The 70,913-nt window shown below is 47.4% G+C and overlaps 4 protein-coding genes and 2 pseudogenes across 4 annotated transcripts; 3 read left to right on the forward strand and 3 right to left on the reverse strand.

Annotated features, from left to right (window-relative positions):
• Positions 1-1,283: 1,283 nt before the first annotated feature.
• LOC149369856 (uncharacterized) lies at positions 1,284-3,898 on the reverse strand. Its single transcript, XM_089559556.1, has 4 exons — positions 3,807-3,898; positions 3,448-3,604; positions 2,434-2,646; positions 1,284-1,418 (listed from the first exon to the last, which is right to left on the reverse strand). The coding sequence occupies exons 1-4, from the start codon at positions 3,896-3,898 to the stop codon at positions 1,284-1,286; spliced, it is 597 nt and encodes a 198-aa protein (XP_089415682.1).
• A 3,447-nt stretch (positions 3,899-7,345) lies between these two features.
• On the forward strand, positions 7,346-30,851 carry LOC149369857 (uncharacterized). Its single transcript, XM_089576637.1, has 4 exons — positions 7,346-7,393; positions 10,143-10,379; positions 10,464-11,366; positions 30,843-30,851. Exons 1-4 carry the CDS (start codon positions 7,346-7,348, stop codon positions 30,849-30,851), a joined length of 1,197 nt encoding a protein of 398 aa, XP_089432763.1.
• Positions 30,852-32,106: 1,255 nt separating this feature from the next.
• On the forward strand, positions 32,107-36,005 carry LOC149369858 (uncharacterized; annotated as a pseudogene).
• A 3,554-nt stretch (positions 36,006-39,559) lies between these two features.
• Positions 39,560-41,173, reverse strand: LOC149369859 (uncharacterized; annotated as a pseudogene).
• Positions 41,174-44,477: 3,304 nt separating this feature from the next.
• Positions 44,478-46,069, reverse strand: LOC149369860 (uncharacterized). Its single transcript, XM_089559550.1, has 3 exons — positions 45,978-46,069; positions 45,625-45,781; positions 44,478-44,825 (listed from the first exon to the last, which is right to left on the reverse strand). The coding sequence occupies exons 1-3, from the start codon at positions 46,067-46,069 to the stop codon at positions 44,478-44,480; spliced, it is 597 nt and encodes a 198-aa protein (XP_089415676.1).
• A 6,492-nt stretch (positions 46,070-52,561) lies between these two features.
• Positions 52,562-57,864, forward strand: LOC149369861 (uncharacterized). The gene is made up of 3 exons (XM_089576649.1): positions 52,562-52,807; positions 52,877-53,764; positions 57,850-57,864. The coding sequence occupies exons 1-3, from the start codon at positions 52,562-52,564 to the stop codon at positions 57,862-57,864; spliced, it is 1,149 nt and encodes a 382-aa protein (XP_089432775.1).
• The last annotated feature ends 13,049 nt before the right edge of the window (positions 57,865-70,913 follow it).

A 70,913-nucleotide genomic window follows, 5' to 3' on the forward strand; every position in this document is an offset into this window, starting at 1 on the left:
GTGGAGGGCTCCGGAAATTTCGACCACCTGGGGTTCTTTAACGTGCACTGACATCGCACAGTACACGGGTCTCTAGAATTTCTCCTCCAAAGAAATTCAACCGCCGCGGCCGGGATCGAACCCACGTCTTTCGGGCCACCGCGGCGGCCCGAGTCGATTGATACCCCTACTAAAACCAGGGAAATCTCCACTCGAGCTCTCATCGTATAGGCCAATAGCTTTGGCCAGTTGCGTAGGAACGGTCGTGGAGAAAATTATTTCGTCGAGCCTTGAGTGGCACCTCGAACACGTCAAAATATACCCCGACGCTATGACCGGCTTCAGGCGGGGTCGCTCTTCTATTGACAACGTCGTTGATCTCGTACCCACGGTTCAACAACAGAAGCGCTTGAAACGTTTGTTAGTGGCACTCTTTCTGGATGTAAAAGGTGCCTACGACAACGTGACCCATGAGGCCATCCTTGATGCGCTGGAAACTGTGGGCATCGCTGGTCGGATGTTTGCGTGTATAGAGAGCTATCTGTCCAAAAGATCATTTTTATCCAATGTGAAGATGGCCCGACGCCTGCGCATTACACCTACCGTGGCGTGCCCCATGGCGGTGTCCTTAGCCCTACATTGTTTAATCTGACTCTCATCGCCCTCCCTGAGAACCTCCCCAACACCGTCCAGGTGTGTATGTACGCCGATGACATCTGCATTTGAGCCTCTTCTTTGACGCGTCTCCATGTGCGTGCAAGACTTCAGCAGGCAGCCTCGATCACTTCTTCCTATCTCCAAAAGAAAGGTCTCAGCGTTTCACCGGAAAAGTACGCGCTAGTGGCATTTACACGTAAATGTATGACCCCATATCCGGCACGCAACGACGGTCAAGTCATTTCTTACAGCAAATCTCATCGTTTCCTAGGGATCCTGATCGACCGCAATTTATTATGGAGCCCGCATTGCACTCTACTGAAAAAAAAAAGCTAACATCTATCGCTCATTTACTCCGATTTCTGGGTGGAAAATCATGGGGCTCGTCTGTCCAGTCAATGCTGGAGTTGTACAGAGCTCTATTTGTGGGATGCTTGCAGTACAGTACACCTGTACTCTCAAACACGTGCAAAACTAACATGCATGCCCTCCAGTCAGTGAAGGGTCAGGCCCTTCGCACATGCCTAGGTCTCCCTCGGAGCGCATCAACACTGGGTAGCATTGCACTCTCCAAAGACTACCCGATCTCTACGTATATTGTCACATGTGAAAAAATGTACTAAAGAACATATCGCTGTGGCAAATATTTATTTGCAGAGCCTGTCCAGAATGGCAATGAGTTTGTCCTCGCGAACCTCATTGCGTTTCAGAATTTCTAAATGCTCCTTCTGCATTTCCAATGTTTTCTTTCTTTGCCCCTCTAGTGAGCAACGAAGCTGCCGCTGCTCATCTAAGAAAAGCCTCATGCCGTTCAGCAGTGCCCACTCCAAACTGGTCAAACGCAGCATTGCCATCACGTGCCTACACGCAGCTCTCTCGAAATCCTGCGATCATTGTGTGCAGGCCGGCTTTGACAAGCAGCTAGTGAGACTGGGTAGCGCTGGCTACCCGTGTATGATGATAACAGCGATATGTGAATCTCTGCTACAAAGAATCAAGGTCACTTCTAGCGGTGATACGCAAAGCAAGCAGGAAGACAAGAGGCCTGTGGTGGTAATTCCGTACATGCATAAGATAGCGCACAATATCAAGAAGGTAGGGGGTCGATATGGTGTAAATGTGTTGTTTTCAGCACCATGCAAGCTTGCAAAAATTTGCTCCATGATGAACAGACGACCCCGAAGATGCGCTATCAAACATCAGATACGGTTCACTGAATGCAAGTCCGAAGTTGTGTATCGCATACCGCTCAGCTGTGGATCCGCCTACATTGGCCAGACTGGCCGGTGTTTCAACGAGAGAGCTAGCGAGCACAGAAGAACAATTAAAAACAATGACAGGGGCAACCTGCCGGATCACTGTAGGGAGTGCAGAGATTGCGGACCGATGCTGGAACAGGCAACGTTTATCGGCAGAGGCAAGGAGCGATTTGAAAGAGAGATTATAGACGCATACCATATACAGAAAGCTGGGTCCACGTGCATTAGCACTTCATCGATTAATTTATGCCCCCAGGAGCTGGGTTTCTTAGACGGGCACGTGTAGTTCTAGATTCTGTTTTTTGTTCTTGTGGCTTTTTCTTTTCTGCCTATGGTGTTTCAGAATGTGAAATCAAACCATGAATATGTGTTTTTTCTGCTTCCGGTTCGTGTTTGATATGTCTTGCCTTATAAAAGAGGGTGTTTCCGAAATAAATTCAGTTGGTAGTAGGCGCTCTTTGTGTCATCCCCTTTTTTCCTGTGTGCGTGTCTTTTGCGCCATTCTGAACTTCAATCATGAACCAACTAGCCCCAAAGCAAGTTCATCTAAGAGCTGTGCCAACAGTTTCGATGGTGCAGCCAGCCGCTTCCTTACTGCAGCACGTGCCTGTGCCTGTGCAGCCTGTGGTGCAGCTGACTCCTGAGTGACGGGTGCTGGTTCCAGGGAGTCGCTGCTTGTTTCCATTTCTGGAGAGTCATCAGACGATTCATCATTCTGCCTCACTTCACCATGCACCATGTTGTTGAAAATCTGAGGAAAGAAATTGTGTAGTGTGCGAAACTTTTGCTATATATAACACTAATTCATTCCAAACGAGTATGCATCATCAGTCTGGGATTCTCCTTACAACAGTCATACTGCTCTTGAGATGGTTCAGAATAACTCTGCGCATTTCATCTCACTAATTATGACCTCACTGCTAGCATAACTACTACGAAGCCTAGTCTTTCTCTTCCATTGCTGTCACTTCGTCGAAAGGTGTCTCGTATCGCATTATTTCACATGTTGTGCAACCATCCTGTACTGTGCGATAGCCTTATTCCACAGTCATTTTATGTATCCCATCGCACTGACCATAATCATAAAGTCAGTTTCGATTCTTGTAACACCAAATATTTTTCTCACTCATTCTTGCCGCATACCCCGTGTGACTGCAATCCCCTTCCCGTAGATATTGCCGACATCAATAATTACGAGATGTTCCGCGAAGCTATAGCTAGCATTGTATACTCGGGTGTTAATTAAAATTTTCTCTCTGCTGTATTTTTCTAATCTTGTGTTTCTGCCACTCCCCTTCTGTAATGCCTCTGGCCCTGAGGGGTACGATAAATAAATAATGCTTCTGCAGAACAGATATGCCTAATCAATTGCATGCAAAAAAAACCTCTCTTGCGGCTATGAATGAAAACAGCTTTCTTCCATGTATACCCATACGCCCTTCATCCTGTTCAAGTACGCCCACATTTCTTGTAGCTTGTTTGTTTACATCAACTCCATACCAAATGGGCCTGCATCATATTTTAAAATGCTATATAATGATAGATACTGTACCTCCTCAGGGGAAGCACTGACGTTTGCATCGCAGATGCTTTCCTCCATGAGGCTTGCGTCGTTGACAGGCAGGGAACCAAGAAATCTATGTAGTTCCCAATAAAACTTCCATGGCATGCCCCCGGACCCCGTCCGAGAGCCCGTCCTTGTCAGCTGCCTGAAATCAAATAACACCCACGGGGAGGTACAACGTTTATAGCACGAGACAATCGCGAGTACCGAAATTTTATTTTTTTTTTGTCAATGCTTGAAAACAGCCGACTGAAAATGTCAATTTCGTGGCGTGACTGCCGCGGCAACGAACAATAGCTGGCTAACAGCGAATCAAAACGCAATAACGTTTTTGAGAAGACTTCAACCTGCACTTATTCCCCAAATTTTGAATTTTCTTTTGGATTTCCCTGGTGGTCCTGCTAATGCCGACGGCACGGAGCCGTTCGGCCATCGCCATGTAGACCTTGAGGTTTCTTTTGGTCCGGCGGAGGTCCGGCAAAAGGTCCTCCCAAATTCTAATAAGGGCTCGCGTCTCTTCGTCTGTCCATGTAGTCCGCTCCTTGCTTTGGCAGCTTTCATTAGTTGCCATATCTGTTGCCGCCGCGTTCACTGCAAAGATGTTCACTGCACACTGCAGAGACGGGTACGGCAACACACGACACAAAAAAATCTTCCTGCAAGCTTTCTTCTCCCAATAATTTAAAAAAGATATGAACAGAAACATACCGGATAGGAAAAACACTGGCAGGAACACCGAAAGCTGAGACTGGTCCGCAGAAGATGAAGCGACGCCGCTGGACCACCTTCGAGAACGAACGACGCAAACTGCCACCAAGATGAAAATGGCGTCGCCGCAGTGCCGCACCAAGCTCCGCTTTGTGAATACATGATTGTCTCGTGCTTTTATTGTATGTTGTTTTGCTAGTGGCTGTCTTAAAGTCATTGCACAAATAAAAAAATATCTTCAACAGATAAAAACTACTTTTATCCACATTTTGTAACATAATACATTTTACGTGCGAAAATTACTGCCATCGAGGCTACGCACTCGGCCCTCAAAGTGTGTTCGGTGAACGCACTCCGACCTGAGTGCGTACTTTGGCGAGTGCACTTACATTGGGCCGTTAAGCAGTGCTAGAGACCACTTTTAGCAAGTGACTCTCTTCGTAAGTGCACTTTATTTTGCGCGCTTGACAGGGGTATTAGCTTCCGTTTCCAATACAATGGTGCTGTCGAAGTCAATTGGGTGGTCGCTCCCTTCGCAGTGTTCGGCCACGGCGCTGCGTTGACGATTCATGTGACGGACGTCCGCTTTGTGTTGGCTAATCCTTTCCGCGAAGTTCTTCGTTTTCCCTATGTACGACGCCGGGCAGACGGAACACGGAATTTGGTACACGACGCCCTGGGCCTTTTCTCTGGGCTGCCGGTATTTCGGGCGGGGGAGAAGGCGACCTATAGTGTTGGTCGGTTAGTGGAGTGCCAGCACCCTTTCTTTTCCGAGAATGCGAGCCAGCGTCTCGCTCACGCCTCTCACGTACGGGATGCAAACACGTTTTCGCTTCTGGCACGCGCCTGAGGAAAAAATAGATCGGATTTTGTTTTGCCTTTCTTGTTTCCTGATAATGCGCCGGATGAATGAGCTTGGGTAGCCTTTCTTTTGGAGGTCAAAAATGACTCGGTTCTTCTCCTTCCTTTTTCTTCACGTGAGGAACATATGGAGTCTGCTCTCTTCAGTAATGATGTAACGACAGATGCTTTGTGCGGGATGGGATGGTTCGAATTTAAATGTAGGTACCGTCCTGTGTGGGTTGGCTTCCTGTGTACCGAGAACCGCAGGCATTTGTCGTGCCTTCAGCTCTGTTGCTTTTCTTGCTATCGCTGCCAGCTTTCGGCGTAGTTTCTACCTGTTATGCATACAGGCGGTGCGCGTGTTATTAGGTTGTTCTGGAGTGGCTGCGAACGCGGACCCGCTGAAGAACCGGGCATGTCCCATCGACGCCTCTGAAATCCATGCGAGAAGATTCTGTTCGGAGACGGTACGTTTTCGAAGCTCAAGTCGACTTCCGCTCCTAGAGCTTCAACCCCCCTGCGCCAGCCCCTGCGCAGGAAGATCAATACCCCCCTCCCCCCCATGCGAACTGCACAGGGCCCAACCAAGACCGGTCCACTTGCCATGGAGCCAGAGACAGGACTGCTGCGGCCTCAGCCAAGATGCCCGGACAGCTGGTGACCACGTCCACTGCGTGCGCGGCGCAAGCGATAACCCCCCCCCCCCCGCCACATCCCTACTCCCCTTCCCCGTTCCAAGCAGTGCCCCCACAAGGGCGGCAGAAGCCGAGCTACACCGCCCTCCCCCCCCCCCCCCCCCCCCCACATAACCACAAGCATTGCCGCAAGTAGTAGTTTCGAAGTTTGGCGGGGAGACTGGAGAACGTCGTTGTGAATGCAAAGCGGGAGCCGGAACGGATAGCATGAAAGTGTGCACGGCTCCACTCTTGCTTCTAGCCTGTTTCGCTCAACAGAAACTCCGCAGAAGAACTTTGTTAGTGCTAGACAGCCCCTAGCCTGTACCAAACCCCCCCCCCCCCCCCCTCGCGCAAATATCTCTTCCAAGAAACAGGAAAAACCACAATCTTCCTCGGCGGGACGGGAACGATGTTCGCACTGTTCTTACAGCGGACAGCTCGAAAAGCTCACTCGCCTTCCAACCACCCCTTCTGAAGTGAAAAAACAAAAAAGCGCACTCTGCGCTCCCAAAACCGGTACTGCAGTAGTTGTGGTAGTGGTTTATTTTTAAAAGAAAAAAAAAATAAATGTGAAGCAAAAGTGTTGCCGGCCGCGGCAATTGCTGTCTAATATCTTAAAGGTGCACTGAAGAGGATTCTGAACTTGTCTTTTTGCCGCGGGAACTCGATCTACACGTTCCTAGCATTCTTAGAAACTGCGACTTATTGCCCTCTGTGGCCGATTTCCCTAATTAAATCGAATTAACGCCCGGCTCCTGCCTTTATTTTTTTAATTCTCCGCGTACGGTGGGCGGAGTCGACCAACGCGTGAAGTGCCTTTCAGCCAGCTCCATGGAGGCTTTGCTTTCGCTTTATTTTGTTTTTTAGGTTTCCATGAATAAATAGTTTCATTAGCAGGTAATATAGCCGCAAAATAAGCCCGCAGAAATAAAAATACGCGCGGACTATTTGCTACTACGGACTACTACGTATTACTCCGCCGATGGCAGAGCGGCAAGCCGCCACGGGACTGGGTGAAAGGCGCTACACGCGTTGGTCGACTCCGCCCACCGTACGCGGGAGAATTAAAAAAAAAGGCGGGAGCCGGACGTTAATTCGATTTAATTACGAAAATCGGCCACACAGGGCAATAAATCGAAGTTTCTAAGAAAGCTCGGAACGTGTAGATCGAGTTCCCGCGGCAAAAAGACAAGTTCAGATTCTTCTTCGGTGCACCCGAGCTGCAGCCGGCGGAAATGAAAGGCAAAGAGAGAGGATAGTGAGTAGAATTGTAGAGGGGAGCGACAGCAAGAAAGGACAGGGAAGAGCTTTGTACAATATTTACAAAATAGTTTGCTCCACAGTTCTTGACATGTGACTGCCCATCACTCCCTCCCCACTTCCGGACGCAGACACGGTACGTTACCGTCGTCACCTGATGTTGCCTAAAAGTCCGCCCCGTTTTTACGAGTCACTCTTCAGAAGGTAGAGTGAGAACGGTTTGGTTGTAATCCAGCTACCCTCGTTGACTCCAAAATGACACATGTACTTGTGAAATGGAACGAAGAGGAAAAATGGGATGTTTATGCGTTCCGTGCCATAGGCGCCGATGCTGGTATGAAGCTTTTAAGGAAGGAAAGCGCCATAGAAGAACTGCGCGGCACAACAGTCATGGTGGAATGGGAAGCCGGCCAGCCACCAGCGCCGGCAACCCTTCTGGATTTTGGGTAAGTGTCATCATTTTCTTTTCGGTCACATTTATGAACGCCAGGACTCTGTCATGATTTGGTGCGTCGCATGAAATGCAGGCACGATGCGCGCGATGGAGCGCCAAAGGACTCGTCCAGGAAATTGAAGTAGGCGCCGTCCCGGACAACACTCCCGAGAGTGTAACAGAGCCGCCACCGAAGAAACAAAAAGTATGTGTGGTCATCTCCAACCTTCTCTTCACCTTCGGTAATCAGTAAAGTTCTTAACTTGTCATAATCTACTGTCACACTGTCAGCACGGTTTTCGATCTGGTTTTTCCACTGTCACTCAGCTCATTGAAGTTACTCACGACATCGCTTCCGCTTTAAATAACCGTGATCAAATCGATGCAATATTTATAGATTACTCCAAAGCATTTGACATGGTCTGCCATAATAAGCTTCTTCGTAAACTACGCACCATGTTTAACGGCAATAAGTTACTGGACTGGATAACCGACTACTTACACTTAAGATCCCAGTTCGTCACTTTTAACCATGCACAGTCATCGTCAGTCACTGTAACTTCAGGTGTGCCCCAAGGGTCGGTGCTTGGGCCTCTACTCTTTATAATTTTTATTAATGATGTAGCTAATGCTACTAACGACACCGCAGTGAAGTCACGCCTATATGCCGATGTCTGTGTGCTTTACCGCAACGTTGCTAACGCCGATGATCAACAGGAACTAAACAAAGTGTTTTCATTGTTCTGTGAATGGAGTAATGCATGGCAAATGAAAATTAATTTCACTAAAACAGTTGCAATGACCTTTGGTAACAAAAAGAATCCGCTGCATTTCTCTTACAGTAACAACGGTAACTGCTTGACCCACGTCAGCGAGTTCAGATACCTGGGCGTTATATTTTCGCATAACTTAAAATGGAATGCTCACATAAATAACATATCTGGGAAAGCACTTTGCAAACCTGGTTATCTCAAACGAACCTTAAAAAATGCCACGAAGGAATGTAAATTAACTGCTTACAAATCACTAGTTCGACCTATCCTGGAGTACGCCTCAATTGTCTGGTCCCCTCATTACGCGCGCGACATTGACCGTTTAGAATCAGTTCAAAAAAAAGCAATAAGATTCATCTTCAGCCGGTATGATCGCAAGTTTTCACCTTCTTCCCATATGCACAGTTTATCTTTACAAACATTAGAACATAGGCGCACACGTGAACGCATCATTATGCTGCACAAGATCGTTCACACATCATCTGGCATTCAGGCACCCTTCACATTTGTGTCATCAAGCGCACGTGCAACCCGACGGAACCACCCATTAAACATTGTTCCCTTCAAACCACATATAGATTGTTTTAAATTTTATTTTTCCCTCTAACCGTTGAAATTTGGAATGGATTGGACGGCTCACTTCGTTCATTGCCAATTGAAGAGTTTGTTGTTCAGTTGCCTGACAATTTGACCCGTTGATCTGTTTTTAATATTTCTGTGTTATCTATTTCTATGCTACCCATGTTATTTGTTTTTACTCATGTATTCACCCACTCCTGCTATGTCTCTCCTCAGAGACAGCAGTATTTATAAATAAATAAATAAATAAATAAATAAATAAATAAACGCTATTAATATAACGTGTGCTGCCTGCCTCAGGCAGTACATAAATTCAGTGTTGAGAGACGTAGACAACGTTTTTTTCCGGAATGGTAAGCAATGTGCACTTACGGTGAACGAAATGTTGTCAGACTGGTTTACGGCTGGAGCGAGTAAATCACGATGAGTGGAGGTTAAGCGGCCGCGGTGAGGCCCCTTAGATTACAGATATCATCATCATCATCAGCCGGACTATACCCACTGCAGGGCGAAAGCCTCTCCCATATTCCTCCAATTAACCTGGTCCTGTGCGAGCTGCATCAACTTGACCCCTGCAAATTCTTGGATTCCAAGGGAAGAAAAGCGTAGCAGGCGGCGGTAGAAAATTAGGTGGGCGGATGATGTCAGTCAGCAAAAGCTCGAGCTAATATGTAATACAGACAAAAGAAAAAAATTAACTCCTCAACAGCAGGATTTTAGGAAAGACAGTATATTCTGCTGGCGGCCAGCTGAAATTCTGGGTTGGAATTCGCGTTCTCATTGTCTACTCAGGATGCCATAAGAAGTGCTTTCCTGCGGTGGTTTGTGGCATCGAATCAGCCGGAAAAGTTCGTTTTCGCCGCTGCCGTAAGCAGTACCAGACTGACCCACCCTTTGCCAGTGGTCGGCTACAGCTTAAGAGTAGTCCATCCATTATTTCTTCCGGCCATCCTCCTCTAGTAAGAAATTCGGAGTGTCAATATTAAATTACCATTGGGGTTGGAGGCAGCCAAAAGCGGAAGAATGGATAACGGTCTGCGCCAAGACACAACGCTCATCGTAGTGGTCCCATGCCAACAGTAGTGCAAGTCTCTAGCCTACTAATTTTCCTAAATACTTTTGCGCGTTGTCCCCCTTCTTCGTTTTCTCTTTTACTCTATACTATTTTTTTGGTTAGTGCGCAACCCATAAACCGCACTTTTTTCGATGTTCAGTGAGTACAAATTTCACGCCGTGACCGCTGGGTGTTATTTGGCTCACAATAGGTCGCTGCCTGCAGGCGCTCACTGCCCAAGCAGCAGTCAAGTTTCTGTCGATTATGAGAAGAAGAAGAAGAGCTCTGCGAACGGCAGCTTCTCTTGATCGAGCTCCTGCTTTTTCGAAATAATTTGTGCTTCTGTGGCCTTCAAGGCAACCTCGCCATCTCAGGCGATGGCGGATGACCCGCCGCCTCTGCTGCCTTCTGTGGTTAGCAGTGTGAACCGCACAGATCAACCCGGTTGCAGTATGGATCTTCCCTCAGAGCTCCCGGGGTCGTCTAGTTTCTCCGACTCGGATGACATGGAGTTCGACGGTGGCTACACCGAGATTGTGAGTCGGCGCCTGAAGAGGAAGCTTTCCAAAACACCGACTGAGTGTGGGCCCAGTGTGCGTACGAAGCGGGCTAGCAAGTCCATTGTGACCACGAAGATGCCTAACCAACACAGTGTGAGCAAGAAAACAGCTAACGAGGCCAATGTGAGTGAGCAATCCCTCACTTACACAATTTCATACATGCCTGTTGAGGATTTAGAGAATCTCAACTCCATCAAAAGGCAGACTTTGACTCTTCTTCTTGAACGACTGGTTCCGGGCCAAGTAAAAGAAGTGCGTATTGATGCAAGAAGGAATATCTTCTCTGTTGATGTCTCTAGCCGGGCCACCCTGGAGAAGTTGAAGACCGTGTCTGTCCTTGGCAACATACGAGTCCGCTCGTTCTTCGCTCATGGACTTAACACTACTGCTGGTGTGATTTCTGACGTGGACATAGAGATCAAGCATATGGACTTGGTGCAACTGCCATCAAGTTCTGTTCGCCTAAACGACATCCATCGTTTCGGCCAATCACGGTGTGTCAAACTAGTGTTTGAGGGTACTACTTTACCATCCCATGTGAAAGTGGGTTTTGTGAGGCACCCAGTGAGTCCTTATGTGCCCCGACCTGTGCAGTGCCGAAAATGCCAGAAGATTGGACATGTAAGTGCTGCGTGTACGAGCACGAAAGCATGTCCGCGTTGTGGTGGCGTGCACGAGGGACCTATATGTACGATTGAGCCTCCAGTTTGTGCCAACTGCAAAGGTCCTCATGAGGCAACGTCTAGGGAATGTCCGAAGGTGAAAACAGAGATGAAGATCTTGAAGAAAATGGTGAGGGACCATTCTTCTCACCGAGAAGCAGCAATCGCGGTACGTCGCTCCAGGAGGAGGACACGAAACCGGCAGAAGAAATTTGGCTCAGTAAATGAAGTGTCAATACATCAGGAGGACCGAGACCGCTCTGCCGCGCAGAAGCCACCGCCTCCAGCTCCGCAAGAGCCAAGACTGTCAACCACCCAGGAGGACTCCGCAGAGTGGCCACCTCTACCATCGCGTACTGTAAGCTCTGTGACACGCCCGCCTGTGCGTCCGCCGGATGTGTCTACGACAGATGATCAAATCAGGGCGATGCTGAAACAGCTGATAGGCACCTTACGGCTGATAATTGCTGGAGTGGACACGCCAATTGCTAAGGCTGCTGTCCAAATTTTAGACGCTATTGAACCAGTGCTTGCCACCCTTTAATAGCAGTAAAAAATTATGGCTCTACCGTCGTCAGCACCCTCACTACAGGAGAGAATCTCTCAATCGGCAGTATTACAATGGAATGCTCGAGGTCTGCGAGGCCGCCTAGCAGATTTCAGGCAGAGGATTTTCAAGTACCGATTTCCAGTGCTTGTAATATGTGAGCCTAACATCACATCTCCTTTTCGACTGTCCGGTTATGAAAGTTTCCTCTCTGAAGCGGCTGGGCATTTGAGCAAGGTACTACTATGCGTCCGCCGTGACCTCACTTACGTTCGGCATCAAATTCCTGGAGGCAGTAGCAACGAGTATGTAGCAATCACTATGACTTTGAATGGGCCCACATTCTCTATTATAGGTGGCTACATACCACCAAGGGGTCGATATGATGCCCTACGACTACAATCGCTACTCGACAGCGTTTCTCCCCGCAGGGAGGCGTCTGCAGCATGCAGACGTTGGTGAGTGGCGACACCACGGGGTTAACCCGAGCATCCGCAGGGACATCCCCGCAGGGGGATGATGGTGAACAATGCGTCACCACGGACCCGAGCATCTGCGCTTAGCCGTGCGTGGCATCGCCGTGTCCGGGGAAAAGGATCCTGGTGGTTGAGCCGATGCCGAGCGTTTGGACCCTTAAGGCCCCTCGGCGGAGGCAACACACCACTTTGGCCCCAGCTTCCTGTAGACGGCACCTCCGGCCTGACCCGACCGGAGGAAATCGGCAGTCGCCTTTTCCTATCCTCCCCTCTATCTTTCACTTTCCTATTTCCTTTCTTACAACTCTCCTGTCTCCTCCTCTTTTCTTCGTTTTTTTCCTCTTTTTCCTGGCGGCGAGGGTTAACCGTGTGTGACCAACTACCCTGAGTTGAGTCATATTAGGTTATAGTTAAGGTGTACAGCTGGCGTGGGCAGGACTTGCCTTCAAGTTTCTGTCGCGTCCCCTTGTTGGACTCCATGGTGGGTGGCTGCCACCATGACCGAAAAACCAAATTTTTTTATGGCTCCCCCCCCTTTCAAAACTAGATCGCTCTCTCAAAAGAGTGCGGAACGAAGCATCAGCCTTTTTCATGAAAAAGAAACCAACTTTCACAAAGTTTCACGTAATACACAGCAACTGTGAAGAAAAACAAGCCCGAATCATATCCCCCTTTCTTGTCACCAAATGCTTAACAGATACCTTAGGGCCTGGCTACAAGGTATCCAGAATGTCCAGCGGCGACCTACTCCTCGAACTCCGTGAGAGCATCCAATGCTCGAAACTCTCAAACATTGCTTCCATAGGGGACATCTCTGTCTCCGTGACTCCCCACCGATCTTTCAACACAGTTAAAGGCGTTATCTCAGAGGCTGACTTCATCCATCTAACAGAAACCGAAATGCTTGAAGGACTTTCTGATCAAAATGTAATTGACGTGCACAGAATCAAAATCCGCAAAGACAACAAAGAAATAGACACCAAACACATGGTCCTCACGTTTAACACCAGCAGTTTCCCCGAAACGATCGATGTTGGATACCTGAAAATCACCGTCAGACACTACATACCGAATCACCGCCGCTGTTTCAACTGTCAGAAGTTTGGCCACGGCTCACAGAGTTGCCGCGGCCGCAAAACCTGCGCGAAATGCGCTTCGAAGGACCACCCTTCTGAGGAATGCGACGCAGCCCTACGCTGCGCGAATTGTGAAGGAGATCACGCTGCATACTCCAGGGCGTGTCCGTCCTGGAAAAAGGAGAAAGAAATCATCACCATTAAGACTAAAAAAAACATTTCATTCAAAGAAGCGAGGAGGCGTTTTGCGCTTACCAATTCATTCTCCTTCACAGCAAAACCAAACTTCGCTGATGTGGTGCGCGGGGGCGTAGCACCACACAGCGCTCCGGCACCTGCCGCGGCCACTTCCACCGCGCCTGTGCAGTGCCATCCACGCCCCAGGCAGAGACAGCGAAAGCTGCTCTGCCAACTACAAGCCAGGGAGTGCCGGCCCACAAGTCAGCATCCCGCAGGACTTCCCCCCGTCGGGGGAGGCCTGACACCCACACACCCGCGGCTTCTTCGCGGTCGTCCAGCACCTCTTCCGAGGTGATGGACCAAACTCCCAGCCCGCCTGCTCTACAGCGGCGGAACAGCTCTCTTGAGCGAAAAAAAGGCAGGGCTACCATAACGGCCCCAGAACATAAGTAAACCTCTCGTTGCTCCTACCCCAAAACATAAACATGGCTTTTCTTGTTCAGTGGAACTGTAGAGGAATATTGAGAAATTACGATGACATAAAAAAACATTTTAGGGTCAATGTCACCCGTAGCCTTATGTCTCCAGGAAACCAATCTAGGTCCACAACATGTGAACATCCTGAAGCATTATAAAACTTTTAGACGAGATCGTGAGCAGGCAAATAGACTCTCTGGAGGCGTCGCGATTATCGTACAAAGCGGCATTCCTGCTCGAGAAATAAAACAGAACAAAACTTGAAGCCGTTGCGGTCAGTGTCGTCAGCCATAAAACAATTTCTCTCTGTTCTCTATATATTCCTCCACATTCTACATTAACAGTCCACGATTTACAAGAACTTATCAATGAACTTCCAGAACCGTATCTAGTAGTTGGGGACTTTAACGCTCACTCCCCTTTTTGGGGAAGCGAGCACTGTAACTCTAGGGGTCAAATAATCGAAGATTTTATCCTCACAAACAATGTTTGTCTTTTAAATACAGGAAAAGCCACCTACTGCTCCCCTGCCTCGGGGAAAATGACCTTTTTAGATTTGTCTTTTAGCTCACCTTCTGTTTTTAATTATTTTAAATGGGATGTCATTGACAACCCATATGGCAGTGACCACCTCCCTATACTAATCACTTTAACTTCCTCACCAGAAATAATCCCAACAAAACCGCGGCGATGGAAACTTCACCTCGCCGACTGGTCACTTTTTAAAGCAAAGGCAACTTTAGACGATATAGTTTTAGAAAATCTCACCATCGACGAGATAAACGAAGAGTTCACTAATTTATTTATTTATTTATTTATTTATTTATTTATTTATTGTACACCTCAAATGCCCCTGAATAGGGGTATTACATGAGGGGAAACAGTACAAAAAAAAATGAATCTGTAATGAATGTCACGGGGTTTAAAACAGAACATTTTCAATGGCTTGTTTAAAATGGACGGGGCTGGTGTGGAGTGCGGCATCGGCAGGCAGGCCATTCCAGTCTACTGCAGTCTGTGAAAAGAAGGAATGAAGGTGCGCAGTGGTGCGTGCGCGGGGGGGATAAACGGCTTTGCTGTGACTGGTGCGAGGAGACACGTGATGAGCTGGATTTAGATCTGCAAGGGATGAATGATAAAACTTGTGGAAAAGGATTAGTCGGCAGATTTTGCGTCGCAGCTCGAGGTCAGGCAGGTTAGCTCTTGATTTCATGGCAGTCACACTAGAATGATAAGAGTAGTCTGAATGGATGAATCTAGCAGCACGGTTTTGCACTGATTCAAGTGCTTTAGTTAGATAAGAAATGTGAGGGTCCCAAACTGCGCATGCATATGCCAGCTTGGGACGAACCAACGTTATGTAGGCGAGAGCTTTAATAGACGAAGAAGCTACTGACAAATTACGTCGTAAGTAAGACAGGACACGATTAGCTTCATTAGTAATGGCAGTGATATGGGTGGACCAAGAAAGATCATGCGATATGTTAATTCCCAGGTACTTACATGTTGATGTCGGAGAAATAACGGAACCGCAAAGTACGTAGCAAGGAGTTGGGTAAGTGCGTCGCCGATGAAAAGAAATTAACGAAGTTTTTTTCACATTCAAGGACATTAACCATGTTTTGCACCAAGTTTCTATGTGTGAAAGGTTAGTTTGGAGGGCATGAGCATCGGCTTGATGGTTAATAGGCCGGTAAATAATGCAATCGTCGGCAAATAGGCGAATGGAAGATGAGATGTTTGAAGCAATGTCATTTATATATATTAGAAAGAGTAGAGGACCAAGGACACTACCCTGAGGCACACCTGAAAGTACGGGAGACCTGGAAGAGGCGGTATTGTTAGCATACACAAACTGCTGGCGGTTAGTTAAGAAATCACATATCCATTCACATATGCGCATATCAAGGTTAAGACACGAAAGTTTTAAAAATAGTCGTTTGTGAGGAACCTTGTCAAAAGCCTTTTCAAAGTCTAAAAATATGGCATCAACGGGAATGTTATTATCGAGGCTAGAACTAAGATCATCAATGAATAATGCTAGCTGAGTGTCATAACTGCCGCACGCACAGCTATTCCTCAGTCGTCAGGAGTGGCGCGACAAAACCATAAAGTATGGTGGACAAAGGACTGTAAGGAAGCCAAAAAACAACAAAACAGAGCTTGGGGTAAATTCCGCAGGTATCCGACACATGAAAATCTCGTGAATTTTAAGAAGGCAAGAGCCAAAGCTCGGTACGTCCGTCGGTGTGCCGAGAAAGCATCATGGCAGAGTTATGTTTCATCCATTAACAGTCAGATGACATCTAAAAAAATGTGGGAGCAGGTTCGCAAATTAAATGGAAACTTTTCACCCTTCACAATTCCTTTTTTAACAACACCTGGCACACAAACAAGCATAGGGGAACAGGCAGACCTACTGGGAGAACATTTCGCTGCAGTTTCAAGTTCATCACACTATACACAGTCTTTTTTAAAACACAAAAACACAGCCGAAAGACAAAGACTTCCAACTAGTGGAGGTGCAAACCAAAAATATAACAGTGTGATTACCCTCCAAGAAATAAATACAGTACTGTCTGCTGGTAAAAAAACTGCTCCAGGACCCGACCAAATCCACTACGAAATGCTGGCACATCTATCTCAACCTGCCGTAGAGGCACTTTTAAGGTTCTTCAACATAGTTTGGATATCAGGCAAAATACCTGAGGCCTGGAAAAAAGCTATTATTGTACCGTTTCTTAAACCTAGTAAACCCCCAACCTCTCCTAGCAGTTATAGACCCATAGCCCTGACCAGTTGCCTCGCCAAAACCTTCGATGTGTCCTAAATATAAGACTAACCTTTGTTCTTCAATCCTGTGAACTTCTTGATATCCACCAGTGTGGTTTTAAAAAGGGATGCTCCACTACAGATCACCTAGTCCGTCTCGAAAATACAGTCAGACAAGCTTTTATACACAAACAACACTGTCTTGCAGTCTTTTCTGATTTAGAAAAAGCATATGATACTACCTGGAGGTTCGGAATTCTTCAGGACTTAGCTGAACTTGGCATCCATGGCAGAATGCTGAACTCCATTAAAGACTTTTTATCTAACCGCTCATTTAATGTCCGTCTAGGCTCGACCCTTTCGAGGGATTTTATTCAGGAAAATGGAGTGCCTCAAGGGTGTATTTTAAGCACAACTCTTTTTATTGTAAAAATGAATTCTCTTAACAAAATAATACCAAGGTCTGTTATGCATTCACTTTATGTAGACGACCTCCAGATAGCTTACACATCCTCCAACATATCAACATGTGAAAGACAAATACAGCTAACAATAAATAAACTGACAACATGGGCAGACAGAAATGGTTTCAGATTTTCCCTACAGAAAACAGTGGCCATTCTGTTTTCACTCAAACGAGGCTTACAGGCAGACCCCACCCTACACCTTAACGAAATAGATTTACCAGTAGAAAATAAACATAAATTTCTAGGCATAACATTTGACAAAAAACTCACTTTCCTGCCTCATATTAACACATTAAAAAATAAAACTTCCCGATCACTGAACATACTCAAAGTCCTTTCACATAAACACTGGGGTTCTGACAGGGCAGGGCTTCTAAAAATTTATCGCTCTGTGGTACGATCCTCATTAGACTATGGTAGTATAGTATATGGTTCAGCAAGGCCATCGTACTTGAAACGACTGGACCCAGTGCACAATTTAGGTTTACGTCTTGCAACTGGCGCTTACAGGACGTCACCCATTAATAGCCTCTACGTTGAAACAAATGAACCATCTCTTACAGATAGAAGAAGCATACTTACATGCTCATACGTCCTGAAAATCCGTTCCCTACCAAAACATATCTGTTATGAAATAGTTACAAAGTGTCCATCCAGAACACTTTTTAATAATAAACCACAAACTACCAGACCACTCCTCTTGCGTTTTGAAGAAATGTGCGAGAGTCTCGGTGTACTGAACACATTACCTAACATTGCGCTCAGACGAGAGCCACTACCTCCATGGTACAACTTCCCTGCAGTATGCGATTTCACTCTCACACAGTTTCACAAAAAGCAAACCCCGCAACAACATATAGTACAAGAATTTCTTGCACTGGAGGAAAAATACAATAGTTTTGCGGATTTTTATACGGACGGTTCAAAAACAGCCACCTACGTAGGAAGTGCGGTAGTACGAGGGCATGAGAATGAAATAATCAGACTTCCACAGTGTGCATCAATTTTCACAGCCGAATGTTACGCTGTATGCTTGGCCGTAAAAAAAATAGTAAATGAAAACCTCAGAAACGGTATTATTTACACGGACTCCCTTAGTTTACTTACAGCTCTCCACTCTAGAAATGCAATTACTCCGATGCTCGGTGACATAATACACAACATAACAAAAGCCAGAGCTCAAGGAAAAAACATAAAACTTTGCTGGCTGCCGAGTCACGTCGGAATTAAAGGCAACGAGAGAGCAGACCTCTGCGCTGCGCAGGCTCGTAGCAAAGAAATAAAGAAAGTAGACATTCCCTTTAAAGATTGCATGAACTCGGTACATTGTGAAATAAGGCAAAAATGGCAGTCCGCTTGGGACAATGAATCAAACAACAAACTACACTTTGTAAAACCAGTTTTAGGCGAATGGAAATCTTGCACCCACCAAAAACGCTTCAAAGAAGTCATTATTTGTCGTCTTCGTATAGGACACACGCATCTGACACACAATTTCCTACTGTCAAAAAAAGAGCAACCTTCTTGCGAAGAATGCGGAGTTGAAGTTACAATTAACCATATTTTATTCACTTGTATGAAATTGGAAAAACTAAGGAAAAAGTACTTTGCTCAATTTTATAACGAATACATCCCTTTTCATCCCGCACTGCTTTTAGGAGATGATTCAATTGTTGATATATCATGTGTTTTCAGCTTTCTTAAAGAAACTGGATTTTTTAAGTGCCTCTAAATTTTTACCCACAGGTCTGTTTTAATTCTAATACACCTCAGCCACTTTCTCACGCCTGAGAAGAAGGCTGAGATTTTTAATTTTGGTTGGTTGGGAGTCTCAGTGTCCTTGCCCAGCCAAGGATAGCTACTGAGGTTTCCCAGCCCCGTTTAAAGCTTTTACTAGTAGCCATTTTTAAAATTTGCGTACATGTTCAAAAGGTAATATTAATGTCTGAAGGCCTTTACACCAAGGATGACTTTTTACATATCTCTAATATTCAAAAATAAACTTTTACAATACCTTGTGTGTGGCGCATGATGGCCTCAGTTGCCTACGTGCCATAAAACCCAACACAACACAACACAACGACAGCGTTTCGGAGCCGCATATAATAGTAGGAGATTTCAATGCGCATCACCACGGCTGGGGAAGCGCCGTTACGAATGTTCGAGGACGGGATATCGCCATGTTCATGGACAATGCAGATCTTGTTTTGCACAATGATGGCACGCCGACATTTCTACGCGGGACTACCTACAGCAGCTGCCTGGACCTTGCATTTGTATCCAGGCGCCTCTCATCATTCGCAACGTGGTGTGCTGATATTAAAAATTATGGAAGTGACCACATACCAACGTATGTGCAGCTGCAGTGGTTTCACCGTCTTCCAAATGCCAAAATACGTTGCACCGACTGGAGTGCTTTCCGCATTCTTCTAGAAAAAAACCTGTGAGAACCTCGCTGATCCAACAGATGTGGAACAGCGTATTATTTCGGCCATGCAAGATACAACGCGCAACATCTCAGCGCCAAATTCCACAGCTACAGTGGATGTGATCTACGCGCAGCTTCGGGCGATTCGTCGGCGCGCAGAAAGAAAATACCGGAGGACAAAGGATGTCTCGGATCTCCGGGCCTCTCGACGTGCCCAGAAGAAAATATAGCGCTATTTGGAGAACCTAGGCAAACAACGGTGGCGGTCATTTTGCAGCAGATTGGATCCCCGCAAACCACTCTCCAAAATCTGGCACGTCGTTCGAGCACTGGCGACATTTCCCCAGAAGAAGCACCCTTTCCGTGCATTGGCACTTTATGAAAGACGGCAAGAACTAGAGGTGGCGGAGGATTTCTGCTCGAGAATTGCCGGAAGCGCTTCTTCACCTCGGCAGCATCGATGTGCTCCCCCCACGATGGACGATCGACTGGACATCCCCTTCACAATTCAAGAACTGAAAGTAGCTCTTTCTGCTTGCACGGATCCTTCGTCCCCAGGACCTGATGGAATAACATACAATGCGCTTCGTCATCTAGGCCCACAGGTAATGGAAGCCCTCTTAACATTGTTCAACCACTCTTGGGCCTCTGCCACTGTTCCACAGCAGTGGAAAAGAAGCCGCATTGTGGCCTTGCTCAAACCAGGGAAATCGCCACTCGACTTAATATCCTACAGACCAGTAGCTCTGGCAAGTTGTATTGGCGAGACGATGGAGCGTATGGTGCTAACCCGTCTAGAATGGTTCCTTGAAAAACGTGGACTATACCCTTCCACAATGACGGGTTTCCGCAAAGGCCGGTCTGCCATCGACAGTGTAATTGATCTCATTTCAACGGTAGAACATGAAAAACGCCGTCACAGGTTGACTGCTGCTCTTTTCCTCGACATCAAGGGCGCATTCGATAATGTTCAGCATGATGCAGTACTAAATGCAATCGATGAATGTGGTATAGGCGGACGTCTACACAATTGGATTGCAAGCTATTTGACAAACCGGACAGTCTGCATGGAGACTCTTGAAGGAGACACAGCAGATCATCATGTTGCTTGTGGTGTTCCTCAGGGAGGAGTGCTCAGTCCAACGTTGTTCAATCTCGTGCTCATTGGCCTTTTCAAACAACCACCGAAGACTGTTTCGATATCCGCCTACGCAGACGATATTTGCATATGGACATCAAGTGTCACGCGTCCCCAAGTGCAAGCAAGATTGCAGCGTTCGGTTTCCATTACGTCTGCGTACTTGCGCCGTCAGGGGCTTGAACTTTCGCCAACTAAAAGCGTAACATTGGCTTTCACACGCAAGTTAATGGCGTGGTATCCGGTCACAATCGACGGGCAAATTGTTCCATACGCAACACATCACAAACTCTTAGGTGTTACGATAGACCGTGACCTGTCCTGGACGAAGCACATTTATGTGCTCAAGAAAAAGCTCGACAGCTTTGCAAGCATTGTGCGGTGTATGGAAGGAAAATGTTGGGGTCCCTCTGACAGATCTTTACTACACGTGTACCAGGCGCTGGTAGTCGGTCTTCTCAGATACAGTGCACCCGTTCTCTCGGGGGTCAGACTATCAGGCCTGCGTGTGCTTGAAAGCGCGCAGGCTCATGCTTTAAGAGTATGCTTGGGTTTTCCATGGAAAACTTCTACATGGGGCACATTTTGTGAGGCCCACGCCTGCCCAGCACGAATTTTTCAACAGGAGCCACTTCGTGTGCATTTGCGGGATCTGACCAGACATCGTCATCACCCCCTGACCAACATTAGTGCGGTGCGTCCAGATGCAGCCTTTTCCAGAGCCCTTTGGATGCAGCGCAATGCGGTGCCTTCGATCTACACGCCACACCAGATTGCGGAGGTGCCACTTTGGGCAGTGCCAAAACCATCTATACGGACAACAATCCCAGGGATAACAAAGAAGACGCACATTCCAACAGTCGGACTGAAACAGCTGGCGCTGTCATACATTACAGCGCCAAAATACGCTATGTATACTAACACCCAGCATGTTTTCGTGGACGGATCCGTGACGACCACTTCTTCAGCTGCAGCGGTGATAGTGCCAGGAAATGCCTCATGTCACCGTTTCAGGCTCATGCACAAAACGTCCTCTACGGCAACCGAATTGGCAGCCATACGAGAAGCCCTCCTTTATATTGGTTACCAGCCAGCGCAGCAATGGACTATATTCTGCGACTCGAGATCGGCTTTGCAGGTCGCACAAACTTATCTAAAACCAAGGGCGTGCGAACAGCTGCTTCAACACCCGGTCAAAAAATCCTTCAAAGTTCCTTCAGGGAGCCAACAGGATACTTGACTGTCACCTCTAAGTGTACCTGAAGGTCCTGAAGGAATCTGCATGGAGGCTCTGTTTGCAATGGCGCGACTCCGACGGTGCTGAAGGCATCTCCGTCAGCAGCTCTGTTTGCACCGGCGCGTCTCTGAAGGTGCTGAAGGGATCTCCGTCAGCACGTCTGTGTGTACCGGCACGACTCTGACGGTGCTGAAGGCATCTCCGTCAGCAGCTCTGTTTGCACCAGCGCGTCTGGGAAGGTGCTGAAGGGATCTCCGTCAGCACGTCTGTTGGTACCGGCACGACTCTGACGGTGCTGAAGGCATCTCCGTCAGCAGCTCTGTTTGCACCGGCGCGTCTCTGAAGGTGCTGAAGGGATCTCCGTCAGCACGTCTGTTTGTACCGGCACGACTCTGACGGTGCTGAAGGCATCTCCGTCAGCAGCTCTGTTTGCACCGGCGCGTCTCTGAAGGTGCTGAAGGGATCTCCGTCAGCACGTCTGTTTGTACCGGCACGACTCTGACGGTGCTGAAGGCATCTCCGTCAGCAGCTCTGTTTGCACCGGCGCGTCTCTGAAGGTGCTGAAGGGATCTCCGTCAGCACGTCTGTTTGTACCGGCACGACTCTGACGGTGCTGAAGGCATCTCCATTAGCAGCTCTGTTTACCGGCCGGCGTGACTCTGACGGTCCTGCAGAAATCTGCATGCAGCGCTGCTCTGTCTGCGGGCGACGTTAGCTTCGACCGTCACCGGTATAGCTGCGAATCGCTTCGGGAAAGTTATAATACTGGCAAGAAGCTTAATTGTACGTTCTAATCGGTTTGTGTAGCACACATCTTGTAGTACCAGCACAACCGCTCACCGGTGGAGATTTATTTGGCCAGAAAGCAGCTTACGAAATTAGCGGGGACATATCTGAAACACACGTACGTATGCTCAAACACATACAATATTCGTGCAAATTGCATGATTCTTGCAAGCACGCATTAATGAGCTGCGCGCCCTTCCGATAGTGCCTGAAAATTCTTTGCACGGAGGCTATGAATCGCTGTAGAGCTCGCGCTCTCGATCATATGCTTAGCTTTCAAGGATCATCCGGCCGGCTTCACTCGATCCTGGCTCATTTTCGGCAAAGATGTACACATATCATATATCAATATTGGACGGTAAACGTTGTCTCGTAGTGAACTTGACAACTGATGCGTACAACCAAGCGGTTCGCATAACTGAAGTACTTCTGCGTTTCGTGCAAAGCATATATATGGCCACCCATGCAAAGACGGCCGGCCGCTATTCGGCTTTGCTGACTTTTCTTCACTCGTCCTCGGCGCAGACGATTCCAGGCGCACGGCATAAACTACGGCCAGGTGAAAAAAAATGTGTGTTAGCTGCGCAGTTAATTTTAATCTAGGGAGAACCATCAATTGAGGCGAATGAATTTTTAAAAGGTGCTGCACAATTAATTCTAGCTTAACGCGTTTCTGCGCGTTGCGCGCAAAAAGTAGAGCAAATGTGGTATCGGTACGTACGTCGATCATACTTCATACTCAAAACTGATTAGGTTCGACCTTTCCGCTATGCATATGCTGCGCACCGCGTGCAGTGAACCCGCCCGCTATTAGGGCAGATTTGCCTATCTGATAGCCAGTACACGTACGCATGTTTGTGTGCGGCATACACCGGCCAGGAACTGCGCCAGTCGGAATTAACTTTTTCTACTACGCATAGCCTTCCCTCGATCCTCGATCATCCTTTCAGCAAGGTGGAGACGCTGCATGCATGCTCGATCGTCCAGAGCTTCCTCGATCGGGCAACGAAACCAGTGCCCATATTCTACGCGGGGGCGCGTGCCCGCACCGATTTTCGTAGTCACGAGGAATTCATACGCCAGCGCACCTTTCAGTCGGGGATTAAGGTGACTGAATGCAGCGCACAGCGCTATAAGCGCGGCAAAGACGTGCAGCGAATTGCTCGCGCTGAACGACAGCGCAAATATTTTTTTTTTCCATGGCGCGACGTTTCTGTTTAAATAATTTTCACCAAGCAGGAAAGCGCCCTGCACTTGCATTGACTGTTGAAGCCAAGCGCAGTGAGTACACTGAAGTCCCCTCGAGGCATCTGTGTTGTCATGAGAAGCCGCACAACTCATGTGCGGCTCTCCTTCAGTCTTTATCTCCCAAATTCCCCTCCCTACACAGAGTAGCATGCCAGCGATATTGAAACGCCGGCTAAATTCTCTGTATTTCATTAAAGAGTCTCTCTCTCTCTGGCGATGTGTATCGTTGAAAACATTAAACTCGCCCACCTAGCACCGCGAAGTCAAGTGAACATATTCCTTGACGCTGGATTCATGATCTCTATGCAGTTAATTCCCAGCCCCCTGTATGTCACACTAAGTGAATGGGGATTAACCATCACATCACACCAACTGGCCAGCTCCACTGGCTGGAGGACCTTCTTTGAAAGGCATTTGCGTAAAAATTCTTCGTATCACTGTAGGGTATACGCAACTTAATTGACAGCAGTAACAGAATTTTGGTTCCCGGAACACACCCATGGAACATGTAATGCTGCATCAAAAATAAGTGCAGCCAGTTTTGAGGCTTTGAGGTTTTGAGGATTGTTCTCGCAATCACTCTCCGAAGGTACCATTCCAGACGACTGGGAAGTGTGGAAGGTCGTTCCCGTCCACAAATCAGGTAGTACTGATTCACCTCTTAATTATCGCCCCATTTCATTAACAAGTGTACCGTGCAAAATCATGGAACATGTCATTTACTCTCAAATCATGCAATTTTTGGATTCAAATAATTTCTTCCATCCATCACAGCATGGATTTCGCAAAGGGTTCTCCTGCGAAACTCAACTAGCCATTTTTCTACATGATATTCACGCCAACCTTGATACTAACCTGCAAACTGACTCCATTTTCCTAGATTTCGCTAAGGCATTCGACAAAGTACCTCATCAACGCTTGCTTCTTAAACTCTCCCAGTTGAAGTATACATCCGAACATAATTGCATGGATTAATGCTTTCCTCACGCATGGCTCTCAGTCCGTCGTCATTAATAACCAACTTTCCAACCCGCTTCCAGTAACCTCTGGCGTCCCACAGGGTTCTGTTCTCGGTCCTTTGTTATTCCTCATATATATTAATGATTTACCCCAGCATGTCTCTTGTCACATCCGCTTGTTCGCCAATGATTGCGTCATTTATCGCTCAGTGACTGACCATTCTGACCAAAAATCCCTTCAGGCAGACCTGCGCCATGTGCAAGACTGGTGCTCCCAGTGGATGATGATGCTTAACTCTAACAAATGCAAGTGCATGTCCTTTCACCGCCGTCGAAATCCTCTTGTTTTCAAATACACAGTCTGCAATTCCCCAGTTGACCTCGTCCAGTCATATAAATACTTAGGAGTCACCATTTCTAATGATTTATCTTGGCGTTTGCACGTGACTAACCTGATATCATCTGCTAATAAAACACTAGGTTTCTTAAAACGTCACCTACGGGAAGCCCCACAACACGTAAGACTACAAGCGTACATCTCATTCATTAGAACTAAACTTGAATACGCATCACCCATCTGGAGCCATTCGCCTAGCGAGGGTTTCAAATGCTAGCGAGCGCTCAGTGGCAAGAGACAATACTTCCTACCCGTGATTAAGCTTCCAAAAAAGAATCACTGCATTCAGGTTAAAACGCTCTGCCATGAAGCTTTCTATCGGCGCCAACATTGTTTACAAGCCCAATCGTACTTTTGGCTTCGGAGATATTTACGGTTACCAACACCAAAGCGCCAGAGCATCTTTTAGCGGCGTCTCTTTGCAGACGGAAGGGTGGTACACTTTGCCTACCTCTAGTCGTGGGTATTACCCCAAGCTCGACACGCGATGCTCAGCAGCAAACACTTACTTTGGGGCAGGAGTGAAGTGAAAGACTGGCACTGCCAAAACCGAGAAGGTGTGTGCACGTCTGCTTCACTTAATCGCCAAATATGGACACGTGTGTGCTTTTTAGCGCTAGAGCAATGGAATGAAATCGAACTCCGCTGACAAAAAGATATATTCATGCTATTGCCTTTGAGGGATAGTCGCCGCCACATAGTCGGGTGGCCCGTTATTCTCTAGGAATTTCTGCCAGTGACGAAAGGCAACGCGCAGGTTCTGCAGCTCTTCTGTCGATGACGATAGCAGGGACATCCTGTGTAGCTGCAGGCAAGGTAACCTATAATGTCCGGCAAGGAGCGGAACACTTTGCAGCGAAGGCAATCATCACTTCTCTGCTTACAACAAGCGCGGAGTGTATAGCAAACGTGCGTGTTTTTTTCCATGACCCTTTTAACGGCTTCGAGGGCTTCCTGCGCCGTTGGTTTCTTTAGGCCTGGGGCAAGGGCCGGCTGTAAAACTCGCAACTTTTGCCGGGGGTGTAGGATGCTAGCTGCGACAAAGATGTCAGCAAGAATTCCTTGCAGACGCTAATTTATTTCCTCGTGAAGCGTCCTCCTCAACTTCTAAAACCTGAAACCAGGGTCCGAGCATCACTTTTAGGGTGGCTACTAGTTACGAGAAGAGGCATCACATTCCTGCACCGCGGCAGTTTGAACTCCGTGAACTCGGCCCCACGCAAGCTGGCACAGTTCGGCGCGCGGATCGCGAGCAAAGACAAGAGTAGGAGCCGCATCAGACATGGAAAGAAGTTCACGGATTGCTGTACCGGGGTGGTTTACGAAGTACTGCTGTCATTCGGGAAGGCCTATGTGGGCCAAACTGGGCGGTGCATCAATGAAAGGGCAGGTGAGCACGACCGGTCAGTAAAAGACGTACGTGGTGCACATCTTTCTCAGCACTGAGCTGAGTGTTATGAATGCCCTCGAGCGACAGAACATTTGCCACAGGCTAGATGCAAGTACTGCAGAAAGTGTCAACCACGGTTTCACGGGATGAAGATTTTAGGCAAAAGCAAAGATACAAGGGCAAGGGAACCTTTGGAGGCATTTCATATAAGAAAGAGAGGCATATTTTGTGTTAGCGATACGTCGGTGAACCTCTTCAAATCGGAAATGGCGCATTTTGAACGGTTCTGTAGATAGTGTTGTGTGGAAACTGGTATCTCTCTGCACGTGTCCTGGTTTTTCCTTATAATTTGCTGCGCTGCTAGTGAATAAAGTTAAATGAAGTTTAGCGCTAGTCCTTTGTGGTGCTCTCTTGTGTACGTATTTATTGCGCTACAGTTCTTTTCTTACTTTCTTAAAATTTTGTGCGACTCTGAAAGAGCAGTTTACAAAAATCTGAAGAACTGCAGTGAAAGCATAACTCCGCATTTTGCCAGCTGTTTTCTACATTATGACCATGTACCATGGTGCCCTATTAGAGAGTGGCATGAATCAGCCCCATGAATATAATTTTTGAGAGTGCGCCTGCTAAAAGAGCAGATATATAACTCTCCAATACAAGCAGCTGTATATTAGACAATCACGTGCAAGTGGTCAGCAAGAAAATAGCCATTTCAAAGCATTGGAAACTGAGAATAAGCTTCAACAAAATGACACCTAACGAAAAAGCATAAAGTGTTTCAACAGTAGGTATGTCATAGATAAGTTATGAAGCCCGTTATACTGCCGCGTATCATTGTAGTGTGCGTTCGTTCGCGCTCAAGGCCGCAGGAAAGGGCTGTTATCATTTCTGTTCGTGACGCGAGCAGCCACCGCACTAATCTCGATTGATCGCAGCCATGAAGAGCTGCATCTACGTTTTTCCAGATTACTGTAGATGATATTGTCCTGTTATCTCGAAGCTTCCTTGCCGGCTTTAAGTTGATCGATGCCGCGAGCGGCGGGCATTCGGCGAGCGGCGGGTGTCTTGCTGACCGCTGGACTGCCGTCACTACAACGTGACAATACCATCAGGTTGAACTCGAGGTACACCAATAAACGTTATCACTGCCCTTAACAGCAGCATAATGATATCACATACCATGGGCAGTCTCCAGTTCATTATGTACTCCCAGCAAGAAATGAAACGCGAACAAAACAACTGAACCACGCACTGGAAAATGCACAGCTCTTAGCCAGGGGAAGCTGAATACTAGCTCCTCCTATTTTAATTTCGAAGGCACGAAGACTCTTCTTTAGAGGTGCTATTCAACCGCGCTTCTATTTCCAATGGAGGAGCTAATACATTGGTGCTTTTGTGCGGCCACCTCAGTTTTCTTGTTCGCGTTTCATTCGTTGCTGATAGTACATATACATTCGTACATGCACCGTCTTTGTAGAAAGTAACCAGGCTACACGGTTTGCTTCTAGCTTGTAATGTGGAGCCCTTGTGGCTTTCCTAAAGATCAAAAGGTGTTTGAAGGTAAGAAGACCCCCAGTCCTTACCTTTAACGACCATTTCAGCTTCAGGGAAGCTGTTAGGGCTCCACTGTACGTGCTAGAAGCAAACCATGCAACCTGGTTACGTTTGACAAAGGCGGTACATAATGACACCTCAGACATGTTGCAACCTTACATTCACAATCTGTGATGTTTGAGCGGTTGTATCTTGCCAGTACTTACACACTGCGTTAATATATGGAGACTAAATATTCGGTTCTTAATTGAGAAAGATGCAGTGTTATGCAAAGAAACTGGTAGCACTATCACTGGGATGAGAACAAATTTAATGCATTTAAGGGCGATGTAGCACGAACAGATGGTCTGCATTGATAACCGAATGGCTTCCAAAGGAAGCAAAGTGCTTCTGTGGGCACCTGAAATGAGGAGGAAAGGTTGGTTGGTTGGTTTATGGGGTTTAACGTCCCAAAGCGACTAAGGCTATCAGAGACGCCGTAGTGGAGGGCTCCGGAAATTTCGACCACCTGAGGTTCTTTAACGTGCACTGACATCGCACAGTACACGGGCCCCGAATTTCTCCTCCAAAGAAATTCAGCATGAAAGCTAATATATATTGCTTTATCTTTTATATTTTCTAATATAAACGCTATTATAAACCTTATTATAGATCATTTATTCACCTTTAAATCGCTTAGGTTGGGGCATTGCATAAGGGCAGCGGAGCCCTTAGCAAAAAAATTCAGTACTAAAAATGTCTTTTAAACACATTGTATTTATTTCGTATTTTTTTGCATTTTTTGTCCCTATGCTTAAAAACCGTGGTTATTGCTTTTTAAGTATGCTAGAAGCACAACCATGAAATTTCTTTAAAATATATCAAAAATACAACTTTTACCTGTTCAATATATTTTGGACGCATTAAAAACATACTTATTTCATATTGGTTTACTATGACGACATTGGTAATGTCCTATCAATAGACTTGTAGGTATACTTTCAAAGCATTGTTAATATACTTGACGTATTTTTGAGGCTGGCAGGAAGTATGCTAAAAATGTATCAAAAGTATAAATTTCTACCATTGGAATACGCTCAAAATGCACCAGAAATAGGATGGTTATATTTTTGAGAGCAGTACAAATCTCTTGCAAATGCATTGCCAAGCTGAATAAATGCACGAAAAATACACCAGAAATATAAATTTAATACTGCTGCAAAACGTTAAAAACGCGCCACGAAGCTAAATGAATGTATCAAAAATTCACCAGAAATATACACTTAATACTGCTGCAAAACATTAAAAATGCGCCACGAAGCTAAATGAATGTATCAAAAATTCACCAGAAATATACACTTAATACTGCTGCAAAACATTAAAAATGTGGCAAACATCTTGAAAGCCGGCGACTAAGAAACCCAAAACAGAAAAATACTTACGAAGGTCGCAAGATCTCTGTTGCTGTGGTTCCTTTTTCATGTCCTTTGGGCTTTCCAAACGATATCACTTTCAAACGACGTAGGTACTGGTTTTCAAGATCAAATACAATTTAAAATCCAATATTACAGAGCTTACTACAAATGCCAAAGCTTGAAACAGAATCATGCATTCTATTCCAAAAGTGTCAATTTATTAGCCGATAAGACTGCTGTGCCTTCCAGCTCAGGTATGACCACGTTTAGCAGACGGAAACAGTTGCAGACAATCCATCCCATCCATTTAGAGACTCTAGGAAGGTTCGTTCCCAATATGATCAGTGAATGACGCAGTAAAAGTAGGATCTGAGCTGGAGTCAGAAACTGCGATGCCTGAAGAGCACTATATGAAATGAGGACGAGGGCTGAGCCCCCAACCTGTAATGGCAATCGCGATGGAGCCTTCAGTTTCTCATCTGATCCCGAGGTGCACATAATAGACCCATTTTTCAGAAAAAGTGACTTGCGCAAGAATCTAGAAAGCACAATATTATTTTAGCAAAACGCCTAGCAAGCCACAGTTCTTTATTTTACTAAATTTTATGTCTCTTGATTTATTCCAAGCGGATGCCGCGTTATTACATTTTCGGCGTAAAAACGCCCGCGCCGCATACTCTGACAGGTTCGGGAACCTCAACATGACGTGGACTGGAAAAGAAGAAAACAATCACAAATAATTAAACGAGGATTTTAATTTTTAACAGTCAAATAATACCATGACAAATGTGGCAGCATCATTTACCAGAACAATACATGAAGTGATTAAGACTTTATAATACTTAAACAGCCCTATGTTGGTCTGATTAGCAATGGCGCTACTGGCCTACAATGTAGGTGACCACTGTTAGCAGTGCTGTACGACTCCTAATACAGGATACTGAACACACACTGCACAACGATGATGACCAAACAGCACACGAGTGAGATGCCTATCGAGGTTGTAATAGGCGGGGACAGGGAATCAACCAAAGCTCTTCAGTTTTGAAGCGCAATATCTTGCTCCAAGATCACCACCAAAAATACGCAGGGTACAATTTTAAAGAGTGCCCGTAATAGCTCCAAAAGAGTAACACTTATACGCACCAATAATATCATCCACAGCTTCCTTCTCAAGGGCCTGTTTACTCGTCCCAGAGCCCTTGAGGAAGGATGTCGCGAGCACATCGTTCCCGAACACCATTGCAGCAAGTTCTTGCGCATACACAGACGACTGGGAATTCTCTACTCTCACCATTCTTATCGCAGGAATGGTGATGCAGCCAAACGTGACCTAAAAAAAAGAGACCAGACAAAAAAAGTCAATTATTTTGTAATCATTGAATCAAATATTAGCTTTCCTAAAAAGAAATATGAAAGGATGAAACAGCGACTTCCACTTCTTAGCAGTACTGTTCTTGGTTGGTTTAGTTTATTGGGGTTTAACGTCCCAAAGCGACTCGGGCTATGAGGGACGTCGTAGTGAAGCACTCCAAAAATTTCGACCACGTAGGGTTCTTGAACGTGCACTGACATCGCACAGCACACGGGCCTCTAGAATTTCGCCTCCATCGAAATTTGACCGTCGCGGCCGGGAACGAACCCGCGTCTTCCGGGTCAGCAGCCGAGCACTATCACAACTGAGCCAACGCGGCGGCAGTATTTTTTTTCCTTTACTTTGTTGCCTAATTCTGTTTAATAGTAAAATTTATGTGCTCATTTGTTCTTCAATTACTGTTTTGTTTATTTCGATAGCTCTTTTATGATTGCAGTCACAACTAAAAGATTTGCCTCTGTTATTATACTCCTAAAGGGCGGCATCGGGTCTGAGAATTCAAACTCAAGACTCCTCATTAGGTAGACGCTGAAAAGTGCCACACTACACCACACGCCTCAACACTGAACAATACATACGTGGATGAAAGTTCTACATAGCTTCACTCGGCAAATGGAGCCCTCAGCTACAGCACCATTAAAAATTTTAAATGCAGCCTTAGTTGCTGCAGACGTAAAATGTTAAATGATAGCACCTCCATGAAAATCCAGGTTATGTGTAGACGTTAATGTATGCCAGAAGTAGGCTTAAAGGCGTCATGATATGGTCCACCAACAAATTGTGGTTTGACATTAGAGCTGCGAGCCACGACATTGTTTTGCATAGTTAGAAAAGAACGAGGTCTCTGGGCGCGCATTTCAGTTAGAAATGTGTTTTTGAAATGATTGGCTCTAAGCCCCTCCCAGTAGCAGTAACGAACATACAGAAGTAGAATGTGGGACGTCAAGAACGGAGAACACCTTCTGCTGCAAAACTGGGCAAATATTCACGGCCAGTCCGGAGCAGAGTGCGCGCATAAATTTGGCTAACACTAAGACCTCCTTCATGCTTACAAACAAACGAGGTGGTCGAGGTGGCGCTGCAGTCGTTAGCGACCTCGCGGTAGGCAAAAAGCGGCGAAGCTGCTGTCAGTTGCTGTGCGACCAAGCTATGCGGTAATGAGATGTCAGTGCTTTTTTTTTGTCCGCAAGCTAGATAATGCTCTCTGTAAGCGATTATTTCGTGAGCCTGAGCGCTGCGCACCAAAAGCGTTGCACGGAGAAGCTCCATGTCTACGGCGTACAGCGTCCGGACCAGTACGCCGTTCCGGAAAGCGAGTGGGCGTAGAAGCGAAGCGTTGATGTCCGCCGGTGAAGTTGAGCAACGTGGTCGTTTATTTGCTGCAAATTCACTGCAGAAAGCGTTGAAAATTACAAAGCTCTGGAGGCTTACAACTACTACGAGTCAGGTAAGTGGCCCATGGGTCTTCTCGCGCCGCGCGTAAACAAACAGGGCGCGCAGACCGCGCAGCAAGCCGCGCACGAAGCATTCCTCGCAGTACTTTATTAGCACCATCGCATGGTACTTACGACCGCACGGCAAATAAGTGTGTTAGCACTGTTAGCATAGAACAAAAAAGAACACTTCCGAATTCCCGCAATGGTACCTTTCAGCTATTTCTTCGAGTTGAATCGCTGCGGTAGCGCAGTAGCGGCATGCGTTCCGTCTACTAGGCGGCAACGCACGCATCGCTTGCTGCGCGGTGCGTGGGCACGTTAAAATAGCGTGTGTTCGTAATTAATCAGGAGCCTTCTCGTCTTAGAGATGACAAAAAAAGGGGAGGGGGAGCGTTCAAGGACACTTGACGCACACACAAATCATTGAGAATAAACAACGAATATATTACAGCTACAACTGAATTGTTCGCGCACTTCCATAGGGCTCGCACTGTCCCATGCATGTTCGGTCGCCACGCTCGCGCACCACACACTCCGCGCTTTCCACTGTCCACGCTGATGAGTCGACGCGCCGCACTCGCGAAAAACAAGCATCACAAACACAAACGGCGTCAAGACGGCGCCGGGGAGAGAGGAAAGAGGATAGGCAGGCGATGCAGTAGGCACTCTTATGGCTAGCGCGCCGAGCCAGACGTCAAGTGTGCTTCCCCGAGGAGACGACTGCCGCCGTCTGGCCGGGAGCAGGCGCCGATGTGGAATTGCGTCATCCGATCGCTTACCCTCGGTAGCTTTCGTACTGCGGGACACCTACACGCTAAACTCCGGAGACAAAGCTGTTTTCAGAGAAGTCCATATCTGATGTAGATACGACTTTAGGTCAAAAAGTACCGTTCGCCTTAAACGCTGGATATTTCACGCATTTAAATTTTTTTTCCCATCTCTGTGCCTTTTGATGAGAACATTGAGATTAAAAGCATGTTTGTTATTCTTGTGATGTTTTTCACTATCCCTCGTGTGCAGGACTGGTCCGAAAGTGTCGAATGTGGAGGCCAGCTGATATGAAAATCAGTTTTGTGCGCGCCGAGGTAATGCCTTCGCAAACCGCGGCTGCAAAAGGCCACGATACGTGAGTGTGTGTCAACGACACATCAGGACAAATACTGGCAGGCCACTGCCAGTGCAAGGCTGGGTAATTTGACTTTTTCCTCTAAATCCTTCTTATGTAAGAGTGATCATCAAGTGCATTGTTATGCAGGCTAGGAGAAGTGCGCAGCCACGTTGCAGCACTACTTTTTGTACTAGAGGCAGCTGCTCGGGGCAATGCAGATGTGGCATGCACCTCGCAGCCATGTCCTTGGGGTGCAGCTGTGTCCAAAAAGGTAAATTTACATTGGCATGAGAAAATTTTCTTGAAACACGTAACACCTGCACTAAATTATTATTGTGCATAATTGTGTTATATTTTAGGCTATCATGGTCGCATTTGACCAGCTCAACTTCAGCAAGCCAGGCAAGAAGGCTCGAAAGCTTGCTGCGGAAGCCATTCACACCCCCTCAGACCTATGACGCAAGGGACATTGAAATATTTCAGCGCCTGAAGAAGGCAAGCTCGAGTGCTGTAGTTCTCAGAAGTACTCCGAAGATGAATTCAGAGGACGCAGACTCAGCATCAGAGGATGAAGAAATGTACACGTTTTTAAGGTGAATGAACAGCCATCTTCGTACATTTCTCATGTTCGAGTGCCATCATCTGTCTTCATTAAAACACATTTGCGCAAAACTGGAGGTTGCATGTATTAGTATGTTTTGTTATGTGTTTGCTAAATGGCAAATTCTTGTTGCCACTGTCATGCATAACTCAGTAACAGTTGAGTATCAACCCAGGATGTTCATGTTCTGCTTTTGCTTGCTTTTATACATTTCTTTCTCGATATGCGAGTTTGTGCTGCGTCAGGTAGCTACTACTAGCAGCTAAATTTTAAATAAGCGCAGCCGTGGCCTAGTGGGTTGAGCGCCCGTCTCGGCTGCGGGAGGTGGGTGGTTCGATAGCCACCGCCGGGCACCCACCGGTAAAAAGGGCACAAGCGTCCCCCTGCCTGGTGCTCGGCTTTCTTTAGGGGTGTACGCTTGGGAGAAGTCTTAACATTCATGCATTGTAATGCATTGGAAAAACAATGCATCCCATAATTTCAACGTCCTTTTTTGGTCATGCGAGAAGTGAATACATGACGGGATCTCAAACTCGAGCACATTCAATTGAAGCGCAAGCTGTAAAAAACAAAAACAAAAATGAATAGGGCATCAATAAAAGCAGTAATAATAGCAGGGGGGGGGGGGGGGGGGGAGGTCGCAGGACGTCTGACGTGCCAAAGTGTGTTATTGTATCCGCATGAATATTATGCGGATCGTGAGCATTGCCGCGAATCCAGTGCATACGCGATTAACGCACTGAAATTCTAGAAGATGACAGTACAAACAAGTGAAATGTGTGCAGGTGCACTTAACTGCGAATAGTGAAAAAATGGCATTACCATTTCCTTGCCAAGGCAGTGTAGTTAGTTTTTAGGCGAGCACGTCTAGCTCTGAGTTTCAGCAGGCGCATGAAAGCTAGTTGGTAACTGACATGGGTAATTATATGTCAGCATTCCATCAACAAGGGCAATGAGCGCTGCACCTTTGATATTTTTTGCCCAATATTTCATGAAGTCCAAATGATATGTTCACCTTTAAAACGTAGTCAGCATGTTTGGGTGGGAAAAAATTTTCCACCCAGGAATGCTACAAAAAGCACGGAGCACTAAGGAAAAATTCTTTGAAGAGAAGTTTCCTCCAATAAATGAAATTGAAAGAATTAATAAATCCACGAGGCTAACGGCCAAATCACCGTTGTGGCATGAAGCCAGGTATGGAGGGTTCACTGGCACTACCATGCACCGGGTGAGCTCATTTTTGTACTTGTAACTACTTGCTTATAGGGCCAGCATAGGAGCAAGTCAAGTAAAAGGGCTGCGTCTTTTTTTTTAGATCCGAACACTGAAGGCAGGCACAAATGTCCAGGGCCTTTTGGACAGCATCCTGCAGCGGCGGCCACCACTCAACATTGAGGCTGTCAGATGAGGTGCTGATAAAGAGAAGGTGGCTAAGGAGAAGTACGTGGATTTCATGAAAGCTCATCATCACAACTACGAGCTCCATGAAATCGGCTTCGTGATTGATCCAGGTGTATGTTTCTGTTTACTTCACATTCAGTTGGTGGCTTTGTAAGTGACTTGATTCATTTCTTGTGGTGCATGAATTTACCTCTGCTATATTTTTCCCCAGGCTCCCTTCGTTGGTGCGACCCCTGATGGTCTGTGGCACTGCAGTTGCCATGGTATGGGCCTACTGGAGGTCAAGTGCCCTTGGTCTCTTAAGGAGCCCCACCACCAAGCATTGGAGGACTCATATTTGAGTGCCAGTGCTACACTTTTGGGGAGCCACACATTTTACACAAGTGCAGACACAGTTGCACGCTTGTAGAAAAAGCATATGCCATTGGTAGTGTCGTTGCCGCACCAGTTCGCAATTGTGGAGGTCACGTACAGCAGCACCTTCTTTAAGCCTTTTTTACAAAAAGCTCGTACTGTTTGGGCCGAGCATGTGCTCCCTGCTCTGTTTTAATCTGACCGGGAAATACTGTTCATGTTTTATTTTCATGCATGCAGTTTGTTTATTCTTATTGCATAGCAGGCTGTGTTGAAGGCTGGAGTATCAGTAGACAAATCCTTGCATAAAATGCCTCTTAGCCAAAAATCAAGCTTCAAAATTTTGTTCGATTTGGTTTATGGGGTTTAACGTCCCAAAGCGACTCAGGCTATGAGGGACACCTTAATGAAGGGCTCCGGAAATTTCCACCACATGGGGTTCTTTAACGTGCACTGACATCGCACAGTACACGGGCCTCTAGAATTTCGCCTCCATCGATACTCGACCGCCGCAGCCGGGATCGATCCCACATCTTTTGGGTCAGCAGCCGAGTGCCATAGCCACTAAGCCACCGCGGCGGCTCTTCAAAATAAATTTTGTTAATGACGGCGTGCAGAGGGTGTTTCCGACGTCGAAAAGGCAGTATTGGCCATTGAAATTGCCTGAACTAGGGCCAGAGCACCTGCAAATTTTAAAATAGATTGGCACCGTAGTGAAACTTAACATGCCTGCCGTCAGGGACCAGAAACAAATCTGTGCGATAATAATTACAACATGGTAACTTTAGAAGACCTTAAGCAAGGAACTCGTTGAGCATTTTTGTTTAACCTCTGTTGCTATGCGTACAGTTAATTTACTGCATCCATATTTTTCAAATTTCAATCCTTTTCCCACGTAGTAACCCAGGGTGGTTGGCAACTAAGAACATCATTGCACACGACCTGTGCTCACTTGGGCATTCTATGTGGCATTCAGCCTCAATGTAAAAGGAAGAAAAAAAAATTGAAAATTGGTTTGGTTTGGTTTGGTTTATGAGGTTTAACGTCCCAAAGCGACTAAGGCTATGAGAGACGCCGTAGTGGAGGGCTCCGGAAATTTCGACCACCTGGGGTTCTTTAGCGTGCACTGACATCGCACAGTACACGGGCCTCTAGAATTTCTCGTCCAAAGAAATTCTAGCCGCCGCGGCCGGGATCGAACCCGCGTCTTTCGGGACAGCAGCCGAGCACCGTAGCCGCTGAGCCACCGCGGCGGCGAATTGAAAATTGGTTTTTGAGGAAAGGAAATGACGCTTTGTCTGTCTCACATCTCCGTCTCAGTAGACAGCTGAACCATAAAGTAAGGGATAAAGGAGGGAGTGAGATAAGAAAGGGAAAAACAGGTGCTGGAGCTTAATCACGTGGGGAGCTGTACCATACACTGACTTCGCACAGCACACAGGCACCTTTTGCGTTTCACCTCCATCGAAACACAGCCGCTGCAGTCGGATTCCGACCAGGATACTCCGACACAGCAGACGAGCGCCTTAACCACTGAGCCACAGTGGTGGGTGAGAGGAAGCTCCTCACTGTAGTGTGTTACAAATACATGCGTTAATTTCAGGTCCATTAGCACATTAGGTGTATGTGTGCTATGCTCATGTCAAGAGCTCATGTTGCTCCTGTGACCTCCAGACTTGCAATATGTAAATGTGGTGGTACTGCAACTATTTATGGTGCTGCTTTTTTGTTATCTGCAGATGTGATTGTGTGAACAGTGCTGAGACTTTGCAGGAAGAGCTTGTTATGAAGATCAAGAAGCTCAGTTGTAGTAGCTGTTGCCTCATTTAATTTCCCCACATATGCTTAGAAAATGCCTACAATTCTTGTAAGCAGTATTTGCGTGAGGAAGTGGGATGGGAGCAGGAACATGGTTTGTGTGAGTACCACAAAATGAGCATTTATGTTGCTGCTTCAGCTCCAGTTTGGGAGATGTAGTTCTTGAGGTTGTTGACCTTTGTTTCATCTTTGCTGTTTTTGTGACTTGCATATCCAAAAGACCCACGGTAATTTCTGCTGCTTTTCCGGTTGGAAGAATTCTGTGCATTGTTAAGAAACATGCTCAAAAAGCTACTTATTATTGCATCCCTTACAACGAAACAGTTAGACACAAGGGTGACACGTCACATTTTCCTCCATGCCTCTTTAGTCATTAAAAAATTATTAAGTGCCTGGCTTCAGTTTCGCTGCATTGAGATGATGACAGCTATATGTCGTTTTAGCATGGTTTTAAGAGCGCGCCAAGTTAACACATAACTGGCCTTTCGCAGTCGTGGGGCCGAAATAAATAGAGCAACCTGGCTGTTTTGAAGGTGGCCTGACAGCATAAACTTGTTCATAGTGGTACTTTTCCAGTCTTTGCTCACATGGCATTCATTACGGAGTGGCTGAGGCTGTGCAGATGGCCACAGCATTGCGCTTACCAGAAGCCAGTCCTCACTCATATAGCAGTACATTTCGAAATTAATTCGAAACCAGAAGTGGTACTATTTTTATTTATATACACTGAAGCCTTCACAGGCTCCTACAGGAGTTTTGCAAAAAAAAGCACACCACCTTGAAGTCATACACACAACACAAGCAAAGAAACAACAAAATCTTCGCACTATGACACATCTTAATTTGCTGCTCCTTTTTATTCGTTTCAGTAAAAAGACTCTGTGCCATTCTGTGCTCCATACTTATGCAAGCCGAGGTTTCAAGTTTGTGATGGCAGCACAAATCACAACAACGTCTGTTGCATGCCGCAGCATATTGATGAGCAGTCGGTCCCTGAGAATGCGGAACACTTTAATGCGGCCAATAGCTCGCTCCACATGAATACGCACTCTAGAGATGTGCCGAGCATCTACCCCTTCCTTAGCTGAAAGTTGTCTTTTGCGTATTGTCAAGGCTGGCACTGCTAACCTGGCACCTTGAAGGGGAACATCTGCTCTGATTAAAAACCCTCTGTCAGCCAAAAGAATGTCTCCTTCCTGAAGTTTGTCCAAGAAGCCTGATTTCAATATGATCCCCTTGTCTGATGCCCGCCATCCCCAGCATTTTGTGATAAAGCTAACAGCACAACATGGCGTGACGCTACCATGAATTTGATGGTATTGGAGCTTTTAGAATGGGAATAGGTTTTAGACCTAGCAGAATACCGTAATGGACTTTGAATTCGTACTTCAGTACAGTAGATTATGACCATGTATGTCGGATACTTCCTGCGCACCATCATGGGCATTGTTCTGTATGCGTCCTCCCATGAAGGCCAAATAACGAAACGCTTCAGTTCTGATGCATTGATTGGGATGTTCTTCACCATTATTTTTGCCACTGTTGTTTCTGAGAGCCCGAAACGATGACTGATGTAAATGTAACTCAGCCCTCAGTTTCATTAGTACAACTAGAACAGCATCTGCTACAGTGCAGCGATTTGGAACGTACAGAGCCACATTTTCAAGAAGTGAAACAAAAAAGAGGAAAAGCGCTTTGCTTGAAAACCATGTGTAAACACTCACGCACTGCTCCGTAATGCAGTTTGCAGAGAAGCGTCCCCGCCGTGCATTCCGCTGTGCATTCTGCTCTGCTTCTGCAGCCCTCTCTTTGGAATAATGCACTGCTTTCTTTAGTACATCAATGTCTCTCTCCTGCTTTTTGTTTTCTTTTTCTAGAGCACCAGCTCTTCTTCCAAAGCTTGATATGCTGGCTCTTAAACAAGAGCATTGGCTATAAATGATGCATACCACATATAATTGCAAAACACTTACTGCAAATGTAGCCTGGTACTGCTACGAGCAGCTCATCACCCGTGCTTGACGTGGCAAATGCATGTTTTCATCCCTCCATGATGCATGTGCAGCTGCGGGACCTGCGTATGAATGAACTGAACGGTTCACTGAGATACTCAGTTTTTACTTCCTTACCTTCAGCACAGAAATGGTGTGAATAAGAAACTCCTGTGTCAAGCTAGGAAGACTCGGCTTGAAAATCTGAAATAATGTAAGTAGCGTGATGCATACAATAATAAAAGATGGCCTGCTGTGCTAATAAAGTGCTGTCTTCATTGGAACTGACCAAATACCAGCTCACCAACATGACTGCTGGCTTCGTCAGCTTCCCAAACTTGATCATCTGATGATGGTGCTGTCAAAAAACATGAAATGGAAACTGCATCAGAACGTGGTAGGCAGCTTGAGGGCTGAAGATTGCAACCAGGGAAAAAGCAGCAGCAATACATGATACGTTCATTTGAAGGATCCTCATCTACTTACAAGTGTCCATTGAATCCTGCACTTATTGAGCAAGCGCTCGGTCCTTGCCGCTCTACAGGTGAGCAGGAACTGCAGACTTTTTGTCCTTGTGCACGAATATCGTCGGCACATAATCGATGTGGTGAGGGTCGTCTGAGGGCTCTCCTGTGTACCACGGATGCAGTTACATTCTGCGCTTTTAGAGTGCGTTACAGCTACGAGCTGTAGCCGCCGCGAATGCTCGGTGCTTAAAGCGCTCGGCTTTATAGCCGTAGGACATGAATTTAATGCGGGCCATCGCGGCCGCGTCTCGATGGGGGCAAAACGCAGAATGCACGTGTGCTCGGTGCAATGTGTAGCGCACATTAAAGAACCCGAAAAGCCTCAATCAATCAGGAGCCCCCCACTAAGGTTTCCATCATAGCCCATTAGTCGCTTTGAGACGTTAAACCTCACAGTTCACGTTCACAATCCAGCGCTGTGAATGAGTGCATGCGCTTGGTAAAAAAAGAAAAGTTCAGGCTGGATCGAGCTAATGAGCGGCAGTTAACACGCGCATACTCTTCATCGTGAAGCCAATCAAACCAAATAGAGGTGAACACTGTGAAACTTGTTAGCAGTCCCTTTTGCACGCGTTAAAATTGCTAGGTTAGCTGCGACAACACAATCGTGACCAAGTCCAACTCTGCTCTTTAGCGCTGCCGCTACACATATCTACAATTCCGCATGTGACAAAGCTTGTTCTAGCAATTTTTTACAGATTAGCGCATCATATGCGTGCGATAACAAAAAAATGCCTTTTCGTCACAAAAATGCTGCCTCGTTGTCTGCGCGTCCGTACTACGTACGGAATGGCGCCCCACACACCAAAGCACGCTAGATGCAATTAAATTTCGCGAAGAAAGTCAAATGAAAGTTATTGGTGACCTTCGCGCAAAACACATCGCAGTGGTGGAAAGGTGATTGATCTTCAGCTTACCCGTGACAAAGTGTTTTGCGCATATCCTATGAGCCTCCCTTTCTGAACGTGCACTGAACTTCCTTTTCTGTGCCTTTCAGTGCACGCCACGGCGACGCAGCTGGACGACATTGGTGATTCTGCCGATTATGATTTTTTCGAGCACTGCTAACCGCACGCTAACCGCGGTAGGGGAGTGAGGCGTTGTTAACTTATTTTGCCTACCGCGCGAAAGTCTGCATCGACGGCAGCTCCACCGCTTTTTCGTGACGTCGCAGAGTGAGGGAGGTTGAAGGGCGGCATGGGCGCAAAGGAAAAAGGGGGTGGTTAACCGGTTACTGCGACTAGGCGAACGGGCGGCGTGTTTCCTCTCGACCGGCTCGCTCGCCAGAGAGCAAGACGGCGCGCGCGTCGAGACCGTCCGTGTCTTAACTTGTCCTCCTTCACCATCGCCTCTCTCTCCGCGCTCGTCAGTGGTGAAGCCAGGCAGCATGCACACCACCCAGACAGTTCTCAAGCGCGCAAGGCACGCCACGTCTGGTGTGTTCGCGATGGTGGCAGGCGGCGGCGTGAGGGATGCTTCGAGTGCTGAGATGCCCTGGGCGCTTTGCAGCATTCACACTGGTGGTTCAGGTCTGTAGTGGACTCCATCGGCGACACACGTGCATCCGCTCCCATAGCCTGAAGAGATGTGCAGGTTTACCAGCCAGCACCTCCTGTGCAACCACGTGGAGTGCACCTGCCTCCCTCACTATGCCTTCTCCTCACGTGAGTGAAACAACCCATTTATTGTGTCGTAAGCGTTACTATTATTGTCATTAAGAAAGCATTAGAAAGCTATGCTGACGCCGGAAGCGTCCGCAACACGTGTCGCCGGAAGCTGGTATCCTCTGACGGCTTCGGTCATATGACGTCATGGGAGAAAAGAAGGCTCAGAAAATTCTTTAAAAGTAACATTGGGGTCCAGGAACAGACGAACTCGGGCCGCCGGCGTGCGTGAAGACATGACAGGATGACGCAAGATTTACAGAGTGATGACATCATACCCGAGCTGGTTCACAATCGATGCCACGTGTAGATAGCAGAAATGATAGAGACGCGCTGCACAAAACCGCGCCCGCCGAAGCAATGATGCTTGTTTGCACAAGAGATACCGCGGGTGCAGTTGTTGTTGCGGCTGAAGTGAGGATGAAGAGGAAAGTGCACGGGTCTGCCCACTGGCTCGAGTCGAGCCACAACCGCTGCCACGTGCAGACAGAGAGTTGAAAGATATGGCGTGAAAGATGAATGCACAGACGCGCGTCTGCCGAAGCAGCGACGCCGGCTGTGGGGCCGAGTCGCACTGCGGGAACTGTCGTCCCACCCGGGACGATAAAACAGTGGATAAAACAGTGGCCCCGTCCCCCGCCCGGACCACAAGACACGCAGACCCAAGACCCCACCGACCCGAGACCCCACCGACCCGAGACCCCACCGACCCGAGACCCGACCGACCAAGACCCACACGTGAAGACACCGCCCCCCTGCCCCTGCCGTCCGGTGCGTCCACGGACCTCGGCCGTCAGCTCCTGGCACCCTCCGGCCCGGATGCTTCGTGGACCGGGACTCATTCTCTCATCTTTCTCATCGTGGCGGCCAGCACTGCACCATCTTCTACATACTGTTCAACCCCGCACTCAAGACCATCGCCATTTCGCCGTCTGTTCGTCACCGATCGGGACGATCGCTCGGAGGCCCCGGGTAGTGTGACGAAGACGAAGCTGGCAGTGGCGCGGGAGGGAGCGCTGGCGCTAGGCCAGCGGCCATTAAATCATCTCATAGCCATCGTGCACCACGCCTCATTCTTCAGCTGGCCGCCGCGTAACAATATGACGTATGTGGATCGGCTGGCGAACCAGCGCTGGAGGTCCTTTTGTCAGCACTTGGATCCCCGCAAGCCCATGTCCCTCATATGGCGTACTGTGCGGGGCCTCCGTACGCTTCCCCAGCAAAGACAACCATTCTATGCGTTGGCTGTCTATCAAGATGGACAGCAGTCTGAGGTAGCAACGGACTACTTCAGAAAAATTGCTGGTGTAGCAACTGCTTCGAGGTCCCGGCGTGTTCCTCCTGCCTCACGGGTCTCAGCCATGGATGTCCTTTTTTCTCGCGAGGAACTCGACGCTGCTCTTGCAGAATGTCGGCGTTCGTCTTCACCAGGGCCAGATGGAATCGCATATGCTGCGCTGTCCCACCTTGGCTACGAGGAGCGAGAAGAGCTCCTCAAACGTTATGACTCTTGGCTCGACGGTGCTGTTCCTCAAGAATGGAAATCGAGTCGATTGATATCCCTACTAAAACCAGGGAAATCTCCACTCGAGCTCTCATCGTATAGGCCAATAGCTTTGGCCAGTTGCGTAGGAAAGGTCATGGAGAAAATGATTTCGTCGCGCCTTGAGTGGTACCTCGAACACGTCAAAATATATCCCGACGCTATGACCGGCTTCAGGCGGGGTCGCTCTTCTATTGACAACGTCGTTGATCTCGTACCCACGGTTCAACAACAGAAGCGCTTGAAACGTTTGTCAGTGGCACTCTTTCGCGATGTAAAAGGTGCCTACGACAACGTGACCCATGAGGCCATCCTTGATGCGCTGGAAACTGTGGGCATCGGTGGTCGTGGATAGAGAGCTATCTGTCCAAAAGATCATTTTTATCCAATGTGAAGATGGCCCGACGCCTGCGCATTACACCTACCGTGGCGTGCCCCAGGGCGGTGTCCTTAGCCCTACATTGTTTAATCTGACTCTCATCACCCTCCCTGAGAACCTCCCCAACACCGTCCAGGTGTGTATGTACACCGATGACATCTGCATTTGGGCCTCTTCTTTGACGCGTCTCCAGGTGCGTGCAAGACTTCAGCAGGCAGCCTCGATCACTTCTTCCTATCTCCAGAAGCAAGGTCTCAGCGTTTCACCGGAAAAGTGCGCGCTAGTGGCATTTACACGTAAATGTATGACCCCATATCCGGCACGCAACGACGGTCAAGTCATTTCTTACAGCAAATCTCATCGTTTCCTAGGGATCCTGATCGACCGCAATTTATCATGGAGCCCGCATTGCACTCTACTGAAAAAAAAAGCTAACATCTATCGCTCATTTACTCCGATTTCTGGGTGGAAAATCATGGGGCTCGTCGGTTCAGTCAATGCTGGAGTTGTACAGAGCTCTATTTGTGGGATGCTTGCGGTACAGTACACCTGTACTCTTAAACACGTGCAAAACTAACATGCGTGCCCTCCAGTCAGTGAAGGGTCAGGCCCTTCGCACATGCCTAGGTCTCCCTCGGAGCGCATCAACACTGGGTAGCATTGCACTCTCCAAAGACTACCCGATCTCTACTTATATTGTCACATGTGAAAAAATGTACTAAAGAACATATCGCTGTGGCAAATATTTACTTGCAGAGCCTGTCCAGAATGGCAATGAGTTTGTCCTCGCGAACCTCACTGCGTTTCAGAATTTCTAAATGCTCCTTCTGCATTTCCAATGTTTTCTTTCTTTGCTCTTCTAGTGAGCAACGAAGCTGCCGCTGCTCATCTAAGAGCTGTGCCAACAGTTTCGATGGTGCAGCCAGCCGCTTCCTTACTGCAGCACGTGCCTGTGCCTGTGCAGCCTGTGGTGCAGCTGACTCCTGAGTGACGGGTGCTGGTTCCAGGGAGTCGCTGCTTGTTTCCATTTCTGGAGGGTCATCAGACGATTCATCATTCTGCCTCACCTCACCATGCACCATGTTGTTGAAAATCTGAGGAAAGAAATTGTGTAGTGTGCGAAACTTTTGCTATATATAACACTAATTCATTCCAAACGAGTATGCATCATCAGTCTGGGATCCTCCTTACGACAGTCATACTGCTCTTGAGATGGTTCAGAATAACTCTGCGCATTTCATCTCACTAATTATGACCTCACTGCTAGCATAACTACTACGAAGTCTAGTCTTTCTCTTCCATTGCTGTCACTTCGTCGAAAGGTGTCTCGTATCGCATTATTTCACAAGTTGTACAATCATCCTGTACTGTGCGATCGCCTTATTCCACAGTCATTTTATGCATCCCATCGCACTGACCATAATCATAAAGTCAGTTTCGATTCTTGTAACACCAAATATTTTTCTCGCTCATTCTTGCCGCATACCCCGTGTGACTGCAATCACCTTCCCGTAGATATTGCCGTCATCAATAATTACGAGATGTTCCGCGAAGCTATAGCTAGCATTGTATACTCGGGTGTTATTTAAATTTTTCTCTCTGCTGTATTTTTCTAATCTTGTGTTTCTGCCACTCCCCTTCTGTAATGCCTCTGGCCCTGAGGGCTACGATAAATAAATAAGCTTCTGCAGAAGAGATATGCCTAATCAATTGCATGCAAAAAAAACATCTCTTGCGGCTATGAATAAAAACAGCTTTCTTCCATGTATACCAATAAGCCGTTCATCCTGTTCAAGTACGCCCAAATTTCTTGTAGCTTGTTTGTTTACATCAATTCCATACCAAATGGGCCTGCATCATATTTAAAATGCTATATAATGATAGATACTGTACCTCCTCAGGGGAAGCACTGACGTTTCCATCGCAGATGCTTTCCTCCATGAGGCTTGCGTCGTTGACAGACAGGGAACCAAGAAATCTATGTAGTTCCCAATAAAACTTCCATGGCATGCCCCCGGACCCCGTCCGAGAGCCTGTCCTTGTCAGCTGCCTGAAATCAAATAACACCCACGGGGAGGTACAACGTTTATAGCACGAGACAATCGCGAGTACCGAAATTTTTTTTTGTCAATGCTTGAAAACAGCCGACTGAAAATGTCAATTTCGTGGCGTGACTGCCGCGGCAACGAACAATAGCTGGCTAACAGCGAATCAAAACGCAATAATGTTTTTGAGAAGACTTCAACCTGTACTTATTCCCCAAGTTTTGAATTTTCTTTTGGATTTCCCTGGTGGTCCTGCTAATGCCGACGGCACGGAGCCGTTCGGCCATCGCCATGTAGACCTTGAGGTTTCTTTTGGTCCGGCGGAGGTCCGGCAAAAGGTCCTCCCAAATTCTAATAAGGGCTCTCGTCTCTTCGTCTGTCCATGTAGTCCGCTCCTTGCTTTGGCAGCTTTCATTAGTTGCCATATATGTTGCCGCCGCGTTCACTGCAAAGATGTTCACTGCAGACTGCAGAGACGGGTACGGCAACACACGATACAAAAAAATCTTCCTGCAAGCTTTCTGCTCCCAATAATTGAAAAAAGATATGAACAGAAACATACCGGATAGGAAAAACACTGGCAGGAACACCGAAAGCTGAGACTGGTCCGCAGAAGATTAAGCGACGCCGCTGAACCACCTTCGAGAACGAACGACGCAAACTGCCACCAAGATGAAAATGGCGTCGCCGCAGTGCCGCACCAAGCTCCGCTTGTGAATACATGATTGTCTCGTGCTTTTATTGTATGTTGTTTTGCTAGTGGCTGTCTTAAAGTCATTGCAGAAATAAAAAAATCTTCAACAGATAAAAACCACTTTTATCCACCTTTTGTAACAATACATTTTACGTGCAAAAATTACTGCCATCGAGGCTACGCACTCGGCCCTCAACGTGTGTTCGGTGAACGCACTCCGACCTGAGTGCGCACTTTGGCGAGTGCACTTACATTGGGCCGTTAAGCAGTGCTAGAGTGCACTTTTAGCAAGTGACTCTCTTCGTAAGTGCACTTTATTTTGCGCGCTTGACAGGGGTATTAGCTTCCGTTTCCAATACAAGGGTGCTGTCGAAGTCAATTGGGTGGTCGGCGCTGGGTTGACGATTCATGTGACGGACGTCCGCTTTGTGTTGGCTCATCCTTTCCGCGAAGTTCTTCGTTTTCCCTATGTACGACGCCGGGCAGACGTAACACGGAATTTTGTACACGACGCCCTGGGCCTTTTCTCTGGGCTGCCGGTATTTTGGGCGGGGGAGAAGGCGACCTATAGTGCTGGTCGGTTAGTGCAGTGCCAGCACCCCTTCTTTTCCGAGAATGCGTGTCAGCGTCTCGCTCACGCCTCTCACGTACGGGATGCAAACACGTTTTCGCTTCTGGCACGCGCCTGAGGAAAAAATAGATCGGATTTGGTTTTGCCTTTCTTGTTTCCTGATAATGCCTCGGATGAATGAGCTTGGGTAGCCGTTCTTTTGGAGGTCAAAAATGACTCGGTTCTTGTCCTTCCTTTTTTCTTCACGTGAGGAACATATGGAGTCTGCTCTCTTCAGTAATGATGTAACGCCAGATGCTTTGTGCGGGATGGGATGGTTCGAATCTAAATGTAGGTACCGTACTGTGTGGGTTGGCTTCCTGTGTACCGAGAACCGCAGGCATTTGTCGTGCCTTCAGCTGTGTTGCTTTTCTTGCTATCGCTGCCAGCTTTCGGCGTACAGTTTCTACCTGTGATGCATACAGACGGTGCGCGTGTTATTAGGTTGTTCTGGAGTGGCTGCGAACGCGGACCCGCTGAAGAACCGGGCATGTCCCATCGACGCCTCTGAAATCCATGCGAGAAGATTCTGTTCGGAGACGGTACGTTTTCGAAGCTCAAGTCGACTTCCGCTCCTAGAGCTTCAACCCCCCTGCGCCAACCCCTGCGCAGGAAGATCTATACCCCCCCCCCCTACCCCCATGCGAACTGCACAGCGCCCACCCAAGACCGGTCCACTTGCCATGAAGCCAGAGACAGCCCTTATAAAAATGGTCTATAGACAGTCTATAGACTTCTTATTGAATCTATTGACTTCCTATAGATATTGCTTTTTGTCTATTAGTAGTCTATAGACTGTCTATTGACAAAAATCTACTAAAAGTGTATGGCCATAAATCTATAGATTGTCTATAGACCGTCTATGGCATTTGTATTGCCTATAGACTTTTGTCTATAGACAGTCTATAGACTTTATAGACAGAAGTCTATAGACACTCTATAGACTGTCTAAAACTTTTTTTGTAAGGGAGGACTGCTGCGGCCTCAGCCAAGATGCCCGGACACCTGGTGACCACGTCCACTGCATGCGCGTCGCAAGCGATAACCCCCCCCCCCCCCCGCCACATCCCCACTCCCCTTCCCCGTTCCAAGCAGTGCCCCCACAAGGGCGGCAGAAGCCGAGCTACACCGCCCTCCCCCCCTACGTAACCACAAGCATTGCCGCAAGTAGTAGTTTCGAAGCTTGGCGGGGAGACTGGAGAACGTCGTTGTGAATGCAAAGCGGGAGCCGGAACATATAGCATGAAAGTGTGCACGGCTCCACTCTTGCTTCTAGCCTGTTTCGCTCAACAGATACTCCGCAGAAGAACTTTGTTAGTGCTAGACAGCCCCTAGCCTGTACCACCCCCCCCCCCCCCCCCCCCACTCGCGTAAATATCTCTTCCAAGAAACAGGAAAAACCACAATCTTCCTCGGCGGGACGGGAACGATGCTCGCACTGTTCTTACAGCGGACCGCTCGAAAAGCTCACTCGCCTTCCAACCACCCCTTCTGAAGTGAAAAAATAGAAAGCGCACTCTGCGCTCCCAAAACCGGTACTGCAGTAGTTGTGGTAGTGGTTTATTTTTAAAAGAAAAAAAAAGTGAAGCAAAAGTGTTACCGGCCGCGGCAATTGCTGTCTAATATCTTAAAGGTGCACTGAAGAGGATTCTGAACTTGTCTTTTTGCCGCGGGAACTCGATCTACACGTTCCTAGCATTCTTAGAAACTGCCACTTATTGCCCTCTGTGGCCGATTTCCCTAATTAAATCGAATTAACGTCCGGCTCCCGCCTTTATTTTTTTAATTCTCCGCGTACGGTGGGCGGAGTCGATCAACGCGTGAAGTGCCTTTCAGCCAGCTCCATGGAGGCTTTTCTTTCGCTTTATTTTGTTTTTTAGGTTTCCAAGAATAAATAGTGTCATTAGCAGATAATATAGCCGCAAAATAAGCCCGCAGAAATAAAAATACGCGCGGACTATTTGCTACTACGGACTACTACGTATTACTCCGCCGATGGCAGAGCGGCAAGCCGCCACGGGACTGGGTGAAAGGCGCTACACGCGTTGGTCGACTCCGCCCACCGTACGCGGGAGAATTAAAGAAAAAGGCGGGAGCCGGACGTTAATTCGATTTAATTACGAAAATCGGCCACACAGGGCGATAAATCGAAGTTTCTAAGAAAGCTCGGAACGTGTAGATCGAGTTCCCGCGGCAAAAAGACAAGTTCAGATTCTTCTTTGGTGCACCCGAGCTGCAGCCGGCGGAAATGAAAGGCAAAGAGAGAGGATAGTGAGTATAAGTGTAGAGGGGAGCGACAGCAAGAAAGGACAGGGAAGAGGTTTGTACAATATTTACAAAATAGTTTGCTCCACAGTTCTTGACATGCGACTGCGCATCACTCCCTCCCCACTTCCGCATGCAGACACGGTACGTTACCGTCGTCACCTGATGTTGCCTAAAAGTCCGCCGCGTTTTTACGAGTCACTCTTCGGAAGGTAGAGTGAGAACGGTTTGGTTGTAATCCAGCTACCCTCGTTGACTCCAAAATGACACATGTACTTGAGAAATGGAACGAAGAGGAAAAATGGGATGTTTATGCGGTCCGTGCCATAGGCGCCGATGCTGGTATGAAGCTTTTAAGGAAGGAAAGCGCCATAGAAGAACTGCGCGGCACAACAGTCATGGTGGAATGGGAAGCCGGCCAGCCACCATCGCTGGCAACGCTTTTGGATTTCAGTAAGTGTCACCATTTTCTTTTCGGTCACATTTATGAACGCCAGGACTCTGTCATGATTTGGTGCGTCGCATGAAATGCAGGCACGATGCGCGCGATGGAGCGCCAAAGGGCTCGTCCAGGAAATTGAAGTAGGCGCCGTCCCGGACAACACTCCCGAGAGTGTAACAGAGCCGCCACCGAAGAAACAAAAAAGTACGAGGTCTGTTAGAAAAGTATAAGACCTTTCGCCGAAGAAAAAAAACTGGCTTAACTGGAACGTTGGAAACCTAATCACCTTCAAAGTAGTCTCCTTGGGACTCCACATACTTCTCCCAGTGGTGCTGCCATTGTTGGAAGTATTCCGAAAAGGCCCCTTTCGGAATGGAGTTTAGCTCAGCCGTCGTTGCAGCCATAATGGCCTATCTTGTCTGAAATCGCGCTCTTTTCAATGGCCTCTTGATTTTCGGAAACAGCCAGAAGTCACAGGAGGTCATATCAGGAGAGTAAGGAGTCTGTGTAACTACAGCAGTCTGGTTTTTCGCGAAAAAAGTGTGAATTTAGTGCGAGGAATGTGCAGGAGCATTGTCATGATGGATGCGCCAATTTCCTGTTGACCTCAACTTCGGCCTCTTGCGCCGCACAGCACCACGCAGGCGACGGAGGACATCCCTGTAGTATTCTTTTGGTCAATGTTTACTTTGTGTGGTGCGTACGCGTGGTGTGCCACACAGAGGGAGTCAAAGAAAGTAGTCAGCATCACTCTGACATTGCTGCGCGCTTGGCGGGACTTCTTTGGTCTTGGTGACGTGGAATGCTGCCATTGTGACGACTGGCATTTGGTTTCCAGGTTGTACCTGTACACCCAAGACTCGTCACCAGCGATTATGGTGTTGATGAAGTCGGGGTCACTATTTGTGGAATCCAGCATATCCTGTGAGACTTCAACACGAAGCTGCTTTTGCTCCACCGTGAGCAGCTTCGGCGCGAATTTCGCCGCATCTTTCTCCATGGCCAAATTTTCGGTGATAATGGAATGTTCAGAAAAATTGGTGATGTCCACCTCTTCCACAATTTCTCGGATAGTCACACGATGGTCTTCCGTCACCACAGCGTTCACTCCGGCAATGACCTGGTCATTTCAGCATGTTGATGGTCGACCGGAGCGTGGTTCTCTCTGCACCGATGTGCGGCCGTGTTTAAACCTATTGTACCACTGCTTAATCTGTGTGCTGCTCATAGCATTATCACCGAAAGCCGTCTGAATATTCCGAATGGTTTCCACTTGGCTGTCGCCTAGTTTCTGGCAAAATTTGAAGGAGTAGCGCTGCTCCTCTAGCTCCGCCATTTTCCTTGCAATAAAAAACCGACGAGAGCACTGCGCACTGCCTCACTCAAACACTGCGTGCCAGTGACTGACGCTATCGGCAGGCGAGAAAAAATTTGTGCATGCGCACGAAGGTTCAAAGGTAGGCTGGTGCAAGCGTGCTTGTTTCAAATCCATCAGGTGTTCGTAAAAAAAATAAAGTCGGATACTTTTCTAACAGACCTCGTATGTGTGGTCATCTCCAACCTTCTCTTCACCTTCGGTAATCAGTAACGCTATTAATATAACGTGTGCTGCCTGCCTCAGGCAGTACATAAATTCAGTGTTGAGAGACGTAGATAACGTTTTTTTTCGGGAATGGTAAGCAATGTGCACTTACGCTGAACGAAATGTTGTCAGACTGGTTTACGGCTGGAGCGAGTAAATCGCGATGAGTGGAGGTTAAGCGGCCGCGGAGAGGCCCCTTAGTTTACAAATATCATCATCATCATCAGCCGGACTATACCCACTGCAGGGCGAAAGCCTCTCCCATATTCCTCCAATTAACCTGGTCCTGTGCGAGCTGCATCAACTTGACTTCTGCAAATTCTTGGATTCCAAGGGAAGGGAAGCGTAGCAGGCGGCGGTAGAAAATTAGGTGGGCGGATGATGTCAGTCAGCAAAAGCCCGAGCTAATATGTAATACAGAAAAAAGAAAAAATTAACTCCTCAACAGCAGGATTTAAGGAAAGACAGTATATTTTGCTGGCGGCCAGCTGATATTCTGGGTTGGAATTCGCGTTCTCATTGTCTACTCAGCGTGCCATAAGAAGAGCTTTCCTGCGGTGGTTTGTGGCATCGAATCAGCCGGAAAAGTTCGTTTTCGCTGCTGCCGTAAGCAGTACCAGACTGACCCACCCTTTGCCAGTGGTCGGCTACAGCTTTAGAGTAGTCCATCCATTATTTCTTCCGGCCATCCTCCTCTAGTAAGAAATTCGGAGTGTCAATATTAAATTACCATTGGGGTTGAAGGCAGCCAAAAGCGGAAGAATGGATAATGGTCTGCGTCACGACAAAACGCTCATCGTAGTGGTCCCATGTCAACAGTAGTGCAAGTCTATAGCCTACTAATTTACCTAAATACTTTTGCACGTTGTCCCCCTTCTTCGTTTTCTCTTTTACTCTATATTTTTTTTTTGTTAGTGCGCAACCCATAAACCGCACTTTTTTCGATGTTCAGTGAGTACAAATTCCACGCCGTGACCGCTGGGCGTTATTTGGCTCACAATAGGTCGCTGCCTGCAGGCGCTCACTGCCCAAGCAGCAGTCAAGTTTCTGTCGATTATGAGAAGAAGAAGAGCGCTGCGAACGGCAGTTTCTCTTGATGACATCATCATCATCATCATCTTGATCGAGCTCCTGCTTTTTTGAAATAATTTGTGCTTCTGTGGCCTTCAAGGCAACCTCGCCGTCCCAGGCGATGGCGGATGACCCGCCGCCCCTGCTGCCTTCTGTGGTTAGCAGTGTGAACCGCACAGATCAACCTGGATGCAGTATGGATCTCCCCTCAGAGCTCCCGGGGTCGTCTAGTTTCTCCGACTCGGATGACATGGAGTTCGACGGTGGCTACACCGAGATTGGGAGTCGGCGACTGAAGAGGAAGCTTTCCAAAACACCGACTGAGTGTGGGCCCAGTGTGCGTACGAAGCGGGCTAACAAGTCCATTGTGACCACGAAGATGCCTAACCAACACAGTGTGAGCAAAAAAACAGCTAACGAGGCCAATGTGAGTGAGCAATTCCTCACTTACACAATTTCATACATGCCTGTTGAGGATTTAGAGAGTCTCAACTCCATCAACAGGCAGACTTTGACTCTTCTTCTTGAACGACTGGTTCCGGGCCAAGTAAAAGAAGTGCGTATTAATGCGAGAAGGAATATCCTCTCTGTTGATGTCTCTAGCCGGGCCACCCTGGAGAAGTTGAAGACCGTGTCTGTCCTTGGCAACGTACGAGTCCGCTCGCTCTTCGCTCATGGACTTAACACTACTGCTGGTGTGATTTCTGACGTGGACATAGAGATCAAGGATATGGACTTGGTGCAACTGCTATCAAGTTCTGTTCGCATAACTGACATCCATCGTTTCGGCCAATCATGGTGTATCGAACTAGTGTTTGAGGGTACTACTTTACCATCCCATGTGAAAGTGGGTTTTGTGAGGCACCCAGTGCGTCCTTATGTGCCCCGACCGGTGCAGTGCCGAAAATGCCAGAAGATTGGACATGTAAGTGCTGCGTGTACGAGCACGAAAGCATGTCCGCGTTGTGGTGGCGTGCACGAGGGACCTATATGTACGATTGAGCCTCCAGTTTGTGCCAGCTGCAAAGGTCCTCATGAGGCAACGTCTAGGGAATGTCCGAAGGTGAAAACAGAGATGAAGATCTTGAAGAAAATGGTGAGCGACCATTCTACTCACCGAGAAGCAGCAATTGCGGTACGTCGCTCCAGGAGGAGGACACGAAACCGGCAGAAGAAATTGAGCTCAGTAAATGAAGTGTCAATACATCAGGAGGACCGAGACCGCTCTGCCGCGCAGAAGCCACCGCCTCCAGCTCCGCAAGAGCCAAGACTGTCAACCACCCAGGAGGACTCCGCAGAGTGGCCACCTCTACTATCGCGTACTGTAAGCTCTGTGACACGCCCGCCTGTGCGTCCGCCGGACGTGTCTACGACAGATGATCAAATCAGGGCGATGCTGAAACAGCTGATAGGCACCTTACGGCTGATAATTGCTGGAGTGGGCACGCCAATTGCTAAGGCTGCTGTCCAAATTTTAGACGCTATTGAACCGGTGCTTGCCACCCTTTAATAGCAGTCAAAAATTATTGCTCTACTTTCGTCAGCACCCTCACTACAGGAGATAATCTCTCGATCGGCAGTATTACAATGGAATGCTCGAGGTCTGCGAGGCCGCCTAGCAGATTTCAGGCAGAGGATTTTCAAGTACCGATTTCCAGTGCTTGTAATATGTGAGCCTAATATCACATCTCCTTTTCTACTGTCCGGTTATGAAAGTTTCCTCTCTGAAGCGGCTGGGCATTTGAGCAAGGTCATGGGCGTCCGGAAGGGGGGGCAAGGGGGGGCGGTGGCCCCCCCCTTGGAATTACGGATATTATTTATGCCCTACTAGAAAACAACTACAAACCTACCGCCTCCCCCATCCCCAGACATCGGGTGCACCCCCCTGGAAAAAGTTCTGCGGACGCCCTTGAGCAAGGTACTACTATGCGTCCGTCGTGACCTCACGTTCGGCATCAAATTCCTGGGGGCAGTAGCAACGAGTATGTAGCAATCACTGTGACTTTGAATGGGCGCACATTCTCTATTATAGGTGGCTACATACCACCAAGGGGTCGATTTGATGCCCTACGACTACAATCGCAACTCGACAGCGTTTCGGAGCCCCATATAATAGTAGGAGATTTCAATGCGCATCACCATGGCTGGGGAAGCGCCGTTACGAACGTTCGAGGACGGGATATCGCCATGTTCATGGACAATGCAGGTCCTGTTTTGCTCAATGATGGCACGCCGACATTTCTACGCGGGACTACCTACAGAAGCTGCCTGGACTTTGCATTTGTATCCAGGCGCCTCTCATAGCTCGCAACGTGGTGTGCTGATATTGAAAATTATGGAAGTGACCACATACCAACGTATGTGCAGCTACAGTTGTTTCACCGTTTTCCAAATGCCAAAATACGTTGCACCGACTGGAGTGCTTTCCGCATTGTTCTAGAAAAAACCTGTGGGAACCTCGCTGATCCAACAGATGTGGAACAGCGTATTATTTCGGCCATGCAAGATACAACGAGCAACATCTCAGCGCCCAATTCCACAGCTACAGTGGATGTGATCTACGCGCAGCTTCGGGCGATTCGTCGGCGCGCAGAAAGAAAATACCGGAGGACAAAGGATGTCTCGGATCTCCGGGCCTCTCGACGTGCCCAGAAGCAAATACAGCGCTATTTGGAGGACCTAGGCAAACAACGGTGGCGGTCATTTTGCAGCAGACTGGATCCCCGCAAACCACTCTCCAAAATCTGGCACGTCGTTCGAGCACTGCCGACATTTCCCCAGCAGAAACACCCTTTCCGTGCATTGGCACTTTATGAAAGATGGCAAGAACTAGAGGTTGCGGAGGATGTCTGCTCGAGAATTGCCGGAAGCGCTTCTTCACCTCGGCAGCATCGATGTGCTCCCCCCACGATGGACGATCGACTGGACATCCCCTTCACAATTCAAGAACTGAAAGCAGATCTTTCTGCTTGCACGCATCCTTCGTCCCCACGACCTGATGGAATAACATACAGTGCGCTTCGTCATCTAGGCCCACAGGTAATGGAAGCCCTCTTAACATTGTTCAACCACTCTCGGGCCTCTGCCACTGTTCCACAGCAGTGGAAAAGAAGCCGCATTGTGGCCTTGCTCAAACCAGGGAAATCGCCACTCGACTTAACATCCTACAGACCAGTAGCTCTGGCAAGTTGTATTGGCAAGACGATGGAGCGTATGGTGCTAACCCGTGTAGAATGGTTCCTTGAAAAACGTGGACTATACCCTTCCACAATGACGGGTTTCCGCAAAGGCCGGTCTGCCATCGACAGTGTAATTGATCTCGTGTCAACGGTAGAACATGAAAAACGCCGTCACAGGTTGACTGCTGCTCATTTCCTCGACATCAAGGGCGCATTCGATAATGTTCAGCATGATGCAGTACTAAATGCACTCGATGAATGTGGTATAGGCGGACGTCTACACAATTGGATTGCAAGCTATTTGACAAACCGGACAGTCTACATGGAGACTCTTGAAGGAGACACAGCAGATCATCATGTTGCTTGTGATGTTCCTCAGGGAGGAGTGCTCAGTCCAACGTTGTTCAATCTCGTGCTCATTGGCCTTTTCAAACAACTACCGAAGACTGCTTCGATATCCGCCTACGCAGACGATATTTGCATATGGACATCAAGTGTCACGCGTCCCCAAGTGCTAGCAAGATTGCAGCGTTCGGTTTCCATTACGTCTGCGTACTTGCGCCGTCAGGGGCTTGAACTTTCGCCAACTAAAAGCGTAACATTGGCTTTCACACGCAAGTTAATGGCGTGGTATCCGGTCACAATCGACGTGCAAATTGTTCCATACGTAACACATCACAAATTCTTAGATGTTACGATAGACCGTGACCTGTCATGGACGAAGCACATTTATGTGCTCAAGAAAAAGCTCGACAGCTTTGCAAGCATTGTGCGGTGTATGGCAGGAAAATGTTGGGGTCCCTCTGAGCGATCTTTACTACACGTGTACCAGGCGCTGGTAGTCGGTCTTCTCAGATACAGTGCACCCGTTCTCTCGGGGGTCAGACTATCAGGCCTGCGTGTGCTTGAAAGCGCGCAGGCTCGTGGTTAAGAGTATGCTTGGGTTTGCCATGTAAAACTTCTACATGGGGCACATTTTATGAGGCCCGCGCCTGCCCAGCAGAAATTTATTTTCAACAGGAGCCACTTCGTGTGCATTTGCGGCATCTGACCAGGCATCGTCATCACCCCCTGACCAACATTAGTGCGGTGCGTCCAGATGCAGCCTTTTCCAGAGCCCTTTGGATGCAGTGCAATGCGGTGCCTTCGATCTACACGCCACACCAGATTGCGGAGGTGCCACTTTGGGCGGTACCAAAACCATCTATGCGGACAACAATCCCAGAGATAACAAAGAAGACGCACATTCCAACAGTCGGACTGAAACAGCTGGCGCTGTCATACATTATATCTATGTATACTGACACCCAGCATGTTTTCGTGGACGGATCCGTGACGACCACTTCTTCAGCTGCAGCGGTGATAGTGCCAGGAAATGCCTCATGTCACCGTTTCAGGCTCATGCACAAAACGTCCTCTACGGCAACCGAATTGGCAGCCATACGAGAAGCCGTCCTTTATATTTGTCACCAGCCAACGCAGCAATGGACTATATTCTGCGACTCGAGATCGGCATTGCAGGTCGTACAAACTTATCTAAAACCAAGGGCATGCGAACAGCAGGTTCAACAAATTGTGCTTTTGTTAGCCGAAGCTTTCCACCGCGGCCATATCATAAAGTTTCAATGGATACCGAGCCGTTGCGGCATAGCGGGAGACGAGCGTGCGGACGCCGAGGCTCGGATGGCACACAGTGATGGTGCTTTCATTGAGATAGCCTTTTCTAGATCAGACATTGGAGCCTTGTTGGCGCATTTAATGCAAGCGGCAATGCAGTCGCACTGGCATGATTCGAGTCATCAACAGGACCGCGTCTGTAAGCTTGACGCTGGCTCACGATTACATTTGCCATCTATGGTGGTGCGACGTCATGGGACTTTACTCCACCGGCTACGGCTTGGCGTTGCCTACATCAAACACTACCTACACAAGATCGGCATCGAAAGTAACCCAAATTGCGCACAGTGCCTCACTCCAGAGACTATTGGACACCTTTGCGAGTGTCCGAACTATACTGCTGCAAGAAGAACATTGGGGGCGACCGTGAAAAAACTGGACTCTCGCCCTCTCTCTGAGGAAACTCTTCTGGGCGCCAGGACGAGACGTTCTGATTGGTGGCATGTGATAAAGGCCCTGCTCAACTTTTTGTGTGAAACAGGCCTGGATACTCGTCTGTGACTGCCTGTGCACAACCTACATGGTTAATGACGTGTCGGTGTTTGTGTTGCAGACACTAGGTTTATGATCTTTATGTGCGTCTACTAACCGCGATGCGAGTGCCAGCCAGTGTGTGTGTGTGTGTGTGTGTGTGTGTGTGTGTGTGTGTGTGTGTGTGTGTGTGTGTGTGTGCGTGTGCGTGTGCGTGTGTGTGTGTGTGTGTGGACATCACCCGTGAAACTCATTGCATTATGCCATCATCAGCCTTCATTCGCACTTTCCTTTTCCTCCCCTTCCCTTTCCCCTGTGTGGAGTAGCAGGCCAGGGCCATGTTACCACCGGCTGACCTCTCCACCTTTCCCTCATTAAAATTCCTTTCTCTTCTCTCTTCTCTATCGATTATAATTTTTAAACGAGAGTGTAGCACGGAATGTCTGGAAAGCTTTTGACGGAAATGAATGCACGAAAAATCAGCTTTCATAACAAAGTGTCACTTCGATTTCTGTAGCCTATTAGAGCTGAGAGCCGGCATCTAGGGTTTCAGCGCGAAAATTCTCCGGCCGGCGGGTAGACCCCGCCGAAAAAATGCTTTACTGTGCCGACAGCCGGCAGAAAAAGCATCGTTGTTCGAAAATTAAGATTTCGATGTGCTCAAAACGGCCGAAATTTATTAAAAAGAACGGTAATTGCCATCCAGATGCAGGCAATCGTTTCTATGTATAGTGATGGCTGCGTTCTCAAATATAGCCCGCGTCCTTTGGTCATGTGCTACCTGGTCTCAAAGTCGCCAGTCGATCCGTCAGCCTTTTCCGATTTGCGCTTTTTTTTGTTTTTGGGCTTGTAAGGGGTTAGTAGACTCCAAGTAAACTGCATTGCGCTTGATGTTTAATATGTATAGAGATTCCACGCTGAAATTTTGTCACGCTGGGGCACTGGTGGTGTGGCCCTGTTTTTGAACCTTTGATATTTTGAGTTCTGCTTGTCATCCACCAAGATTTCTTCATCCAGTGGATGAAGCAAGTGTGTGCCATTATGTTTCATGCTGTTCAATGAATAGCTTATATTACCTTTTTTTCATGAGCCAACATCTCTTGTAAGGTACTATCGATGATTGCTTACCATAGAGGAATCGTAAGGCTACATGTTAGTTTGCGCTTTCCAACACGAAAACTAGCGAGAAACACAAAAAGACAGCATAGCCTGTATTCGTGCTCTTCCCTGCAGTAAGAGCAGCGTTCCTATTCATTAAAGTTAAATTCTAAGTTCGGTGCGCGTCTAACGTTCGATCCACCGAAATTATCGTCAAGAAATACTGTCAAGGGGCTAATTGCAAACAAGTTAGGCTGTCGCAGGAAATGATTTTCCAGCCTTAATACCAATTACTCAATAACTGCTGATAAAAACCTTTTAAAAAGTCTTAACTGGTATGACTGAAAAGTCAGAGCTGTGCATGTTGACACCGAGGCTGCTGGAATGTAACTTTTAAAAGAAATTGTTGAAAGCGCGCTGGGTTATCGTCTCCAGTAAAAGAAAACAGGACCCGGAAATTGGTTGCCTCTTCTTTTTTAGTGGGGCTGCATTGCATCAAAACTGATGTTGGAAGAATATAAGCTCTTATGATTGCAAAAAGATCAGCCACCTTGTTGATTCCTTCCGCTCCCCCATCTCCGGCTGCTGAGTAAAAACGAAAATTACTGGCATTGCTTTTGAATTTCTCAATTCATTGATCTTCGAATCGTACTACATTGTATCGATGCAGGCATCAGGTGACTGCAGTTGTGGCGCGGCAGAGTGCATACAAAAACTGGAGCAGCAGATCGAATTTTTATGAGAGGCTTGCCTCCGCTGAGGATAACTACAGTAAGTCGCTTCACATCGTCCTTTCTTTGCAAGCTTTTCCGCTGTGCCTTGAAGTCTTCTGGCTCTCCACGAGGTTTTGTGTGTAGCTAACCAGAGCTCAAAAAAATTCAGGGGGCACTCTGACTCTCTAAAGTGCTGCAAGGCGAACGCCTTTCCTGGCGCACTTTTTATTTTTTTTATATTTTATTTCTTAATTTTTGTTTTTGTTTGGTTTCCTAATCTTATTTTTGTTTTTTCTCTTATTTTCATTTTTTATTTATTTTATTTTATTTATGAAAATTGTATTTGAGGAAAGGAAATTACGCAGTAACTGTCTCACATATCTCGGTGGACACCCGTCAAAATTCAGGGGGGCACTTTTTTGACCTAAAGTGTGGTCACTGATGTGTGGTTAAGATGTTAAAGGGCCACTGCCCAGGGTCCGGACATTTTTGAAAAACAAGCCCACTGCATAGATGAGGCATCGAAGATAACCTCTGCAAAATACTAGAGCCATGCGCGCCCCGAAAAGCTGCGAAAATTCAAATCAAAGCCCGTTCGTTTTTTCCTTCCTTCAAAAACGGGCCCGGCCCACTACTCTGCACCCTGCTGACGTCAAGGGGGGCTACTTTCGCTAAAGGCACTCCATTGGTGCATCGTTCTGACTGACGGGAGAAGGTTGGGCGTAGCCTTGGCGTCGCGTCGTCTGCACAAGGCTTTCCGCAGCGCCTTCTGTTCTGGCTCATGCCTACAAACCCGCATGAAGGAACAAAAAAAAAAACTGCGGAGGGAGCGTGCGGCGACAGCCTTGAACCCTAGCCATAAAAAGTAAAAAAATAGTAAAACTGAGGGAGTTGGTTCGCCCCCCCCCCCCCCCCCGCCGTGATCACGTCACGAGACGCTCTGCGTGCGCGCTCCCTTCTCAGTTTCTTTTCTTTATGCGAGCCCCCCAAAACAAGGTTTTAATTAGTAGTGCAGCAGAGCCTTTCCCTCGCTCGCCCACTTGACCGCTCCGCACATACACCCCTTATCTTTCGTGCATCTTGCGTACGCCTTGACTCCAATGAATGACATATGCTTTGGAGCGGAGAAAAGACACAAACACACAGAACACAAACACGCATGGAGAAAAGCAAAGGGGCGGTTGCCGGGTCCGCGCTTCACCGTGTGTTTCGAACACAACCGACTTCCGCCCCTCCGCTCGTGAAACGGTGGGGAGGCCTAAAAGAAAATGAAAAGGTGGCTCGTTAACTGGGAATGACAAACAGATGTATGAAAGGATGCGCTCGCTAACAAGTCTAGGTGGTCGAGCCGATCGCGCCTCTCGATCGTTCAGTGTGCGGAGAAAATGCAAAAACCAAGAAAAGAATTCTATTGAAGGCGGGGCCATGACGTCGCCCTGTGACGCACTCCACAGACACCACGCCTCCGGCTTACACCGGAGAAGGAAGGGGTGATTTTGCCTTGCCGAGCCTACTCGACGAGGAGCGGGAGAGAAGAATTTCGAGGAGGGAATGGAAGGAGAGGAGGCTCGCTCAAAGAGAGGTAGAGAGTGTCTGCTGCGCTGGGGTGGGCACGGGCCCTTTAAGCTTCGCCCCTAAGAGTGGAACGCGACAGCGTCTTGCAACGCTGCGAAGGAGTCCATAGAACGCCATCGCCCATTCGGTTCTGCGCGTCGCTCGTCGGTAAAGTGGTTTTTGAGGAAAGGAAATGTATCTGTCTCTCATTTGTCGGTGGGCACCTAAACCTCGCCGGAAGGGAATGGAGGAGGATGAGAGTGAGTGAAGGCACCGTATTCACTAGACGCGCCTTTGTTCATTCCAAACCATCGAGCTGGCATGGCGGAGTGGATAGCATGCTCGTCTCTCACGCCGAAGACCGGGGTTCGATTCCTGAGCTCGACCAATTTCTTAATCAGTTTTATTTATTTATATGGCCGGACCAGTAAAGCTAATTAGGCTAATTGGGTAATTAAGCAATTAACTAAGCTTGTCCCACTTGGAGCATCACTATACGATCCCTTCAATTGGTTGCATGGTTACTAGCCAAAGTGCAATTGGCCCCGTTTGAAATTCGCGCACTGTGACGTCACGATCGTTTCCACCAATTGAAAAGCGTGACATTTTCTGTCGACAAGTGCTGCTTACAACGATGAGACATTAAAGGCTTCCGCCTTAATAAATTTAGACCACAATGACATTCAATTGATCAACTACGCATGATAAGCAGCTTTCATTTTTTTTTTATTCGAGCTGTTTGCCATCAGGCATAATGAAAAAGGAAAGAAAGTTATAAAAAGGAGTGCAAACAAGCCTCGCTTAAAAAGCGGCACAAGTTCGTGATACAGCGATTATCTAGAGTCCACTTGGTATAGTCGTCTGCAACGTCCCATCGCAGGCCAACCTTTCTTAGTAAACGTCGTCTCACGGAAGCTGTAGCCGGGCAAGTCCACAGCAAGTGTTTTTCATCACACTGGTCGGGCGCAGAACCACAATGGGGACACTGCATCTGTGCGCAGAGGCTCATGCATGAATTAGTGCTTTCTTCCTGTGCAGATCTGTTCAAGATTTTGGTTCCCACGGAGTTGTAGAATATTTTCGACTGCTAGTATATTTAAGCTTGCTCCTTTCCTACCCTAGGGGATGCAGTGCCTACATCACTGCCGGCAGCATCATCGAATGAGGAATTTTTTTAGCAGCCTAGGAAACATTGTAGGGATCTGGTACATTCCGCGCATTCCTTTCCAACATGATTGCTGCCATGATTTGCAGTAGTACTGTTCAAGTGGCATAACGTCTACTGTTGAGTACTTTATCGAAATTCAGTCTTCCTAGGGCTGGTTAAGTCAAACGTTCTGGATATTGCCACGAACGAATCTTTGTAGCGTTTGTATTTTTGTGTTTATTTGTTCATGCTTCAAGGCTGCCGGCACGCCGCTTTATCGCTTCGTTTCTGACGCAAGACGCGCCTAGAATTATCTCGATTGATCGCATCCAGGCGGAACCGATTCTACTTTGTGCCAGAATATTCTAGTAACTTCCACGCTTTATCTCGAAGGTTCGCTATCAGCTTTAAAAAGAGCACGGCCGACAGAGGCGGGCATTCTGTTCGACGACCGCCGAGCACGCTTGTTGCTACGCCGCCACCGAGTGATTCAGTTCTTTGCGGGCGCAAGTCAGCCCAAATAAAGAGTTCCGTTTCGAAGACACTCTCGTTGTTTTTCTGTTCGCCGGACTGGGGCGCGATTACGAGTTTTCGTCTCAATTTTGAGACTCTGACGTCAAAATGACGACACCGCGAGTTGTTGACCGCGGAATCAACCAATTAGCAGCGAGGTTGTGGTGTCTAATAGTAGGGTTCCACCCAGGAAGCATTTAGTTGCGCAATAAGGAACCGTATACTAAAGTATTGCTGTAAACACGCCGTTAATAATTTGAAGAATGTTTTATTTCGCTAACAAACCGTGTTTCAAACTCAACGACATGAAGCAAAAGAAGAAGCGTCCTCAATTTTGCAATTAAGTTTGCTCTTCAGTCACTTTTGCTGCCGCGAGGGTGCGCTGACGCTGGAAAAGCGTCGGTAGCGGCGGCTAGGCGGCGTGAGCTGCCGCCTGATTCAACCGATTCAGCCTTATCCCTCCACGCACATATTCAGCCATCGTAAACATGGCAGCCAGAAAAAAAATCAGCTGATTCGACGGCTGTCCTCTTTTTTTACACATTACGCAGAATCAAAGTACTGCGCAGACGTCTTAAGCGCGCGGAAAAATCTGTTTAAAGGCAGTGATTGCTACGAGTCTGCCGAGAACAATTTGGAAGGAGCGCTTGGCTCGAAAACCGGCGAAGGCAGCTTCAAGGCAAGTTCACACTGGCGAGTTGCAATCGTCGCGCTAGTATTCTAGGCGACCGATTTCGGTCAGTTAGTTACGGTTTGCGAAGCACATGTAAAGCGGGGAGGGAGCGTAATAAATCGATTTAAGCCTGTCGCGCGACCTCCGCGACTCGCCAGTGTGAACTCACCTTGCTGCTATCGATGGCAAATGTGCTCCAAGGGCGATGCGTGATTATATTTATTTTTGTTCAGAAAATACCCGGCGACCATGAATAATCACACTGCAGCAACTGCCGACATACGGAAGCAGACCGGTGCAGCTGATGGGAGCTTGCAATCTCACTGCGGGAATTAAGAGCCGGCACGCCCGGTCACTGCGGCAACAATCACTCTTCCGCCTCGTAACCAACTCATGCCGCCCGCTTCGGGTTAAGCACTTGATATTCGTGTTGGTGGTGCCGTTCCGTTCGGATGATGCTCGGATGACGCCGCCGGGGATACTGCGGTGGCGAAAGTTTATGCGAAGGAAGTCCACCTTCGCCGCCGCCTTGTCTTGAGGGGTCTCGCCGGAAAGCGCGCACCTTCTGCGACTTAACTTTGACAGTGGTCTCCGCAACTCACCGCAAACACTTGCGCAGTCGGTTGGGCTACGCCGACGTTTACTTCATTTCCTACGGTGTCTTGAAACCCACCGGCGGCGAAGGCGCGCACAGGCACTTGCCGCTCCACTGACCGCGCACTCACCCGCACACCTCCAAGTTCAACGCCGAGTTCGTCGCACAGCCATTATGCTCTTTCCTATGTCAAAACGTCGAAACAACTCGTCCGGCACGTCAAAACCGTCTTCATGCACCCTCTTACATCGCTGCTCGCGCGGCCACCGGCCATGTAAACAACCGCCATTTTCTGTCTCGAGCGGTTTGAGACCACTCGTTCTAGTCTCAAAAAATCGTCTCAATCGGCTCGCATAATTAGGCAAGCAACGTCACCACTTCTGGCGCACTTCTGACGTCGGCCGGTGACGCAAAAAAACAATATGGCCGCTGGTCACGACCGACCAATAGGAACGGGGCAAATGAGACACTTTTTGAGACACTTTCCGATTGAGACGATTTTGAGCAACTCGTAATCGCGCCCCTGCAGTCACCACTGCGTGACAATACGTTGTTGCTGTTAGTTACTGTAATAAATCTGGTGTATTTAAGGCGCAAGCTAGTAATCCGCCGCAGTCCTTAGCCATTTCATGTCGCCCTCCTTATAAGATTTCAATTTTTCCATGCTGGGTACACTTTCGACCATGAAGTATTTTGTATTGGCGATTTTCACACCGTGGGCGTGCCCGTGTGGATACAATATGGCGAGGATGCAACAACCGAACTTCTTAGTCAAGCAGTCTTTTCTTGCAGAATAAAGTAAATAGAAGTCAGGAATCGTTGGTGTCCTTTTTAAACCATTTTCGTTGCATTTATTTACTGTCTCTTGCTTGTATTCATTGCCCAGAAAACATTTTAAAACTCTGCAACATATTGCCACGTATCATTGTAGTGTTTGTTCGTTCACGCTCAAGGCTGCAGGAAAGGGTTGTTATCACTTTTGTTCGTGACGCGAGAAGCGACCGGACTAATCTCGATTGTTCACAGCCATGAACAGCTGCATCTACTTGTTTCTAGATTACTCTAGATGATCCCGACCTGTTATCTCGAAGTTTCCTTGCCGGCTTTAAATTGAACGATGCCGCGAGCGGCGGGCATTCGTAGTTCGACGATTGACAAGCACGCTTGTTGCTTACGCCACCACCGAGTGATTCAGTTATTTTGCGGGCGCAAGTCAGCCCAAATAAAGAGCTTCGTTTGCAAGTCTTTCTGGTGTCTTCCTGACCGCTGGACTGCCGTCACTACAACGTGACATCTGGTGGAGGTGCTGGGTAGCCTTCCAGGTACCGGACAACCCCTGCAAGTCGTGACGCCAGCCCTTTGAGTTATTCGCCGGAAGACCTGACTCCAGTCTACCACGCAGCCTCTTGGAGCCTCCAGCCATGACTTACGCCACAGCAGTGCGCCGTCCTGCACCTCGACGACGGCACCTAAGCCCCTATCGCCATTAGCCAGCTGCGCTGAAGCGCCGCCCTCTCGCCCCAACTCGCCCGTCCTACGAGCGTCGCACACGGCCTAGGAAATGCGACGAGTGGAGAACGCCCGACCAGCGCCGCCAACTATGCTTCCACTGCGGAGAAGCCGGTGACATTCTCCGGTACTGCCCATACAGGAGAATGGGCATCCGAGGATTTTCTTACGACGCCCCACGACCCCGACCTGGCCTGCGACCAGCCGCAATCGAAGAGTTCTTGCGTCGGGAAGAATACTCATCGCCGAGCCGCCCATCTCGTTCTCCGTCGCCATCATCACCGCGCTATGTATCTCCTAGCCGAGGCTACGCAGTGCGCGGACGCTCCCCCGGCCCCTGAAGGTTAAACTGAATAAAGCAGCCTCCGGAGGTGAGGTTGCTTCTGAGCGCACGAACCAAGACCGTCCATCGACGAAAACACAAGACTATGCCTCAACTACGACGACGACCCCTACGACGACGGCCCCTACGACGACGGCCCCTACGACGACGGCCCTTACGACTACGGCCCTTACGACGACGACCCCTACGACGACGACCCCTACGACGACGACGACACAGCCAGACTTCAAAGCTTTTACCGCTGCCCTTAAACCTTATTACGAACGCTAAAGGACTCGAAGTTCGCATTCTCCGCGTTTATTTTCATTTTAAAGCATCGAGACGATGCTTCTTTGCGAGGGGGGTAATGCCACGTATCATTGTAGTGTTTGTTCGTTCACGCTCAAGGCTGCAGGAAAGGGTTGTTATCACTTTTGTTCGTGACGCGAGAAGCGACCGGACTAATCTCGATTGTTCACAGCCATGAACAGCTGCATCTACTTGTTTCTAGATTACTCTAGATGATCCCGACCTGTTATCTCGAAGTTTCCTTGCCGGCTTTAAATTGAACGATGCCGCGAGCGGCGGGCATTCGTAGTTCGACGATTGACAAGCACGCTTGTTGCTTACGCCGCCACCGAGTGATTCAGTTATTTTGCGGGCGCAAGTCAGCCCAAATAAAGAGCTTCGTTTGCAAGTCTTTCTGGTGTCTTCCTGACCGCTGGACTGCCGTCACTACAACGTGACAATATCGTGGTCTAATTTGCGCTGCGTATTGAAGGGCTTTATAGGCTGATTTATGAGACCTCCCAAAAGGATGTTTAATGATCGTTTCTCTTTTTGCAGAATCATACAAGGTGCTTAAAAAACAAGAAAAAAATTCTGACGCAAAGAAGTGAGCCACATACTGTTGCGGTCCCAAAGGTAAATGGTTAATTTTTTTCTCGCATTGTGGGTCTAAGTCTATTGGAATATGTATCTTAACGTCTTTTGAGATAATTTCATACTGCTTTGAAGTTAGAAGGGCCTACTTTACATGCTGTGTGCTGGGAGACTGCAATCCTTATGGACGAACGAACCAGCAGTGGGAGTTTTAGTAAGCAGTAAATTTAATGGCATATGGTATCTCGTGGTTTACCTAACAAAGCGACGTTTCCTATTAGGGACGTCGTAGTGGAGTACTCGGAATTAATTTCGACTACCGCTAGTAGCATAGACCTTAAAACGGTACACGGCATCCTGTATTCCACCACTGGCCAATCACAACAGTAAAAAAAATAAATGTTTTAATGTTTCACTGAATTAAACAAGCCTGGTATCAAAATTTCAGGCCTTACAATTTGTTTATTGTGATTAGCTTCTTGCTTCGGTAAAAGAAGAGCATTAAAGGGCTATAGACACCTAATTTTGGAGGCATGTTTTCTTCTCTGTAATGATGCGTATGACACTACTATGCATGTATCACCATGTGGTATTCGCCTAGGACCACTAAATAATTCATAATTGAATTTTTCTCTCATTCTGTTCCGGTTTCAACAGCCGAACGGTGGCTGTGACGAAAAAGTGTGGTTATAGGTCACCTGAGACATGAAAAAACTGCGATATAATCACTATTTCGTCACTTTAATTCACTGCAGTGCTGAAGCAAACCTTCTTCGGGCCTTAATGACAGCGTATGGAGAAGCACCGATTAAATTGCAGTTTTTTATGCCTCACGTGACCTATAACCTCTCTTTGAGGTGACAGCCGTCGTTCAGTTTTGAAACGGATACCGAAACAGCACGAGAAAGAAATTCGATTGCAAATTATTTATCGGTCGTGTTAGGGTACTACGGGGTAATCCGTGTTTGTATAATAATTACCAAGAACTTACCAAGTATATAATAATTAATTACCAAGAAAAAAACACGCACCCAAAAGTGAGGTGTATACATTCCTTTGACTGTGGACTTTTTGTCGTAGACAAATTCTCTGGGGCGGTCCTCGATCTGGTCGGAGCTCCACTGCGACTTAAGTTGTATCCTCTATCAAAGCGCGGCCACCGCGGCCCGAACCCGACCCCAAGTCCTCGGGCTGAGCAGTACGCGGGTTCGATCCCGGCCGCGTTTCGATGAAGGCGAAGCCCAAGGCCTTACTGTTCTTTGCGGTGTCGTGCACGTTAAAGAATCTTATGTTATGGAAATTTCGGAAACCTCCTGAACAACGTCTCTCATAGCGTGAAGTGACGAGAATTTCAGCAACGGCTGGTGGCCTGCAAGTAATAAGCTACAGGTAGCGGGACCTCCAATACTGCCCACGCTGGGTTGTTGCCGTGAGCGTAGAACATGGCTACTCTGTCTCACTGCTCTTCTTGGTACCTCTCCATAGTTTTCCTGTCACGAGAAGGAAGCACACATTTGCTCGTACCTCCAACTTGCTGAGCAAACAAGCACCTTTAATGATCGCTCTAAATAACAACCTAGCTGAAGGAACAAGGTTCACAATTCATGTCCCTTTTTGCAAGTATGCTGACTTGCTTATCAAGGTATTGTTTAAAACTTAATTTCGCAGTTGGAAATCGGCAGCGGTATTTGTGTGGAAAAAACGGTCATCGAGCGTTTGCTGGATCACTGCCCAGGCCAACCCTGCAAGTTTTCCCGCCACCTCCTGCGTAGTGTCTTCACAGTCGAAGAACTCTGTGGCAAATCACTGACTGGCAAAGGCAGCAAAGCCAACAAGGACGCAAAAAAAAGAAGCACTTGATTCGGACCGAGTTGACGCCATTATCGTTATGTCTGTGCATTTCATTATTTTAGCCTCGCGGCAGGAGCATTGCAAAGGAGACGCAGAGTTTACTCTTAAATAACGAAAATATGTACTAGGGCACCTTACTTACCTCTTAAAGAAATAAATTTAAGGAAGGTAAGTAAATGATACTTTGTAAGATTTCTTTGTATACAGAAGGTTCTCCATTTTGGCTTTTTGTTTGTCGAAGATTAAGTGATTAAATGAAAGCACGCGAAATGTTACGACCTGCAGCATATTGTGCTGCATTTAGTGATAACCGGAACTTCAGAAAATCTCTACTGTGGAGCATGCAATACGAAGACAATTAATTCTTCTTTCATTCTGGAAGGCTCGGAAAAGTTGTCAGGGAAGGATCCTTATCAATTCAGGAAAAGTACGAACAATTGGTTTTAGAAACTTTAATTACGTTGAGAAAAAAGGATTCAAGGAAAAACAGGACACTAAACAACGTTTTGTCCTTCTGAGATAAATTGAAATGTCATCTCTTTGGTGCCGTGATTATTACGTGCAGTGAAATGCACTGTAACCAAATTAAGAATACTTAATTTTTTTCTTGGAACGTACGGCTACGTATCGAGCAGTGCATGTTCTCTTATACTCGCCGAACGAAGACTGTTGATGCACAGGTGCCAGAGATATTCCCTCCTCTATAGAAGCAGTGAGCATCTTAGCGGTCCCACAGACCGATGTGCTACACTAATGATCTTATGAAGATGGGTCGATTCAGACACTTAATATTAATTTGGTTCTGCACTCGTCCTCCTCCCAGCGCTTTTTTATCAAATTAGGTTTGTATGTTTCCCTTGTGTTCTTCCTAAATGGATGAAATATTAATGACGTGTAAAATGCACATTTTGCTTCTTCCACTTTTTTTATGATTACCTCATTCCATAAATGTTGCTTATGTCCTTGAACCACAATCAGAGTCCGATGCAAGGACATAATCCTTTGAAATTGTATTCAGAGCATGCGCATGATACAACTGCTCTACACTGTGTTTTTCTTTTATTTTTTAGGCTCGACATGCTCCAGAATTTCCACAAGCGGCGGTGCAGCAGATAAGGACTAGACTTTCATCAATGTTGTCGCGAGAAATAAAATGACAAGGCCATGGACAGTTGTTCTTAACAGTTGATGTTAGCGTTTTGGAATAAATTAATACTTAAAAGTTATACCTGCTCAGTTTAAATGTTGCCTGAAGCATTCATCTATTTTTTTGTGTTTATATCGATGCATTCACGGAGTAATTTACTGCTGATGAGCCGCCGTGGTGGCTCAGTGGTTATGGTGCTCGGCTGCTGACCCGAAAGACGCGGGTTCGATCCCGGCCGCGGCGGTTGAATTTCTTTGGAGGAGAAATTCTAGAGGCCCGTGTACTGTGCGATGTCAGTGCACTTTAAAGAACCCCAGGTGGTCGAAATTTCCGGAGCCCTCCACTACGGCGTCTTTCATAGCCTTAGTCGCTTTGGGACGTAGTAGTAGTATGTTTATTTGGCCATATTATATACAATATGCCCTCGAGGTGAGGCTAAAGGAGGTAGACCAAGCATGCCTACTGACAAGGCCTATACCCCGATCACACATCATGGAAACGGGGGCCGAATGGACAAAAGATAAAAACCAATGACCAAACATGATCACAATAGAAAATAGTTAATGATAGACAATAATAAATATCAATTAACAATAAACAAAACATTTCATAATATGCTCATTAAAAAAAGCAGAACACAAAACACACACTCAAAAAAAAAACTAAGTATGCAGAATTAGCTAAATTTAACCGGGGGGGAAAAGAATTGTCAGTTTTTTCTTGAATACAGACACACTAACTTTCTAAAGCAATCTGAATAAGAGACTGGTAGGCATTACACAATGTTATAATTTGATAATCGGTTGTTTGTTTACCATAATTTGTTCTGGGTCTTGCAGTAGATAGGGCAACGGAACGTAGACCATACGCAACGTTTCTTGAATTATAAGTATTAGAAAAAGAGCTAAAGTCATGCTTGACTTTATAAAAAATGTGAAGAGCCAAACTAAAATTGTATGAATGAAAAAATTGCGAACATGAAATGTTTCGAAAAGATTTGCTTCAACAGATGAACTTGAACTTAATAAACGTAGAGCTCTTTTCTGGAGAGAAAGCAATTTGTATGAATCAGTTTTGTTGCATGTACCCCAAACAAGGTTGCAATACACCAGGTGAGAATGAACAAGAGCAAAATATAACTG

Source organism: Amblyomma mixtum, chromosome 1, assembly GCF_055824585.1.
Source record: "Amblyomma mixtum isolate Tamu chromosome 1, ASM5582458v1, whole genome shotgun sequence".
Lineage (NCBI taxonomy): Eukaryota > Metazoa > Arthropoda > Arachnida > Ixodida > Ixodidae > Amblyomma > Amblyomma mixtum.

Excerpts from the sequence above, each read along its gene's own strand:
- LOC149369861 (XM_089576649.1), top strand. The coding sequence starts at position 52,562 with ATGGCGGATGACCCGCCGCCCCTGCTGCCTTCTGTGGTTAGCAGTGTG. Across the intron at positions 52,808-52,876 it reads AGCGGGCTAACAAGTCCATT|CAATTCCTCACTTACACAAT; the intron begins GTGACCACGAAG and ends AATGTGAGTGAG.
- LOC149369856 (XM_089559556.1), bottom strand. The coding sequence starts at position 3,898 with ATGGCGATGGCCGAACGGCTCCGTGCCGTCGGCATTAGCAGGACCACC. Across the intron at positions 2,647-3,447 it reads TCAGTGCTTCCCCTGAGGAG|ATTTTCAACAACATGGTGCA; the intron begins GTACAGTATCTA and ends TTCTTTCCTCAG. Across the intron at positions 1,419-2,433 it reads CACAGCTCTTAGATGAACTT|CGGCAGCTTCGTTGCTCACT; the intron begins GCTTTGGGGCTA and ends TTAGATGAGCAG.
- LOC149369860 (XM_089559550.1), bottom strand. The coding sequence starts at position 46,069 with ATGGCGATGGCCGAACGGCTCCGTGCCGTCGGCATTAGCAGGACCACC. Across the intron at positions 45,782-45,977 it reads AACTTGGGGAATAAGTACAG|GCAGCTGACAAGGACAGGCT; the intron begins GTTGAAGTCTTC and ends ATTTGATTTCAG. Across the intron at positions 44,826-45,624 it reads TCAGTGCTTCCCCTGAGGAG|ATTTTCAACAACATGGTGCA; the intron begins GTACAGTATCTA and ends TTCTTTCCTCAG.
- LOC149369857 (XM_089576637.1), top strand. The coding sequence starts at position 7,346 with ATGGGAAGCCGGCCAGCCACCAGCGCCGGCAACCCTTCTGGATTTTGG. Across the intron at positions 7,394-10,142 it reads GCAACCCTTCTGGATTTTGG|GCAACCTCGCCATCTCAGGC; the intron begins GTAAGTGTCATC and ends GTGGCCTTCAAG. Across the intron at positions 10,380-10,463 it reads CGACTGAGTGTGGGCCCAGT|GCCAATGTGAGTGAGCAATC; the intron begins GTGCGTACGAAG and ends ACAGCTAACGAG.